This window comes from Lycorma delicatula, chromosome 10 (genome assembly GCF_047948215.1).
Source record: "Lycorma delicatula isolate Av1 chromosome 10, ASM4794821v1, whole genome shotgun sequence".
Taxonomy (NCBI): domain Eukaryota; kingdom Metazoa; phylum Arthropoda; class Insecta; order Hemiptera; family Fulgoridae; genus Lycorma; species Lycorma delicatula.
In genome coordinates this window covers 27,366,195-27,438,040 of record NC_134464.1, presented here as the reverse complement: position 1 = coordinate 27,438,040, position 71,846 = coordinate 27,366,195, and the positions used below count along the sequence as shown (strand labels likewise).

Sequence of the window (71,846 nt, the reverse complement as noted above, 5' to 3'; positions counted from 1 at the left end):
AGGTTAAAATATTTAAAATATTCATTACTTCTTCCCCAAGGAGGGTGAAGTTGTGAATTAAAGATATTCATTAAGTAAAAGAAAGATTAATCGCTTCACTTCATTATTATAATTCTGCCACCATAGCAAAGAAATCATTATGAATTTTTCAACGTCAAAGATATGTATTTAAGTTACCCTAATTACTGTAATTCTGTCTTTTGTATTTAGTTTCTTTGTCAGGTTTCTTGGCTCCGGGGTTCACCGGCCCCGAGGACCCAGGTTCTGGTTAGACATGCCAGTTAGTAATTAAAATATTATTTTTCTTAAATAGAATGAATTACAACTCTTAACAGTTTTGAAAAAATTTAAAAATTAAGTAAACCTGAAACTTAGACATTGTGTTTTATTTATGTAAATAAATGTACAAAAATATTGTACATTTGAATACTTCAAAACCTTTTAATTTTATTACTTATAGGCATTTGTTTAATTTCATATAATTATTCTGTTAACATTGGTTAAAAACATATCTTTATTTCATCATTAATTTTTTTATTCTGACATTGCATTGATCAGATTTTCCAGAGGGTAGGAAAGTTGTAAGGTAGTTTATTAAATTATTCGTGGAAAAAATTATCAATATAATTATGATTATAATTGGTTCTGAATAAAATATTTATTTATATTTTCTGTAATCTTAGTAATAATACCTTGAGTGGCCATGTTGAAGAATAACTACAAATCAAATATCGAGAAAAGTGAGGTAATAAATGACTTTCCTTTTTCCTTTTCGCATAAGTTATTGTACTTCAATATGGTAAAATCACCGAAATACAATCTTATAAATGATATAAAAAAAAATTACAATGTAATTGTAAACCGTTTGGTAAGAGCCTCACAGATATCATTTCTTCCTGTCAAAAAACAAAAATTTCTGTAATATAAATAAAACTGTTTCTAACAAAATTACACCGATATCAAAAGGGAAAGACCCACTACATTTCTATTATCAAAATTTGTTATTAATTTAGAACTTTGTTTAAAAAAAAAAATGAATGTTAAATAAAAACTCTTATCTGCCCAATTTCATTTATATCTAATACATAACATTTACAGAAATATTACAATTCTTATGATTATTCGTTGTTTAATAAATGAAATTTTCTTTTAAATTTTATTATTTCAAGTACATTATCAAATTTTTGTAGGCTACCAGTACTATCAATTATTGCTACCTAGCGGCAAAAATTGGAGGTATTTTTTTAAAGTATTTTTTATTACAAATCGAATTGAACTGAAGTATAATGTTTTCATGCTTATTTTTAATTTTTTTTTCCATTTTCATTTCACTTTTAGGTAAGGTCATGTTTAGAACAGTAAACATAGTTCGTTGACTTCGCCTTGCCGTCCACTTCTACGAACTCTTACCGGGGAAGTTCGAACGAACTTCTTGATCTTTGTTCTGTTTACCATTACAGATTCTTTATTGTTTATTAAAGAATCATTACTCTTCAAGAAAGTAATTGCGCGGAAACCTACTTATTTTTGCTGTTAAGTAAATGTTCTGCAGTCCTATATACTTATTCTATATTACTTATTATGAACCCATAAATTTCGGAACATATTCGTTACGTTATAACTAAATTTACATTAAACAGTACATATACACACTTTTTAAAAATAAAAAATTAATTTTGAACAACAGATTCAAAACTGGAAGAAGTGATGAATGAATAACTAGTGAATCAAAGTTCTAATTCTAGCGATTTTGTAATCGTGCGTAATAAATTTTCTGAAGAATTTCATTTCATTGATATTTTCTAATGAAAACTGAACATCTTAAGATCTAAACAAATAAGAGTTATTGTAATCATACGTTTAAAAATAAGTTATAAATAACTTTTTAAAGCCAAACTTTTCTTATCAGATTATTTTTTTTGCTAAATAGACGTAAACCATTTTCTGTGAAAGAGTTTTAAGAATGAATCCTCGTGTTGTGGGTGTGTTTTATCATTTAAAAAACATCTCATACAGTTATTCTCTTTATGTAAAGCTTATTGTGTAAATTTTTAAATTCTAAATAATAGCTTTAATGTTTGCCATTCACTGAAATTCTATTTTACGTTATAAGTGAGTAAAACAAAGCTTGATTTATGGAAAGATTAGTAAAACAAAATAAACTTATCGTTAGTGCAACTGACATAAATATCATTTGAATACATTTCTTTTTCATTTTTACTCTCATTTATCCCAGTTTTTCTTGAAAATCTTTACGGAATCGATACACACAGTGATTCACGAAGAATATGTATAACAAATTTCAAAACACGTTAGATTCATACATATTGAAAATGAAGAAGTAAATTCATATAAACATGGGTTCGGAAACGCTTCGCTAGCGAGTGTTGGCATACGAAAAATTTCGCCTTCATTTCTACGCTTCCGGTAATTTCTTGAGATCCAAATTAAGGGGTGAAAAATTGAAAAAATAGGTCCCATAACTATATTCTTAGTATTTCTTCGCAAATCTGAGGTAAAAAAACCACCTGTAAAGAATTTGTTACATTTTTTTTAATAAACTTTAAAATTCGAATGTTTGAATTTACTTTCTGTCGCTTTTACTAACACCATTGAATAAAATTTTATACATACTCAGAATCAAATTATTTACAAGTTTTGTTTAATACTTTTTACTTATGGAGCCTAGTAAGTGTGACTGGGCAGGGATTAGTGTGAGAGACGAAATAATGGTTTTGTCATGCCGGTAGCTCGTTGTCATAGCAACGTTACTAGTACTACTCTAGTTGAAAAATTCGGTACTAATCATTGTGTAACATAGTAAGAGCAGTGAGGTCGTTCGTAAATCGGCTTCTTGAAGTTTTATTTTTTAAGTTTTTCTTTCTTTACCACAATTATTAATGCTCCTACTGTTTTTCATTTTTCCCTTTTTGTTCTTGTCAATGAATTAATCGTGAAATAATAATGGGTTATTTGTGCTGGGTAAATTATGTTTTGTTAAATGTGGTTAAACAAATTTATTAAGTACTCATTGTTAGATTAAGTTAAATACGGTTGAAATGGGGGAAAATGAGTGTAAAAGAAACAAATTAGTTCACAGTGAAGGATGGGAATTAAACACGTTATTGAAAATTGCCACTTTGGGGCAAAAACAAATCCTTATGCCTATCCTGTACCTTCGCTAACTAAGCATTTCCTAAACTACACCTATTGAACTTTCTTCTTTACTTTCACCAATAAAACATGCCCTGAACGTCTATTATCTTTGTGAATCACTGTATTAGCCAGATCCAAACCTGGTTAAGTCTAGCCTTAAAAAACTGGTCAGCATTTGATTAATTTATAAGACCGGCAAAGATTTTCAACTAAATGGACTTTCTTCTTACTAATTATTAGTGAATATTACATTCTATCTAATAGAAAAGTTAAACATGATCAAGCGTATTGTAACTTCATTCCGCGTTTTTTATTTTATTTAACATTAACAACGAATATAATGTTTATTTATATAAACGATATTATTATTTTTAAACGATATTTTATTTTTTCGTTTATGCAAATGTTGTTCAGTAACATATACAATAAACAGTCATTAATGAGAAAATGGTGCTTGCGAAATAAGTGAATTTTGCCTGTAAAAGGCTGCATAATATGTAATTTTTTCTCTAGAATAAAGTGGGCCTGGTTTAAATCAGGCTCATGATTAGAATGATGCTCTCTGATTGGCTGCTGTGCTCAAACAAACATATTTTTACTAGTAAGCACCTTAACTGAGGACAGACCCCCCAGATTAGAAAAAGAGTCTTTAGAACGTTACACAGACATAAAAGACGCCATTTTAATAAAAAAGAGGGATTTGTTGACTACTAGAAGCCACAAGCTTAACGCTATATGTTGCTGATAGAACCAGAGCGCTGGCTTTCCGAAGTGTATTGGTGTAGCGCGAAGGTAAAGCGCTTAAATTTTCATGTGGGAAGTTGATAGTTCGAGGCCCAGCCAAATCTGGTCGCCAAACGGCTGATCGATACAACCACCATTCTACTTAAGAATACCTCCTGTTATCGCGATTACATTTATTACACGAAAAAGGTCACAGATGCCTACACATCCCGTGTAAAAAGAATTGCGATAACAAACCTAATTAAATCCAAGAAAGAAGGTATAAAGGATAAGTTAAGAAAGAAAAATCAAGCCACTGTTGGGTTGCCTTTTATCAAAATAATACAGTTTGCCCATCTTTTCTATAACACAGGCGATAAACTTTGAATTAAAGAATAATAATGGAATAAAATTGAAGTAACGTTATATTTTGGTCAATGTACATTTTTAATGATCATTGCAACAATATAATTAAATGTAATATAAATTAATAAAACTTTATAGATAATTAAAACAAAATGAAGAATTTAATATAATATTCTATAACCACAAAAGAAATAAAGAAACATAACACCTGCATCACAGAGAAAAAACAGCATGACGATTAGTTAAGTAATTTACATACAAATATTGTGTGAACACTGCATACCGTTATACGAACTCGATAGTAGATCGCGTGCCGGTCGCGTGGCAGAACACACGTGCAAGAGGCGCACTCTTGGAACATAATCTCCCCTCGCTTTATTACTAACATACTAGTTTGGATACAATGTTTATTATAATGCAATAGTGTTTATAATAAACAGACGACACTCTTTCTATTCATCGATTTATATTGTTAAACCCATGTCTCCATTTTTATAATAATATAATATCCATTGATCTTAAGTGTAAAAAAAATTTATAGTAAAAAAAAACAAAAAACGCGGGTCAATGGTAGTGGTCATTATATCATATATCAGAACTTCATACTGCTTCCCTTTGTACGACGTAATTTAAAGGAGGATGAAACTTGTATATTTAAAGGGAAAAATTAAAAATATTAAATATGGAACCCTACTCCCATACCACCACTGAGGTTTGACTAAGTTGTTTATACATATACCAACCAGATAATTCCACAGCCACTCATATCCTGGGATTGATGTAGTTATTCCTTTGAAAACCTATATTTGTTATCCAGTGGCTCTTGAAGAGTTAGGGAAAAAGCAGTTTTTCATTACAGCATACATTTAAGCTGGTCAACAAAAAATTATTGTACATAAAATGTTAATTCTATTTAGGTAAAATTATCCTGATCTCCCGAGTGATTGTGACTGGACTGAAGACTTGTTTGTTTAGTTTCCTCTGTGTGAGGTTAGTGATCTTGAACTACAGTTTCCTCAGAGGTAAATTTTGCTTTTTCATCACTCTCCCAGTTTCCTTAGCCTTGAGTTTTCCATTTTTAGTTCTGGGTGTTTCAGTACAACTCTGTAGGCCTATGGTAAGAACCCACTGGGTTGGTCTAATGGTTAACTCATCATCGCAGATCAGCTGATTTTGAAGTCAAGAGGTTCTAAGGTTCAAATCTAAACCTAGTAAAGACTAGGTTTACTAAAGCAGACTAGGTCTACTTTTATACAGATTTGAAGTCTAAATCGTGGGTACCAGTGTTCTTTGGTGGTTGGGTTTCAATTAACCACAGATCTCAGAAATGGTCAACCTGAGACTGTACAAGACTACAATTCATTTACATTCATCCACATTCATCCTCTGAAGTAATACCTTATGTTGGTTCCAGAGGCTAAAGAGAAAAAGAAAGAAAGTCCTATAGTAAGAATACCAGGTCTTAAGAGCCAGATCGGGACTACCTTTAACAGCTAACACAAATAACATCTTTCTTGATGTTAGTGATGACAAGGGGGTATCGTTATATAATTAAACTCTAGAATATCTCTTTTTAATAAATAATCTATAAAGTTACATTCTAGCAGCAAAATCTAATTATTAATACAAATACTCCCATTAATCTATTGCTTTCTATTACTATTTTTTCCTCATCTTCTCCATGGTTAGAAAATGTATCTTAAAATTTTATGTGATCTTATTTTAACATCAAATAAATTTTGAATTAAAAACATTAAAAAAAAATAAAAATTTTAGAGAAGTATTTTACTATTTGTCATTTATATTATTAATATGTTTTGATACATAAATCACTGAGATGGTTAACATATCTTTCAATATTTTATATTTTTTTGTATGAAAGTACTCAATGCAAAGCAAAAGAGGAGGAAAATAAAATTCATTACAAATGAAGGAGAAGAGATTATTTTTATAATCAATCTTTGCATATATGTAGATATCACTTCACCTGTAATGATTTAGTAGAGATTGCACAGATAGACATTTTTACTGAATGAACTTTATCTATCATCAGTGAAATTTCTACAAGTGAATTGTTTAATGTGTGTGTGTGTGTGTGTGTGTTTTCAGTATTTAATTCAACCACAATAGTACTTGTATTGCATCCTAGCGGAAACATTAAGGGTTTGAGGGGTGGATTAGGCAATATTGTTCCTGTAGTAAGCCTCCCCTTTCAACAAGGTGGTGACATTTTGACTAAGAGGGGTTGGATTTTAGTAGGCAAGGCGCAGCTTGCCACATTACTTATCTTACTCTGTCTATCATTTTTCCTCTCTTTCTTTCTACCACCCTCTCTATATCAGAAAAATATTCAGCTGACTCAAATATCAGTTTCTCCCATACATTTCATCCGGACAAAAACTTAATTGTATTTGCAGATGTATGAAATCCCCTGTTTGGTTTTTCATGAATGAATTGTGACAAAATAATGTGTTTTATCATTACGAATAATAAAATTTCTAGTTGTAGCATGATAATACATACGAATTTTACTTGAAAAATTTTATAAATAATAAAAAATCTGGATATTATAATACATTTTCTTTAGCACTGATTGGAAACTCATTCAGTTTTTCTTTTTCTAACAAAACATTAAAAATATATATATTCATAAATATATGATTTTTCTTACGGATGTAATTTTTATTATCATTTAAATAATTACAAAGTTGTAAAAGTGCAAAAACACTTTTTAAAAAATAGTAAAACTGACTGTTGAAGTCCATTAAAAGATAAACAAATAATACTTTTAAATTATTTTAATTATGAATTTTTAAATCTTTGCCAAATTAAAAAGAAGTAACTAACAACAATTCAGTAAAGAAGTATTTTTTTTTATTTCACATTTTTGTGTTGGTTTTTATTAAGTTATAGTTTTTTTTTAATATATATTTAGTTTTATTTTCAAATATAAAATACAGATAAGCTTATAAACAAAATGTTCTCATATGAAAAACCTTTTTACTAAGAATCCGAAAGGCTGGAAACATGCATCTTGGTTAAAAAAATTGACACAATAAACTACTGCTTGGCTAAACCAAGGCTTTGTAGAATATGGGACTTGTATTTTTTACTTCATATTAAGATGTCTTATTGTGGGTATACATTTTATTAAAGAAAAAAAAACAACGTTTTATTATAAATCTGTTTTTATTTATGTTAACATATAATTTTCAAATCAATTCTGAATTTCTCATAAAAGTACATTTTATATCATGACACCAGGCTATGTATATAATACCCAATAATCACTATTAACCGTTAAAGTACAAATAAAAATGATAATTTTTATTATTTTAATTCATTGCTAAACCTTAATTTAGCTCTTTTTTAAAGTAGGCCTAAAGTAAAATAAAGAAAGTAGGCCTGAAGTTGCTCATATGAAAAAAGCTGTTTGTAAGAAACACAAAAATAAGAAACTCTCTTGACAAAAATATGAAAAGAGATCCAAAATATTATGTTTCTGTAGAATTTGCAATCAAACATTACCTAAAGGTTTTTGGAATGTGGGTATCTTACAAATTTTCATGAATTTTGAACCCAAAAATAAGGCATAAGGCTATAATATTATTTTGCAATAACATTCCAATACTAATCAATGATATTAAAAAATTAAAAATCTTCAAACTGTCTTTGGTGAATCTAATTTTTCATTTAAAAATTTTCTAGTTGACTTAGCTGAAGGAAAAAATTATTAAGAATTGCCAGAAAATCTTCCTTTATAAAATTAAAAAAGAAAGGATTGGTATGAAATGAAATCAATTTATTTGTTGAGGAGAAAACTTTGAACACACATGCACAGACACAGCATGATTAAATTAATAAGGGAGATTAAATTAATATCTCCCTCCTTTTATTGAAACCAATTAGAAAGGAAGGAATTTCTTTTATTGTAAAATTAATGTTTTCTACTATCCAAGTTTGCTTTAGTATAGAATTGGTATGCATCCCATACTTGTAAATTGTTCTGCTATAAATTATCATATTTAATCATTATCAGAATTAACTAGAAGTTAATCACATGAATTTTCTTTATAAATTGTACCTTCCAGCTATTATAAAGCTCCATTTACTGAATTTTTCAGCCTGTAGATTTGATGAAAGCACAACTCATTATATATTAGATAATAAATAATTTTGCACATTCTTATTCTGATGTAGCAGCTATTACTTTCTCAAAATCATAAAATATACCAGAGCAACTGGGCTTCTTAGTCCTTTAATTTGAATTGATTTTTGCCCCCCTCCAAAAAAAAGAAAATTATATTATTGTAATATGCTTTCTGGGCATACAGAAAGGTTTTTAAGCAAATTCTCAAATAGTGGTATATATTAGTTACTTCTCACTACTTTATATTAGTTTAGTTATTTATCCACTTTTTAGATGATCTTGTTTAATTCTAAACAGATGTTGAAACTCATTTTGTCTAAAAGAAGAATGAAAACTTAAATAATATTATATCATTGAAAAATTTTGAAAATAAGCAATCTTCTTTCTAAAAAAAAACATGATTGACATATGCCTATTAAATATTGATCATTAACAGATGGAGTTTATTCTATATCCTCAAAAAAAAAAAATGTGTAAATAATCTGTCAAAATGTTCATCTTGGTTTAAAAGTTTAGCATCTTAAGTTAATCTTTCTTTCTTTCAGAAGCTGTAGCCAACCATTATCATTTTATCAATTATTAGAAATTCATATTCTAGATCATCTTGAAAACATGCAAGAACATTTCAAGAAAATTCCTTTATGGCACCACAAACTCCCTACAGAAATTTGAATATGTAAATAGTTGTGAAATACAGGGTAGTGAAAAAGATTACAGAGGCTTCATTATTTACAACAGCTCCATTGGGTACAGGAAGATATAAAAAGGACCTAAACTTTAGAAAGTACATATTTTCCTAAACAAAAACTTAAATCATTAGCAGAATAAGAGGTGAATTTCTAAAAAATGCAATTTGAATTCAAAGAAATTGTTCAGTTCTTTTAGTTCATTTGGTGAGTTAGATTAACTATAGAAGTTGACATTTTTACCCATTTCTCTCAGGCTTTTTTTTATTGACTGGTAAATTTTTCTACACTAAGAAGAATGAGACCATCTTAAATGTACTAATTGTGAATAATTTTTTACCAGTCAGGTATAGTATTTCACATAGACTACAAAATTTACATTCCATATGCTAATTGCATAAGCTTCAACCTTATATGGTGAAAAAAATCAAACTGGAATTTACTGTATTAGCATCTAGTCTTTCAGATATTTTGCATCAAGTAATTGTTTTTTTCAAACCTCTCCACTACTTATTGAGAAATATTCCAAATCAAGTTATTCAACGTAATTGTGTCCAGTTTTAAATTTCTCTCCAATAAATAATCTCAAATATTTACCAAGAAATATTTTTACATTTTATTTACTTAAAAAGTTTCCTATTTTTTCTTCTTGATGTTCATAAGGTTTTGAATTATTCAAAGAAGTTCTGACTTTCTGCACCCACCATACAATTGATTTCTTTTATAAAAAAAAAAAATGATTTACCTTTTAAAAAAAAAACAAAAGTTCATTTATATTACATAAACTATTGAAAGATTCAATATATACTCATACACTGAAAAATACAAGACATGGATGTGTGCTATATCGCATGCGAAGTAAATTAAAACCATGAGGAAGAAAGCAAAATGAAAAAATATAGTTTTCTTAAATTTAATGTCTTATCTATCCTTAATGATTTTAAGTAATACTCAACTTTTGATACTCAGATTATCAATTAATTCACAATTTTTGTTAATTGTACAAGTTGAATAATTTTCAAAGATTCTCTGATATGCTCGTACATTTTTTTTTCAAAATGTAAGCTGTTTAATTAAAAATACTGTTTAAATTAAAAAATTTAAAAATGGATGGACAAATGCAAAGAAATCAGTGAGGATAGAGTATAATTTTTCATAATCATTATTTTTATTTTATTTTTTTTAATTTAATCTATTCACTTAGTTTCATTATAAATTAATACATAAAAAGTTAAATTTCTAAGTTATAGAATGTTTAAAGGTGTAGTGTAGAAGTAGAATAAAATTAAACTGTAAATATTCAACTATGTGATTGTTTTTGTTACTTTTATACAGTACTCAAAATTGGGGATGGGTTTGGAGAACTACTTTAAAATCCTGAGCCTATAATCAAGGTTTACTTTAACTTCTACTGGAAAACAATTTTTGCTGCAGAAAATTTGTTGCAAGATTGTTGATCAGTAATATGCTGCATCTACTCAAATAAAATCGTCAATTGTCATGAAGGACTGTTTTGGCAACTATTATGTGGAGAAGATCAATTATCTTGTGCTACAGTCTACATACAAGTGTCCCAAAAAAATGTATACATTGTTTTAATGGATCATAAGTTTCTGATTTTTCTTTCTTTTCAGGGTGTAATGAGTGGACCAAGACTAACTTTTGAAAAAATAAAATTATCTTAAAACACTATCAGAAGTATGAAAATGTAGCAGAAGTAAAAGTCAATATAGAATTTCAGAAAATCCACCTACACGCAACTTACAATTAATCAGGTAAAAGATAAGTTTGAAATGAATGGAACTGTTCAGGATGTTCATAAACAACGTTCCAGAAGATCAAGAACATCAATGAGCTTCATCATCCAAGAAAGAATACTGGAATGTTATTGTGAAATATCCAAAAAATCTTTAAGACAATCAAGTGAAGAGCTTGCTATCAGTAAATCAAGTGTCCATCGCATTTTAAGACATTGTAAATGGAAAAGTTACATTCCAACAATGGTATATGCTATCAATGAAGATGATCTGGACTAAAGAAAACAATTTTGCGAATGGTACTTAGAAAAATGTGAACAGGATGTTCAGTTTTCAGAGAAGATTGTTTGGATTGATGAAGCTACATTCAAATTAAATGGTACAATTAATCAGCATAATTGTAATTACTGAGCAACTGTAAATCCACATGTTACACAGGAACACAATGAATATTTACCAAGAATTCTGTGTGGTGTGACATTTCAAGCAAAGAATTAATTGGACCATTCTTTTTTGACAGTGCAGTGACTGGTGCCAATTACTTGAACTTACTGCAAGAATCTGTTTTACCATGGATTCATGGATTGAAAATGGTGAATTTTATTTCCAACAGGATGCAGCACCTCCACACTATCATCATGATGTAAGAGCAAATCTTGATGAGAATCTTCCAAACAGATAACTTGGACAAAGAGGTCCTATAGAATAACCTGCCTGTTCCCCAGACCTGACACCAATGGACTTTTTCTTGTGAGAATACCTTAAAGATAAAGTCTACACCAAAAAATTGACACTACAGGAAGAATTAAAAGTTGCAATTGAGCAAGAATGTGCCGCAACACCAAATGAAATGTTTGTTGAAGTTTGTGAATCAATAGCCCATCATTATAAGCAGTGTATTGACAGAACAGTAATGATTTTGTACATCTGTGGTATCCCATTGTTATCAGCAGTGTATTGACCAGGACAGTAATGATTTGGAAAATCTGTAGTAGGAAGAAAAGTTACACATTTTATGTAGATTCTTTTGCAATTTAAATATTAATCTGAATATGTGATTCAATATTGATTCACATATAATATTAATTAAATATTATATGTGAATCAAAATTGAAGTTACAATCATTCAAACTGTGTATATATTTTTTTTTGGAACATTTATATTTATGTATACAAACAATCCTTTTTCATTAACTACCTCTGACCGTTATCTTGATCCCTTCTTGGTACTATTTATATTTCCATGTTAATTCAATAGTATAATTAAATACTACTTTAAATTTTATTTTAAATTCAATAGTTCTTGTCCATTCATTTTCTAGTATACATATAATTATTATAATTAATTTAAATTTACTTGTATAACTGAATTAAACAAAAAAATATATTAATTTTATTTTCACCTCTTTAGACTATATTGATTAATTTGTATAGCTTATCATTTTATATTACATGGTCCTACAAAACAGTCATGGCCTGTCCATGTAAGAATTTTTGAAAAGATTTTGATCCCGCACTCAGTTAAATACTATATGCACTGATGTCACAATATAATATTTATATCAATGTCACAGTAGATGACCATTTATTGTCATCTGACAAAAAAAAATTATGTAAGGGACTCATTTAATATTATGCAATATAATTTACATCACTGGGTGACTAAAACTGAACAAACTACCTAAATTTGTTAACCTAATAACAAATAACAACCTATTATAGGTTAATTTGTTAATCTATAACAATTACTTTTGGTGTGTGCTATTCAGTCATAATTTTATTAATAAAAATTATCTGGGATATAGGCCCTCATTCTCACTATTAATTATTTTCTCCATTATAATGATTAATAAATAATTATTTGAATCTGAAACATTTTTAGTGAAATAAAAATCTCTCCAGCAAAACACTGAAGTACAGAATCATGGCTTTCATCAGCAACTGGGACTTCTTTATAGAATAGGGTTAATTTGAACACACATTTTGGCTAAATAATTAGCCCTACCAGTATACAGAAAAATTTTACTTAATTTTCATATAGGTGTTTCCTATCATGTAATGTTATGATTTAACAGGAAAAAATGTTAAAAGTAATTATTGACTGCTATTTTCCATTACGGCAATTAATTGTTTAAAAAAATATGGAAATGATCTGTGCAACAGCTCATTTTATTAGTATTTCCATTAGGAAATACTAATTCATTTGAATCACTCACATTCCAATTACTTAGGAACCTATCTGTAGACCTAAAATAAATGATTGAAACTTTTGTATGGATGCACCCTTTGTGATGAACAATGAGAATGTTTTTAATAGGTCAGCTGGTGTGATTTAAAAATTTTGCCTATTTCACAATTATCTCTGTAACTACTGTTATAGATATGTATTTTTTGTTACTAATATTATTATAAAAATGTTACTAATATTATTTTTAAAAATTCATATATTCTTTTCATGGGTAAATGGTAAACATAATTAGTCATCAGCTATTTTAAGATGCTGCAGGACATTGATTCAAGTCTTATTAAAGAAATAATTACAATTAAATAACCTTGTTACTGATGCTCATAGGTTGTTAGATTCTATTAGTCTCAGGAATATTGGTGGAGACTGAATATGACCATTTAAATCCAGTTTATAATGTAGCTTGCAGCCTATTATGAAGTGTAAAATCTGAAAGTTATATTAAAAATTAAATAAAAATAATGGGTTGGTTTTCATATTTATCAACAAAATGTCTATTTTTTCTGTAACAACCTAATTTTTTAAGAAAAAATAAGACAATATAACTGGCATTTGTTATGTGATTTTCAATGTTTTCATTCTGTTTATTGTTTTGATTTGCAGTTATTCTTTTTAGTTTGTATGATTTGTTTAGGTTAGTGTAAACAAATGTTTTAAACTAGTGCATGTGTTAAATAAAAACTTTCATTTAGAATTTAAATAAGCTGAAGATTTAAATAACATTTAGGAAATAACGTGTAAAGTATTTTATATATATAAAAGAATATTATTTTATTTGCTCTATAAGATTTCATAAAAGAAAAGCTCAGTTATGAATATGATTGCCCCTGATGTAAAAGAAGTGCTGTAAATAAGTTAAATAATTTTCATTGAGCAGAAAATTCTGAAACCAGTTGATTAAATAATTTAAGAATGGAAAAAAATTAATATTATTGCCTTATAAATACAAAGTTTTACTTTTAGACTTTATTTTAATAAAGTGAAGCTTTTAATCTGTTTTTTTTTTTAATTGATTGAAGAAAGCATGAATATACCAAAAAACCTATCTGGCTGTAATTCTTGATTAACATCAATTAAATAAATATTTTGACAAATATTTAAAACTCCTAAATGAGAAATTTTATTGAATTGAATTCAGTTAATGAATTTCTTAGTAGATATATGCTTTTTTGTTATATTTTAATTTAAATAACCTTATTTTACCTCTTAATGAGGTTAAATTATTTTTACGTCTGGTCTCTATGATATATTTTTGTCAATATAGAAATTTGTAAAGTATATTTAATTATGTGATGTGAAACCAATATCAAAAAGTACTTGTCAAGATAAACAATACATAGGAACGACATATAAAAAGTATCTTCTTAATCATTTTAATATATATTATTGAAATACTCTACACTACTTAAAAAGTTTTTTATAGAAAGACACCACATTTAATGAAAGTAATTGTAATCTATGAATAAAAATATTTTATTATCATTTGATTTCTGTCTTTAAAAATCAATTGATAATTAAACTATTAAAATTTTTTTTTTCATTAAGATCAGAGATGATAATTAAAAAACATTAATTTTTACATTACAAATGAAACAAAGTTTTATAACAAAACATTTTTAATAAGTTCAACATCTTTTCAGTCATCTTTTGTGACTGGTGCTGCTGTTCTCACCTGGTGTTAATTGATGTTCTTGTTTTGGTAGGTTTTTTTTTTTAATTAGTCAGATGTGTTTGATTTGAATTTGTCCTTTTTGTATATCTGAAAAACATCAAAGTTATTGTCAACATTGGTTGATTAGTGATGTATGTCTGCAAGATGACTTTGAAACAACCAAATCATTATACTCAGAACACTTCACCATTGTAATCTCCATACACCTCGAATACAAAAGAACCATTACAACTCTACATTTGTCAAACAGCTTCAAATGAAGATATACTAAACGTGAAAGTCCTCAATTATAACATTTATCAACTATCTCATAGACATAAAGCCACAATCACCAATGTTGACAATGCTTTTGGTATTTTATATAAACATAAAAAGGACTACATTTTAACACAGTCTTAGCACCAAATAAAATAGAAATTTCAAATTTTAACTGAAAAAAAATTACTATTTTATCAATTGTGAAAGTGTTGTTTGTTGGCAACTGGTAATATTGTATTTGTTCATTTAATGTGTAATTTTTTAAAATTTTACCTTAATTTAGTTTGTTGTTTGAGTGGCTTTTGAGTTAATTGTTTAATCAGTACATGAAGGCTAAACATCTTAATACCTCTGTATTAGCCTTCACAGGAGGTTTAATTTTTGTAACTTTGCAACTTCTGCATTTACAGAGGCTTAGACTCAGTTTGTAAACCAATAGAAATTAATGAAATAAAATGATATTTTGTAAGTTTTTTGTGACATGGTAATGTATACTGGTATATAAAAAAAAAATACTGCATTGAGTCAATTGATATTTTGAAAATAATATAAATTTATTAAATTTGTTTTTATATTTTATCAATCTTGTTTTAAAAGCTAATGAATTTAAATATTGATTACTGTTATAAGAAACACAAAATTTGAAATGATGATACTTGATTTTATGATTAACTATTTAAAAAATAATTAAATAAATAGGAGGTAAATAAACTGTGGCATTTGAATAGCAATTAAATATAATAATATTAAGTTGAAGGATTTATGTATTGCTAGAGTTGTAGTTTAAAAGTAAGGTACTAAGTTTAAAAGTATGTGGCGTAAGAAATAGAAAAAATGTCAGAATTGTGATTGGGGAGTCTTTGTTGCATATCATTAAACTTATCTATTGCCACATTACATTTAAAAAGCCAGAATTGTACTAATGAAAGTTAGATGTTTGATAAACTCTCATACTCTGGATAATGGCATTGTGAGAAAATCAACTGGAAGCCACGGTTCTCCAAGAATTATAAGATTAAGAAGTAGGAAGTGCAAAATATTTTAGGAAAAAGGTTTGAAGTGTTCTATTACTTTTCTCTAACTAAATTAAATTTCAATAGTTACAATTACAATTGCTGCAAATATTTTTTTTATAAAAGTGAAATGAATAAAACAAAATAAATATTTCTATAAAGCTGTACATTTTTAATATCTAATAAGATTTTTATTAGTTTAATTAGTTTCAAAATATTTATAGGAAATAGTGTGGCTGATTAATTGACATTTACATCTATTCATAAATTTCAATTTTACATTTATAAAAATATGTTTTCTTCTCTAGCACCTTACACTACAACAATTACATAAGTCTACCATTCACCATTCTCAGTGTTTCTACAATAATGGACTTAATTTTAACCGGGTTATGAGAGACACTGCTAAAAAATGGTATGATAAATTTAATTGTTATTTTAGATATTTGTTATATTCTAAAATCAAAATAGTAGTCAGTGATCTGATTTGGGACAAAAGATACTTCCAATACATTTTAAAAGTAATTATTATTAATTACTACTTGATAACGATTAATTTAAATTTCATTCTAAATGAAGATTGTAAATGAATTACATAAATTAAATTTTTTTTTTTTTTAATGTTGTAGGTAATTCATTATATAAGTGTTTGAAGTGAGCTTACTTGCTTACCTGTTTAAGGAGGAATTTCCTTTATTTAGTGATTTGGTTGGAATTATTGACTCTATTTTTTTGGTCCTTTACTTTTTTTTTCTATCAGTATTACAAATCTGGAGCGTTCTTATTGATAGATTTGTTTGCGACCTCGATGTTGGTTTAAAAATTACAATTGAGTAAGTTTTACAGTTTAAGGTCTGTTGTTGAGCAGTAGATTCTAACAGCAAGCCACACTTTATTTGAAAGAAGCGTTTCAGAACTTAATTTTTATGAAACTGATTAAATTTTTTGATGGTAAAGTCTTCGTGTTTACAAAGTCATATTTCTAGTAAATGTAGCTCAATAACTATTAAAAAAACATGACTGCAAAAAAAAAACATTACTGACAAAAATCACTCCTTAATATAGGATAATTAAAGAGCGTGCGAGTGGCAATTTTGTATATACTTGTAGTATAATTTTTTTTTTTAAATTTAAATATATATATGCATAATTATATGGCCTACAATGTTCCTGTTAATGTACGGATTGCAATGCGGGCTAATACATCTTTCTTTTTCCTGGTAATTGTAGTCTTGTACAGTCTCAGTTCGACCATTCCTTAGATGTGTGGTTAATTGAAACCCAACCACCAAAGAACACTGGTGTTGAGTACTAATAGAGCGTGGGCTCTAGTATTCAAATCTGTGTAAAAATAACTGACTTTACTAAGACTTGAACGCTGGAACTCTCGACCTCCAAATCAGCTGATTTGGGAAGACGTGTTCACAACTAGACCAACCTGGTGGGTTGGGGTTATACATCTAAATCGGTTCAGCTATGTTGAAACACGTAAACATACATACATATATACACCCTAAATAAATTACACTTCTCTTTAGGCAGTCATGTAAAAATAGCATAAGCACTCAAAATAACTAGTAAACTGTATTAAGTCTCTCAGAAAATGTAAGCAGATGGGATGGTTTTCCACTGCCTTCACATGAGTTGAATGTAATGTTGCATTTCAGCACGACAAATCCATTGAAATGCTGGTGATATATATCCTTGCAAGTGTTGCTTTCATTCTGTTCTCCACAGGGATGACCATAATTCTGATATAGTCTATATATTTCAGATGCTTTACGTAAAAAAGACAGGATAAATGATTAAAGTAATAAATTAAGATATTATAATGATAAATGAAAATTAAGTTTGAAAAATGTTATATAATTTAAATCCAGTGGATTTGATACATGTGAGAAAATTTGAAAGATTGGGATGAATCTGGGTTGGTCAATAATATGTTAATGTATTATTTTCTTTGTTGTCTGTTTAACACAGATCAACTGTGAATATATCACAACCTATAGAAATATTAAAATACACATTTTAACTCTACATAAAGAGTTTTGTATAAGATAATATTCCTAAGTACCATATTATCCAGATCAAAATCTCATGTTTTATATATTACTGTCTCACAATAAAACTAAATATAATTCTTTGACTGAATTTTTTATTAAACTTTACATACTAGTTGGAGTTACAAGTATTGTTTAATTCAAGAATAGTGAATTAATTATAACAGTTATTTGTTAATTGCTTCTTTTTTTTTAATTATATGAAATGTTTTTTCTAGCAGATTTTCAGCAAAGTTGTTAAGCATTTGATAAGTAGTAGTTAAAATTAGATAATCAGTTTAAGAATTAATGGTTTAACCATGTTTTTAAATGTTTAAGCACTTGTGTTTTTTTTTTTACAAAGAATTAAGGCTGAATTTTCCTATTTGGGACTAAAGTCATATTTTAATCAGTTTGACATTACATTGGCTTTTAGTACAGCAACTGAACAGAAAAGAGATTATCAAAGACAATTATCAAGAAGCTGTTTCCTTATCAAATCATATCAAGAAAGCACTTGAGTATGAAAACTACTCCAATGGAACCCCTCTCAATACTATCCTTTTTCTCAATTCTTGATCCCTTCTTTCTTATTATTGGACCTGTGAGTGTAAGATGAATCTGCTAGAGCCTCCATACTGAGGAAGCTAAGAAGTTGATTAAGAGAGTATATCATAATCCTATCTGGGGAACTAAGGCTGTGGATCAACAGCCTCTGAAAAAACCAAACATGACTGGCTTTATAGGTTAGACATAAACAAGCAAGTTTGACCAATACATTTAGAATCCAAACCAGGAAAGATGAGAATAAGTATAAGAGAGCTCCTTCCTTCAATAACAAAAAATATAGATATGAATAAATTAAGTGAATAATTATCCTAAATAATAAAAATATGATAAACCATTAAAACAGTAATGGTAAAACTTATTGATTAAAAAATCTTTTTCCCATTTTAACAGCAATTGTTTAATTTAATGAGAGTAAGACAATTCATTTTTTTTCATTTACATTTTACTAGTTTTTAACTAGTTTAAGTATTAAATAAAACATGTGAGATTACCTATGATCTATAGATTTCACGAATTCACAGCATTAAGTCAAAATTGTTCTTATAAACTTATGTAATATATTGATACATGTATATGAAAATCTGAAGTCATAAAAATATATTATTATATAACATGTTTCTAACTTTATGATATATATATAACTTTATGATATGATATACTACTTCAGTCAGGCCTTGAACAGAATAATTCATAAAACAGAAAATAATGTATTCTAACATACAAGTAATTATAACAGAACTTTAGGAACATACAATCCCAATTGATTATTGTAACAGAAACAAATGATACTTTTGAATATAAAATTAAGATATTGTCACAAGTGTTAAAATCATACAGATATATACTCATAGAAAAAACTAAAATTTATAATTCTAATTTTTTCTTCAGTTTTTCAAACAAACTTAACTATTGTTGCTGTTGTTTACAATCAGATAAGAATATTGCTGATACGAGTAGATTATTATTAATCCTCTGTAAATTACACTAGTTATCAGACCCAGTTATTGATGAAATAAAAACTTATTATGGTTTAGCAATTTTGAAAAATACCAGTAGTGTTATTGATATGAGATGTGCTATTTGGGCTGAGTATTTCCACTTGTCATTTACTAATGAGCAACCTACACACAGTTTATGCCCACAGACTGATGATATATGGTATAAATATGTATAGGTTTGTTCAGTTAAAGAACCACATGAGCACAATAAAGATACACACCTACCAAAAGCAGTAATGCAAGAAATTAAACCAATATTTAAGGATCTTTCAAATCCAACCCTGCTGAAAAAGTGTCTGCATGGTGGTTCACAGTGAGTTTGAGAATTTGGCTTTTATGAGGTTATGAGCTGCTACAATGCTGGGAATGTGATAAAATGTATAATGTTTGAAAAGGTATGGTTAAATCCTGGGAAGAACTGTGTCAAAGTTTCCAAACATTTTGATGAAACGCATCAAGGAGGCTGAGGGATATACAAAACATTTTAAGAAAATGAACAGAGCTTCACCAGAAAAGAAAAAAAACTAAATCACTGTTAAGAGCAGTAGGATCCTGACAAGCCCTTACAGTGCTACAGTTACTTTTGTACAGAATTGAATACAAGATCATGGATGCTGGTGTTCTTTGGTGGTCGGATTTCAATTAACCACACCTCTCAGGAATGGTTGACCTGAGACTAAAAGACTACATTTTCATTTACATTCATACCATTGTCATTCATCTTCTGGAGTAATACCTTACAGTGGTTCTGGAGGCTAAATCAGAAAAAGAAAAAAGAGAGAGAGGAAAGTTTTGCATTCAAATTATCAGATTTTACTGTAATCTGAGTCAAGTCCATAATAAATTATATTTTACCTGATGTCAGAGGAATCGCCCAGATATGCCAACAATTCAGTGTAGTCTCTACTAGTTCATATTTTTATCAAACAATCTATTTAAATTGCCTTATATTATCATTTATGTAATTAAGTTATGCTCATAAATGTTTATTTAACATTCGCAGATGTTAAATTTTTTTATAGCTTAATTCTTTAAGGAGTAAAAATATGAATGGTATCTCAAATGATTTATAATATTGTTATACTTTTGCTTTGATATCAAAATTGTGGATATGATAGTCAACATAAAAAAATTTAACTTGCTTTATTATATAATACATAGTATTGTAAAATTTTGGAATATTACAAATTTTTTAGATTAAAAAGAGTTTTGATACTTCTCATTTCATTTTAAACAGTAAATATCAACATAAATTAAATTGTATTTCTTTAAGAATTATAGTAATTAACTTATTAGTTATTTATATTACATGTTAATTACGGTTCAATTAATCATTAATTGAATGTTAGAATGAGTGATGGATGACCAGATGATGAAGTTTTTGCTATAGAAGTGGAATGGGGATGCTGGGAGTTAGCAAATGCAAGGTGTTTGATAGAAGTGAATAGAATAGTATTTGCTGAATAGAGTGGAAGAGGGGGATGGAAAGTGCAGTACACATATTATTGTATTGAGGGTGGATGGATGATGGGTGACACAGATCATACCCCCTCCATTATAAGTACAACCCTCAAATCTAAACCCCTAATAGTCACTACAAACTAATATATAATGACTTTACAATGATTATAACTATACCATTACACTTTTAGTTTTCCACTGTTCGCAGTACAGGTTCTTTTCTCATCGCGGTTCTTATCATACAAATTTATATTGCAGCCATTCAAATATAGTTGTGGTGATTTATAAATAATTTTTACAAGCTAGTTTTATTAAGTAGATAGCTCAAGATTTATCAATTTTTTTTTCTAAATAAAGAATAAGTAAAATCTGTTTAGTTATGGTAATTTTTTTTATAATTAAAAAATAAAATGTTTCCAATAGTTCCACAAAAATTAGCAAAAAGGAATAATTTATTAACTATAGATGATAATGATAATAATAAAATCAAATTAGAAAATTTAACTAATAATTTAATAGAAAATAATATAAATAATACAAAGGTTATTGATGAAAATGTAGTGAAAATAAAAACAGAGTTTTTAGAAAGTAATGGTATTGAATTGCATTCTTCAATAGGCATTGTTAGATCATTATGCGATATTCCTTCTGGTGTTTCATCAAGTAATATATCATTACAACATATTCTAAAAGAGTGCGAATCAACTGATTGTGTTGTCAAAAAGGTATGTCATAAAAAATTTCTGTTTGGATTTTTCTTTTAATTTTATTATTTCAGTCATTTAGTATATTCATTATTTATATATTAATGATAATTAAGTTGGAATTTTTTTTTACCTATAACCCTGTAGTACTTACCTTAAATTATAAATCTCAATGATTGTGTTATTTGGATGGATATAAATTAATTTTTAAAAAATCATTTTTTTTCAGCATATCTTTTGTTGTTATTGATTGTACTTATGTTAGAGGGAAAGGAATCAAAATTCTAATGAGTTAAATACTAAATTTCATTTTTAAGTAACTAGATAAGTTTATAACATTGTAAATATATCTTTAATGATGTACATTCTTAATATAGTAAGTAGTTAATGGTGGCAAGGAAGAGAACCGACTTTCCTCTAAGTCAATGAAAACAGTATATATATATATATATATATATATATATATATATAAAATAGTAATTATATGTATATATACTTATTTTACATTACATTATTGTCAGTATAAATTCCTAAAGTATTTCCACCTTCATGATACAATTTGTGTGTGCATGTGTACTTGGAACTGTGTGTGTATGTACATATATGTAAATTATACTAATTTTTTATTATAATTTCTATTTCCTCTGAAATTGCTTTTGAACTGTACTTTATGTCCATTAAATGCAAGTTGAAACATAGTTAAAAAGTAAATATTTAAAAAAGTAAAAATATTTTCATAATTTGGAAAAAAAAGTATTTTTTAAAGAAATTTATTTACACTTTTTCTGCTGTTTGGATGTATTTTAAGTAAACACTTTTTAAACATCCACACAGACAGGCCCACAAATGTACAAATTATCCTATTTGGCAGTTTTTCATTTAAAGAGATTGTGTTTTACATTGATGGGATTGTAAAAAAAAAAATTAAAACATCTTATTATTTTTATTAGTATTCTTAGTAGAAATTGCTCATCAAAATTATATTACAATAATTAACAAAATGTAATGAATTTAAAATAAAACCATGCATTTTAATGAATGTAATATAAAATAGATTATTTTAATTATCCAACACCTTCATCCTAACATTAATATATCTTTTGTACTTTAAATATCGTCACTGTGACTATTAGCTACAAACAGAATTCATAAGTTTGCAAGAAACTGCATGCAGCAATCTCAACTTAAACCTGTAGGAAATGGTTCAATGAACATTGCTTTGGTTACAGGCATTATCTTATTTTTGCTCTTAAAATTTTAGTATATGACTCCCTGAGATGCTGCAGTTGCATATTCATAAACATTATTTATTGATAAATTTATACGCTATTATAATATTATAAACGTTTAGAGAAACTTAGTTGAATTTTGTTTATTTTTTCTATAAAAAAATATTTTTATATTGAAATAATTATATAAAAAGTTATCATTAGATGGAACTTAATACTGGTAATATGTCAGTTTTATAATTATTTTACTCATGTTTGGAGCTGATGTAAATAAATCTTCCAGTACAAGGTTGGGTTAGTAAAACCATTCCTATCGTGGCCAACTAGTTTCATTATGAATCATTTGTTTCCTGATACAATCAGGCATCAGAATTAATAAGATAAATAACTAACATATTAGTATTTTTCAATGAGCTTAATAACATAATACACCAATTATTAATTAGAATGTTTGTTTGTCCCATTTCCAAATAGAAGTGGAATTGTCATAAGAACTTTACTGAACCAAGATTAAAAATGTATAAAATTAAAATCCTGTCTATCATTAACATTTTTAGTAACTTCCCTTACCATTTCTGCCAAAACAGCTTTTTTCTTTAAAAAGATAAATCATGATGAATAGATATTCAATCATAAAAATCATGATTAAGAAGGCATAAGAAATGTGACGAACTGTCTACAACACTAGTTTAATAAAAATAAAAATTTATATTCATAAAGTATTACACGAGAAGCTTTTTTTCTAAACTTAACATGACCAGCGGACAAATCGAGATTATTATGTTTATCAGTAGAGCTAGTTGACATCTATTAGCTAATGAATCGTGTTGCCAATAAAACTTAACAAATGCATTGCGAAAACCGTTTAAAAATACACTTTCCCAACAAAACTTAACAGCTCCATTAAAAATGTTTCAGTCGAACCATTTTTTGAAATGGTTCAATTGTTAGGTATTAAACGTAAATATATTCAATGCTGTTTAGAATTGGCATATGCAATTTTTTGTTCAAAAATTAACATGTTCATTAGAAGTTTGTTTCTTAAGTATTTTTATTTATTGAGTAATTCTATTTCTAAAATATCCCATCAGATTTCTGCACGTTCTTACTTCCTTTATTAAATAGAATACGTTTCAGAAACGTTACGTTGGTAACGGTGCGCGCCAATGTCTGCTACATCAACTGTGCGTAGAACACATCATTCGTTACTGTTTGGTTTCTTTGTGGGTAGGTTCGTGTATTTAACTGAATAAAGCTTATTTATTTAAGTAAAAGTGAATAAAATATATATATATTTTTTTAATATGGAATTACCATCTTTAATGTCCAATATAAACTATGGTGCGAAAAAAGGTAGAAATGGTAGGAAAACATAAAAATGATTGCGACAGCGATCCTAACTTCACGTTTCTTAAAAATAAGGCATGACCGTGTGTGTGCTTTAGTGATATATTAAGTGATGCATTAAGATATATCAATAAATCGGAATCAGATTTATACTGCAAAAGGTAAGATTAATTAAAATAAAATGTTACTTAACCATATTTCTGCCAGTGATCCTAAGAGAAAAAGATCAAAAGATGGTACAAAACCTAAGACAGTTTCATTAATTTATTTTTTAAAAAGTAAAAAGCTGGGTGTGATAATAGTTTGTAAGAAGTTTTTTCTTTGGGTCTATCCGCTTCTAGAATAGTTTGTAAAGTTGTCAGTTTAGATCATGTTTGTAAGAAAAATATGGTGGTAATAGAAAGTTTAAAAAATTTGAACCTAAAAGAAAACGTAAAAAAATTTTTAATTAATTTGCCTTCTTGTGAATCTTACTATAGAAATAAAGTAAAATTAGATTTGATTGTTAGAAATAATATAAAATGTATAACGTTAATCAGAGTGAAAATCTAAAGGTTACACTACCATTTTTTTTTTATAAAATAAAAAAGTAGTATAAAATTGTAAACTATACATTTTTATCAGCTGCTGAACTTCAAAATTGTAGGGCTATAGTTAAAAAAATAAAAAAGAAGGGAATGTGATTTTGTGTGAGTGAGTTTTAAAACAAAAAATATCTCCAGAAAAATAAAACATGTGTTGAATTTGCTAATTAAACACTTTGGCAATGTCTGGGATTCTATTCCAGAACTTCTTTGGTATGAAGAATTAATTTTTGATGATGTGGATGTAGATAATGAATCTACTGTTGAAGTTACTTGCGACTGTCTCGCAGACAATTGCAGTCTTCACATGTAAAATATTTTATTTATTACCTTATAATATTAAAAATTATAATGTATCTATTAAAAATGTAATAATTTAAATTCTATTATTTAAAGGTCAGATTGTTCAACATTATTTTTTTTTTCAAACATTTACATGTACTTGATTTTTTCAAAAGTTAAAATCTCCCAACAGTTTTTTTATTAATTTCTTAGCCATTTCAAATGTTATTTAAATGAAGTTTTGAGTACACAATTAAGAACGAATGACTAACATTTTCAACAAAAAAAAGGAAAAAATGTATTAAGGCTGTTAAGCTGTGGGGTTTTTCTGTCTATTGAAAAATTATAATTGCTGGAGATGTTAAGTTTTGAAAAAAGCTCCTCACATCATTTTATTTACTGATGTTGAAGCTTCTATCAATAATTATGTTTTTATTGAAGATTATTGTTTTATTTTTAAAATCTGTTAATGCCACTTTATGTCTGCATGTGGATATATATGTATAAATAAAAATATAAAGTTTGTTTGTTCGAAATCTTAAATCTCTGAAAGTTCTTCACCAAGTGCTTTGAAATTTTGACACAATGTTGCATTTGAATACACGCATGTTTTTATATACCTACTGTTTGTATACCTAAGATGTCACACCTGTGACAAGCAAAAACATGCCTTTTTTTAAAAACCAGTGCTATCTGTTTGATGGAAAAGCACACATGTTATAACTAAATATTTTACAAAAAAAAATATTTCCATTTCAATCATTCTGATATGTGTGTCCGCTATAGACTAAAAAACTACTGGACTGATCTACGTGCGAGGAAAAAGGGAGAAAGGGAAAAATTAAAAAAGGTAAAAGGGAAGAAGAGGAAAATTGAAAAACGAAAAAAGGGGAAAACAGGAAAAAAGAAAGGGAAAGGAGAAAGAAGAAATGGGGGAAGAAAAGGAGAAGGGGATATGGTAAAAATGAAAATGGGAAAAGGAAAAGGAGGAGAAAGGGTAAAAGGAAAAGGTTAAATTTTGTGAAGTAATGTAATGTTCATTTTGTTAATATTTTATCAAACTTTCAATTGTGTTCATTTAATCTATGTGTATACTCATATTTGATTGGATGATAAATTTCATATATTTTGTAATTATGTTTAAGAAAATATGTTGTATATTAATCTATATGAATTGCAGGAAACAATTTTATTCTTTTATTAGCAGGAAATTTATACATTCTACCTTGGACGTCCGAATTGGTTTTTTTGTTAAATTTAAGTACTGGTGTGGCCAGATATTATGTACACGTAGATATGTTTGTAACTAATTTCAAATATAGGAAACTCAGCTCCATTCATGTTATTAGGTAGATTTTGTAAGAAAGCTACCCATTACCCATTACAATAGGTAATGGGTACCATGATTCGACTTCCAAAGTATTTTGACATATCTTCGCATTGCACATCCCCCAGACCCCAAAACCACTGTCAGTTAAAAAAGTATATATATATATAAACTTTTTTTGAAATATATCTATTTCATTTACTTATGGACATGATAACTGCTGTAATTTTACACCAATCACTTTCAAATTGATTCATAAAATATAACAACCCAAAATCGCAGTCGAGTTCATTAATGAGCAAAATGGGACCATGGGGGGGTGGGGGTGGAAATGGGGTCTTTTTCAAAAAACAAAATATTGCTGTAACTTTCTTATTATGTAAAATATCGAATTCGTTTAAAGTTCTTACTATTCCTTGGAAAGGGGCCTAAAACTTATCCAAGTAAAGTTTTTTTTGATATCACCAGACATTGGCCCAGGTGGTGAGAAAGATGGGGTTTCAAAGAAAAAAAAAATCATATCTCACTTAATAGGCACATATCGAATTGGTTTAAAGTGGTCGTTAGTCCTTTAAACATTACCTAAAACTTTTGTCTGAAAAGATTTTTGATATGACCAACCCTTACAGCAAGGGATGACCAAAATGTTGCTGGAATTGTAAGAAGATGGGGCTTGTCGTATGCTAAACATGTGAAACGTTTTTCACAAGCCATTATTGTATTGAGTAAATTGTTTTTAACTTTAAGGTGGAAATCTTTTTTATCCCCTACTTAGGACCGGTGAAATCTACTTCCTACTTCTGTCGTGCCGAAAGGGATTTTTTTTTATTTAAGAACATTCAAGTCAAATGTATTGATCTGTGTATTGATGTATTGATTGATCGTCACCAAATGTATTGATTTCAGTGATTCTTAGTTTATCTTCTAGAGGAAGTTCCTCTGGTAGTCCCATTATGCATTTTTTCTAAGTAACTTATCTGGAAAGTTTTTTTAAATTAAATATCATTATACATACATTATTTTTATCATTGCTAATCTGAAAGTTAAAACACAATGATAAATATCATTGATGGCATTGGAATGCCTGATGTCATTCCCATAAGCTAAGTATATTTGTAACATAAATTTTAAAAAATTAGTTGGAAGATTTAAGGTAAAAACATGAGACATATTTCTACGAGGTCTGTAACTAAAGTAATGAGACTGGTTCAGAAAAAGCTTTTTGTTTGTAATCCGATTATACATTGACTTTATCGTCTCCAAAATAGTTCCCTTGGGAAGCCATGCAACGCTTCAAACGGTTTTCCCACTCTTCATAGCAGTGTTGGGCCTCAAAAACCTCAACCATCCTTCAGATGGTTGGTTACATTTATTTTATATTTTCTACTGTTCCAAAATGGTGTCCTTTGAGGTGTTTTTTTTTAATTCTGGAACAGGAAAACATCGCAGGGACTCAACTCAGGTGAATAAGGTGGTTGAGGAACTACAGAAATGTTTTTCATTGCCAAAAACTCAATTAATTGAGAGTGCAGTGTGACAAGGTGCATTGTTATGATGCAGCATAGTTGTCTTTGATGGATGGTCTCATGTGGGCAACTCTTCCGCAGTCTTTCAAGAATTTCTTGATAAATATATTGATTTAAAGTCTGACCTGTAGGAAAAAATGCTTTATGGACAATGCCATTAGTATTGAAGAAACAAATTAGCATGGTTTTGATTTTTTTATCTGCTCATTTTTGCTTTTTTGGGACGTAACTGATTCCCGGTCATATGAAAATGCTTTAAACCACCTAAAAACTTGGGCTAGTGACAAAACGTCATCTCCATATGCCTTTTTCAATTTTGAAAAAGTTTAGGTAGCACTCAGAGTTTAACACAAAACTTATTGCACAACATTGCTCATAATCAGTATCACTCATTTTTGTAACACACAACAAAAACTCATTGTGGCAAAGTCTCATGTGGCAACAATAGACTAAAATTATTAATACCCAATATAAATCAGCTGTTCATATAACCATGTGTTTACTAGTAACTTACAGTGTTGTCACTTTGGCTGCCAAAAAAAAACTATTCTCATTACTTTATTTACAGACCTTGTATGTTTCAGAAAGCCCTAATACTATGTTCATGCTAATACTATACTTTACATTATGGTACATTACTTTCTTGTATTTATTTTCTTATTGTTATCAAGATATAGGATTCTAGTGATTGATATTTCTTTCAATTTTTTTTTTAATTTTTAATGATTTTTGTAGGCTTATCCGTACCAAAAATAAAAACATAAAAGTAAAATAAAATTAAATAAAATAAAATATGTAATAATAATTGATGAAACAAACTTTAAAAAATGTGCTAAAAAGTAAAAAATTATTTTTTTTAAATTTCTTTAATTTCAAATTTTTAGTCTGCCAGCTATTGGTTAGTATGACATTGGATGTTATTTTTAATTGTGAGTTAACTTCTGAAAGTGGAAGTGTATAGAAGGATAAAAAATGTATTATTTTTACTTTTTTTTAAACATGGCTTTATTATTTAAAAAAAAACTATTTTATAGCATTTTTGTTATTATTTTCTTTTTTTCTTTGTATGATTTCTGTTTATGCAATTCTAACTACCATTATACAGTTATATAAATGTTATAATATGAGTGCTGTTATAAATTATTTATAAAAATTAAAACAAAATTAAATAGGGTTATACTCTGATTACATATTTCATTGATTGAAAGATGTATTCATTAATATTCATAAGCTATTAATGGACAATAAATCTGGTGAACTTTGGTCAGGTGTTTTTGTACAAATATATTATTAAGTACTGTATAATCCCATTTTCTGGATCTTGTTAATCTGACATCTAAACCAATTCAGTGATGGGTTATTTTATATTATACTAATAATTTATTTTTTTATGAAATTTGAATTCCTTTCTGTTGTAATTTTGTTTCAATTTTTTAATTTTACATTGTTACACTATTGTGAAATAGAGTAGAATGAATTAAATTTATTTTTTTTAAACGGAAAATCAGTTTTTTTATCTATACACATGAGTAATTTAAAGATTATAGATTGTAATTGTATAAGTTAGATCTAGTAGCTTCCATGTGTTCATAAACTGTTGTCACTATGAAAAAATCCATCCCTTATTCAAAGAGGTATGATTAACAGAGATTGTATTGCATCAAGACTGACCCCATATTTTCTTCAAAATTGATCTTGCTATAAGTGAACTCTGAATTTATTATTAATATACATTTATGCGATCTCTATGGCAGTGTGGTAGCATCTCAACCATTCATCCAGTGGTCCCCGCGTTTTTATCCTGGTCAGGCATGTGATTTTTCATGTAATACAAAATATTCTCTTATATAGTAACTGTAAGATGGCTTAAGCCTATTGTTACTATGTAAATAAATAGATATAAACAATTTCAAACAAAATTTCTGAATTTTACATTTCAAATTTATTGTGATCATAATACACTGTTTGACTTATCCATTATACATGGACTTTAATTCGTCTGGAGACTGTTCAATCCCATTAGACTTGATGAAATTGTTACACTATAAATATAATTTGCCCTAGTAGACTACACATTTTGATTTCAGCTTGAGTTAAGTATTTCAGTATTTGTTTACTTATAACATGATTTTTTTTTAATTTAAATTATTATAAATTTGCTTTCAATTAAGTCAAATTAATGCTTATTACTGATTTTTTAAGCAATTGTGATATAAACTTAGTCCACTAAATTTGAAATATTTCTGTTTATGTAATATTTATGTGGTTTTTAAAAACCAGAAATTTAGAAATGATGCAATAGTGGTCCTTTGTTTTACATATGTAGGATTCCAATGATATTATTGCAATTGAGATTTCTTTTTGTTTGATGTTCAGGGAAAGCCAAATGCATTGCTTTTTTTAAATGCTAGTGTTTTTATTACAATTCAGGTGCAAATAATAATTAATTAACTATGTAAAAATTGTTATTATCTAATTAAATACGTAAATGATTCTTAACCACTAATGAAAAAAAAAAGATCAAACACAATTCAAATTACTTTTTTGTAATTAACCGGTTGTTTAAATGATTACAGTTCCATTTATGTGTCATCTCACAACAGTTATGAGTTTAATCTATTTTGTAGAGGAAAGGATTTTATATTTTATTTAAATATTATAATACAAACATATAAAATTGCCATCTCTTAATTAATTACAATTATTTTTATTATTAGGAAACGGAAATATTAGTATCATACTCTGATGGGTTATTATCATTAAAAACCTCCAAAGAAGATTACAATGACTGTGTAGAAAATAAATGGAGTAAAATGTTAAAATATATTAAATTAGCTGATGATTGCCATAGTTATAATATTATATCACAAATCAGTACGGATGATAAATGTATTAAATTATCTACAACACAAACTATTCCTAAAGGAAAGCAGTTATTGATGTGGTTTACGCCAGAAATATTAGCAGCAATATGTGTACCATTTTTAACACCTATAAATATACAAGGTATGTATATTACTCAATTAAGTGAAAAATTATTTAAATTAAGGTTTCAAATAGTAATGTAGTGGAGTGTTTGATTTCTTTAATTGAAAATTGGCATTATTTTTAAAAAATCTTTGACGTGAAATGCCTATTTTTATTATGATTTACTCTTAATTTTCTACTGAAATAAGAGTTTTAATACAGATCATTACAATGTATAAAGATTCCAAGAATTGTACTATTGGACTTGTCTTCTCCACCTTAGTCACTGTTAACACTAATGGGTGTCAATAGCAGGGTTTAAGGATATATAGAACCCTATTAAAAAAAATCTTATCTGCAAGTAAAATCAGGGAAATGTTTGCAACCTTTTCTTAAAAAAATTTTTGAAATTTTTTTCTATTAATTTCCTGATATATATAATGTACATAATATGTATATAAATTAGACTGCAATTGTTTATTAAAGTCAAATGATTGTTAAACATTCTTAGCAAATGGTACTGTGCTCTGCAGATGCTAAATATATTTTTCAAAGTTGTTTTAGAGTTTTATTCCATTCAATTTCAATCTGTTGTGAAACAAGGTTTTTTAAGATGAAAAAACTTGTACATTAAGTATTGGTTCATATTAATTTTCTATTAAATTTGATAAACTGCTTGTTGTCATAGAACTTGTATAATTGATATTGTACACAAAATATCAGAAAGGAAATATGTGAATCAGTATTGGCAGCAACAAATATTAATTGACCAAATGAAATTTATTAGTTTTCATACAAATCTTTAATTAAATTCAGTAAATTTTCATTATTGGAGTAATACTTTCAAACTGCAGTCATGCAACAACAGACAAGTAAAATCAGTATTAAAAAATGAAAATGTTATTAAAGCTTTATTGTAGAAATTGGTTCTAAATTTTGAACTATACCACTTTCTCAAATTGCTGATAAAGCAGTATTTTTGCAGATATCTCCTACAGTAGTGTGTAAATTAATCTGAACACAGGAAATTGTTTATTTCTGTGTTGTGGCTGTACTGCTTAACCACACCCATTCTTTAAGTTGTCTGTGTAACATGAGGTTATTTAGCAATACTCTTTGTATAAATAGTGTTATGTGAAAGTTTATTTCATTTTTCATTACAAAATCATCTTTTTTGTTCTGTTTCTTGATTGTATAATAATGGACATAACTTCAAGAAAGTATTCCAAAATTGTTTCTCTTTCTGAGCATACCAGTATGTTATAACAACAAATAGCTTCCGAGTGTGGTATTGGACTAGAAACACTGAATTTAAAACAGTTTAAACTGGTTCCTTTTCCTCTAAAGGAAAGGCAAATGTGGCTGTAAAAGAAAAATTATTCTAACACAGATTCAGTGAGAAAAAGTAAACTTAATCCAAAATTATCTGCTATGCCCTTAAATTGACAATTAGCAGCTATTTGAACAGCTTCACACTTGACTGTTAGATGTAACTGTTCTTGTAACTGGATGGCCAGCTAAAAAGCCATTTTTAATATCAAAAATATGCAAAAAAGGCTTGTGAGCCAAAGCGCATGTGCTAACTGGACCAAGAAGACTGGAAAAATGTTATGTTTTCTGACGACTCATATTTTTATGTTCAGGGGCAAAGGTTTCATACAAGGTCTGTTCGGAAAGTAATGTCATACATTTTATTGTAAAATGACTACGTTGAAGTGCTCTGTCATATGCCGGGATCGATGGTGGTTTAAATCAACTACTGAGCAAGTGCTTGTTCATTTGTCTCTGAGATCTCGGTGATGAAGGACGGGAAATTTAATAAACCTCTGTTTCATCTCTTGTACAAGTTGCAATGAATTGCTCATTGGAACAAAGATACACGATCAAGTTTTGTGTGAAACTTGGCAAGTCCGTGGCGAAAACTATTCCAATGGTTCAACAGGTCTTCGGGGATGTATGTTTATCACAAAGGCAAGTCTACTGATGGCAGAAGGTGTTTTTGGAAGGCCGTGAATAGGTTGATGATGAAGCCCGTGCTGGACGCTCGTCAACCTTCTCAGATGATGAAAATGTGACTCATGTGAAAGAACTTTTGCAAACAGACAGTCAAGTGAGTGTTCATTTAATGGCTGATATGTTAAATATTCCAAAAACTATCACCCACGAGACTGTGACCAAGGATTTGCACATGAGAAAAGTGTGTGCAAAGCATGTATCAAGAATATTGACTGATGACCAAAACGCTCCCAAGTGGAAACTTGTCAAGACATTTTGGAAATGTGTGAAAATGATCCTCACTCTTTGAAGAATTTATCATGGATGATGAAATGCGGATATTCCACTTGACCCCAAAACGAAGAGACAAGTGCCAAGTGGCACACCTCTCGGCATCCCCTCACCCCAAGAAGGCTTGAGTGAGCAAATCAAAGATCAAGACCATGCTCATTGTGTTTTTTGACATCACGGGGACAATATTTTGAAGAATTTTAATGTACAGGTATTATTCTTATTATTATGTAAATAAATGTTTTTTTTCATACTTGTAGACTTGGTGACATTATTTTCTGGACAGATCTTGTATGTTAGAAAAGCAACATATGAAAATACATCACTGGCTCATATTCAACAATCAGTTCAACATCCCCAGAAAAATATTTTTGGGTTTTTATCACATTTAAAAGCCCATACACATTACTTTCAGTAGATGATATGTTGAAAAGTGATGGATATACCAAGATTCTGAAGGAAAAGGTTGTGACACATTCAAAGCAAATTCCCACAAGGTAACTAAGTAATCCAACAAGATTTGGCATATGCTGAAAAAGAGTGGAAAATGTGTTTGTAGAACAAAACATTAAAGTGTTCCTGTGATGAGGCAACTCCCCTTACTTAAACTCGATTAAAAATCTTTGGGCAATAGTCAAAAAACAACTCGGAAAAATGAATTGTACCACTAAATTGGTCTCATTAAAGCAATAATATTGGTATGGTTTCATGATGAAGAAATCAAAAAAGGTGTTGTACACTTGTTGAATCGATGCTGAAGCCTGTGCATGTAGTGATTAAAAATAAAGGAAGACCTATCAATTACTAGATATTCACAAATTGTACAGGTATGATTTTTTCTATAAATAAAATTACCTTTTATTAAAAAACACATGTGTTCAGATTAATTTGCATGCTACTGTAAACTACTAATTTTAGGAAAATATAGAACAGTATAAATTTAAATTTCATAAAAATTTTCAATTCTTTAGATATACTGTTAAATTTTATCAAAAAGTAACTGATTTATCAAAAAATACTGATAAATCTTTTGCAAAATCATGTTTTTCAGCTTTTTAGAAAGCCACAGTACATATTTTTATAATTTACTGAAAGTAACAGTCCTACACAAAAAACTTCTTGAATTGGATAGAAACTTATTTAATTATCCCCTTCCCTTATACCATAAATTAAACAATTTACGAGCATAAACAAAGGTTATTTCTTAGTTATTTTTTACAAAACTGTAACTAAGTATTTTTTGTTAAAATCAACATATTTTGAGATATTTGAAAAAAATCAGCTTTTTCTGTTTATTTATGAAATCCAAATTATTTTTTGGTGATATTTTAGGCGGTGTTTAAGTATTCAATTTGTAACCCATTCCATTATTAGAACCTAAATTTAATAAAACTTCCATCTTCCATTCTCAACCTCAAAAACAGCTAACTTTATAGGATTATAGAGAATTAATTCATTAACGAATTATTTTGTTAAATTAATTAAAGAATTAACTTCTTTACAGAAAACAGACTGTTATAAGGTTTGAAAGAAAGCCTATTAACAATAATGTTTCACAGTAATCTTATTAAATATTTCATTGTTGGAATATTTAAGTCATCAATATCTAATAACAGATTGAAAATCTGTTTTATCATAGTACGAGCTATTTCTCTAAAGTAAAGACCATTTCATTGAAAAAAAATTTATTTTGAAAACTTTATAAATATTCTTTATTTCTCTTAAACTACATTCTTTATACTACTTCTCTATATAATTGCCAGATGAATTAAGATATTTATCGTACCGATACACCACCTTCAATATACCCTCGTATTTTTCTGCTGCCAGTCCATTTAGTCACTGATTAACAGCGTTTTTAAGTTTGTCACCCACAGATTGCTTACCACTCAAAAATTCTTTTAATTTCCCAAACAAATGGTGATCAGAAGGTGCTAAGTCTGGACTATATGGTGGGTGATTGTAAATTTCCAATCCAAATGTTCTCAGTAAATCACGTGTCGGATCCGCAACATGTGGATCTACATTATCATGCAGCAGGACAACGCCGTTGGTCAGTATTAGTTTGCATCCAAACGGCTGGGGCTTGACCTTTGTTGGTCTGGTTGGTGATTGAGAATGACGCCATTCACTTGACAAGCATTTTCTCTCTGACGTGTAATACAAAATCCATGTTTCATCGCTGGTAATGATTGAATTAAGGAACTCATCATCTTCTTCTGTGTAGCGCATCAAAAATTGCAAAGCAAATCCCATTCGGATTTTTTTGTGACGTTCCGTTAAGATGTGCACAAACCTTTTTGAAGCCTAAATGGTCATGAACAAAGAGACCGATAACAGCTCTTGAAACATCAAGAGAAAGAAGGGCCAGGTTGGAAATTGTTGAACGACAATCTTTTCTGATTTCATCACAGACACATTTCAACAAGTGTTCGGTGTTATCAAAGGCCTCCCCGAACGTTCATCAACAGGCACATTAATTCTGTTATTTCTACATCTTTCACACCATTTTTGAACGTTTCTTTTATTCATTACATTATCACCATATACAGCAACCAACTGCCTATGAATTTCTACTGACTTAACGTTTTGATGGTTTAAAAAACATATGACTCGACGTATTTCACAGTCGGCGGCATCTTCGATTTTCCTATTAATTTTATAACATAATAACTCACACATAATCAAAGATACTACAACGTGAAAACTTACAGACAGCAATCCAGTGTGTACATTACTAGCATGGCCATGAAAGACACAGGTGTTAACCTTAAGGAGAAAAATTTCCCAGCGGTCTTTGCTTTAGAGATATCCCTCATAAGTGATTGAAAATTCATTGTAAAAGGTTGAGTATAGAAAGAATGAAATAATAAATTCACAACTATGTATATGTATTTCAAAATTTCTTAGCAAAACCTAGATTGGATTACAAAAAAAAAACAGGTGGGGAAAGAGGTGTTAAATAAATGTTTAGAACTTAATAATGTAATAGTAATTGAATATACTTCTGATGAACAATTAAGTCAATTTTTGAAAAATAATGATGATACAGAAATCAAAACAAAGGAGGTTTAAGTGGCAGGAATTAGGCCTAATGTTACAAATAATAGTGATAATTGATGATGAAGATTTGAAGTAATAATTAGTGAACTTCATTCATAAAAACACATATGGGGTAAAATGTTGACAAGTTTAATAACTTTGATTGTTTTTTGAAAAAATTTTAACAAATAAAATGTTTAAACAAAAATTACGGGCTTCTTTCCAAATAATTAAACAATTTATTTCATTATAATTAAATTGTAAAACAAAATTATTCTAAGAACCATTTACAGAAACTTTACTTAAAATTTAATGCAATTTTTATCTCTCTCCTTAGAAATGTGAGGGATTAGATAAAACTTTTAAAAAAAACTAGTTTAAAAGTTTTTAATTAGAAAAAAACATTAATAAACTGATTTGTTAAGACAATAATTGCAGTTTAAAACAAATAAGGTAAATTAAAAAAAAATATTGAAAGTACAATAAAGAAGAATTTGTCTTTAATATGAATATAGCAGGCCAGAGAAATTGGCTTTAGTGTTAATCACAAAATAAGTTTATTTAAAAAGGATAATTTTAAAAATAAAAAGGTATTGGATACTTGGCATATCTGATCCTGTTGTTATGTATGACGTCCAACTTTCTTAGATGCGACTGCAAATGAATGTGCAATATACCTGTAATCAAGCTTATAGTATCTATCAGTAGTGATTTAGAAACTTCATTGTTGGACATTGATAGTGAAAAAGTACATAATTCCCTTTTTGTATTAAAAAAAAGTTGTTTAAATCTTTTTGTTAAAGCTTTTACAAATACTACTACCTTCTCTTAACCTTTTTTATTCATGGGAGGGGTTTTCATTTTGATCGGTTTAAGATTCAATTTATCTTTATCTTTTTGGAAATATATTTCTATCTACCCAACTTATATAATATGAATGCATTAAGATTGGTAGGCAATCTGAGTTATATGTTTTAATAGTTGTTTTAAGCTCATGTTTTAAAACTGAATTTACACCTTCTATTGGGATGGCTTAAAAAGACAACAATTATTTATGTTTTTTGGTGTATTTAAAAAAATTAATTTTAGTGTTTTGTAAGTAATATATATTTGTCAATTAATACTTTTTCCATTTCAGCCAACTATAACCCACCTTCAACGTTTTCATTAGCTTTTCTTTCCTTCCTCCTTCCTTACCTGCAAATATTTAAGTTCTCACTGTCCTTTATCCTAAATTCTTCCACTACTTCTTTTGGTTTTGGAACTGTTTCTTTATAGAAAACCATCGTTTCCAAGATTTCTTTTAATTATTTCTTGAATTCCCAATTTTGTAAGTCTGGAATTAGGAATTCAACTAATTCCAGACTTAGTTGGAAATCTATTAAAAAGATAGATTTCTGAAATCTATCTTTAATAGATTTAAAAGTATTGTTTAAATCTATTAAAAATACTTTTTATTATCAATATATTTTTTTTCATATATTTACTTATGAATACATTATTTATCTTCAGTCTACTAATGTTGATAGTAATTAAAATGATCATGTAATTTTAGATTTTAATTAAAATTTTGTAAAAATTTTTTTAGCATATTTTTGTTTTAAATTCATTTCAATAACCATTTAGCTTAGCTCTTTATTAAGGTTTTTGCTATAATTAATGAACTTCTTTTTACTGATTATTAATAAAATACCAAATAACATAATTTTTTTAATTAGGCTTCACAAAATTTATTTTTGCCTCCTAACACAATTGTTAGGCGGAAGTTTGAGTATATCGTGCTGTAATAACATTCTGATAATAATACCATTGTGTCACCACCTATTGGCTATCAACTGGTGTTTAGCGCCCTCAACGAAGTTACAAAGAATATCAGATTCAGATTTTCACCAGAGAAAACTTGCTTTGTACACACACTTCCTCATTGTAGTCTTGTTTTGACCATCGACAGTCATCATATTGTATAAAGATAATGTATGCTTTTTAAGTCTGTTATTAGATAAACCCCTCATTATTTGGCTTATTTGGGGCTAAATATAAAGGATTTGACTGATAGATGCAAGAAAGCCCCAAACATTATTATATGTTTATCAAAGATGAATTGGGGCTAAGAAAAAAAGAGATTATATAAAGCATTCGTTAAACTGAAGCTTGATTACGGGCTTATTGCACATTCGTTTAAGAAATTTAAATGTCATACATTACAATGTGATCAGATATGCTACACATGCTTTCCATAATAATATATGCCACAGGGGCTTTCTGTACAAGCTGACATAATGCTATCTTATTACAGAAGAGAAATCTTACTATTTAGATAAGCAGCAAATACGTAGGCCTTTCCTACATAAACTATAGAACATTTAATAACAATCCTTTGGCTGCTTATATGAATATCTATTCCAGACCAGTCAGAATATGTTACTGGTATCATGAGTTAGCAGCAAAACACAGAATTGCTTTACCAAATACATTGGTAATTTCTACAAGAGAAATACCTCTTTTGGTTTTTACCAACTGTAAGTACAAGATTAGATTTCTCTTATGGAAAAATAAAAAGAGAAACCACCAGTTATCATCCAACAGGAATTTTCATCACTCATCTGTAGCTTTGAAGGACAAATTAGTACAAAAATTTGAAGGACAAATTAGCTTTGAAGGCTATTAGTACAAAAATTTGTACTAATAGTTCTAAAACTGATCATGGTGTTGGATGCTCTATATAAATAAATTTGAGAAGTCCATTCATGGAAACTGCCTGCCAGATATGGCCAGTGTATATACCCTGCAGAGCTCTTTTCTATATAGCAAGCTATTCGCTACATAGAACATTTCTATGAAGATAAAGTGCTTATATGTTCCGAACCTTTAAGCACAACAACTATTACTCAGAACAAAAACATTCTGGATGTCCATATCACAAACATCTTGTTTATTCTGTGTGTATTAAACTGAATGAGGCAGCAATGTTTATCAGTATGGATACCAGCGCATTCTAGTATCTTAGAAAATGAAAATGCAGATGAAGCTGCCAGAATGGCAAAAATTGTTTGATTATGAATATAATCCCTATTCGCTTGGCCAGATGTTAAAAATTGTCTAACTGACAGTATCAGAAATATGTGTAGTAATGAATGTAGAGACTAAATACAAAATTAAATGCAATTAAAATTACTCTATGTAAATGGAAGAGTGACATGCAACTTTGAATTTCATCCAAATTTTTTATTGTATTTATATTGATTAACACATCAGTTTGCTAGAATTTAATTTTAGAATTTCCTTCATCCAAAAACTGGAATTAAGTCTTCATAATGATTAAATCCTTATTTACATTTGAAAAACCAGTATAATTAGAATCTCTAGGAAGGAAAAACTTTTCAACTCTGGATTCTATAATCAAAGGTATATCTTTAATAAATATTTCCTAAAGTTGTCTTCTGTCAAATCTTTCCACTCACAGTAAAACCTGAATTTAACAAAAAGAAATTAATAATTACTGAAGATTTTAATATGATTCATAAAATGGAATTTGTACCCAAAATAATTTGTAAAAATATTATTTGACTTGAAAGAACTGCAGATTTGGAATTTCTTTTTAAACAGCCAACCTCAGTGCCAAAGTGACCTGTTTCTTTCATTTGTAGGATCCTGGTGATGAGTCCCTGGTGATGAGGTTTGCCATTATTCTCATGTGATACAAATTCTTCCCTCACCAGTGGCTGTAATTTTTAGCAGTTATCCTGTAATTTCTTACAACTGAATATATATACACATAAATAAAAATGCGAAGTTATGTGGTACTGGTTGCAATATCTAATTAAACTGATACAGTATTGATCAAATAAATACGTAAACATATTTTTATACATTAAAATATTTTGTTATAAATAGTTCCAGACAAAAATATAATATAAATGTAGTTGAAAATGTTATGCGTTGTAACTTACTATTAAATGAACAATGGACTGCAATCCAGTTAATTAATAAAACTAATATTCAAAATTATAATCCTTACTTCAATGAAATAGGTGACTTTTGAACTCTAAATCCTGTTCTTGTTTCACTACTATAAATATTTACACTCCACACAAATATAGTTAGTTCTTAAATATATATTTGATATCAACAGACTTTTTTCTGAATGAAAGCTTTCATTAATTGTACTAGTCAACTTTTTTTTTGTTTTCCTTTCTTCACTTGTCCTTTGTAATTTTTCTTACTAAATGGCAAAATTCTGTAATTTCTGGAATATAATGTTCCCTTATCTAATTATTTAATTCTTTATTACACATATTTCTGTCATGGTTCATTACCATTGATTTACTATTATTTATTTTTGAACTGAACCTCTTGGCAATAAATTCATGCAACTTCAAATTTAATTTCTATGAAAAGTCTCATCAGCAAATCTTAACATTTTAATCTTTTCTCCTTGAATACTCACATCACTTATAAATCCATTTTTTTATATTACTTTATATTATAGTTCTATTAATTTTTTTAATGTGAAGTGACAGTTTTTGTACCACCACAGCACCTTGTATAATTACATGTTGTAGAAAAATGAGTTGTTTTACCTGAAACATTTAGCTGTATAATATTTCCTTCAAGTTTTTTTTTTTCACTTTAGTTACCTTTTTTCATTATTTTATTTAAATTTCAATAGATTAACTAAAATTCATTTTACAACTTCTAATAATGTAAAAATATTCTAAAACAATTTGCCACCACATGAAACATTTTGCTATTTTAAATGAAATGGTCATTTTTGTGACTGGCCAATTAAATAATATATAAAAAAAAAGAAGATTTTAAGCTAATGTGTGTTGCATTTATTAATTTGTTTTCAGGTGAGAAAAGTTATAAGTGTCATAAATGTGGAAAAATATTTGAATTTCCAAATCCATTAAAAATACATATTAGTTTAGACTGTAAAAGTGTTGCAATGGAAAATATATGGAAAAAATTATATGAAAATCTATTAATAAAATGTAAAATAAATTTGAGTTCTGTTAGTTCAAGTAGTTGTTCTAAGAATATTGTAAATAATGTAAAGAATATTAATGATTTTGATTTCTGTACAAAAACACTTAAAGAAAATGAAACATTACAGTCCAAAAAAATTAGTGAGACATCATTTTCTCCGCAGTTATCTGAAACTGTTTCAATTTCAGATACTCCATCTGATATTATCTCAAAATTTAAAATTGAAGGGCAAGAAAGATCAGGACCATCATCAGTAGGACATCATCAATCTGCCTTTAGACCATATCATATGAATGATAAACATTTAGTGCCAACAGATCATTTAGATATTCAAAATAAGATATTAAATCCATATATTCCAGCGTTATCATTATTTTCAGATAATTTACATTCTTTTATATCACCGCAAGATAAATTAATTTTAGGACCATCAGTAAATTTTATGCAGGGTAGTATAGAACAAAGAAATTTAATTGCACAACAAGCAGTCGATATGGAATCATTTGTCAGTAATCTTGGCAAATCAAAACAAGGACACCTTTGTATATATTGTGGGAAAATCTATTCAAGAAAATATGGTCTCAAAATACATATCAGGTAAGATTTCTCTAATTTTTATTTTTATTTAATTTAAAAAAAAATCAAAAATAAATCTTAAAATATGAACATATCACAAAGAAAATATACAACCTGACTGTAGTTAGTAGTACATACTATAACAATAATTATTTTAAAAAGAAATGAATCCAATATCAAGATGAGGTAATGTGATGCATGTCTATAGAATTACGAGGGACGATCAGAAAGTAAGTTACATCCCCACTATGAAACAAACACATATTTATTGTAATTGTTTTTATTGAACAAAAAACTACATATATTTATCTATTTTTCAACATAATCACCAAGATTTTTTCTAAACATTTTTCATAACTTGTGACAAGTTTTGCCATTCCACTACCACAAAAAGTTTGTCCAATTTCTAACCATTTAAGGACCGCTTCTTTCAGTTCATCATTAGTGAAACATTCCCTCTAAGGTCTAACTTTAGAGGATCAAAATGGTGGTAGTCGTGTTTGTGGTTGTTGGTCAACAGATGTGTCACCATGATGCACACGTCTTACAGTAACCAAGCTGATCGTGAATAATTGCAATCAAACTACCATAACATATGTTAAGTTCACTTACAATTTTTCTAATTTTAATGCATCGGTCACTCGTTATCATTTCGTTCACGCGTTCTGCATTACCCATTGTGAGTGCAGTTGAAGGACGCCCAGCGCGCAGTTCGTCACTCACATTTGTTTTTATGTTTCTGAACATTTGGCACCATTTTGTGATCATGGTGCATGATATTGCATTCTCACTGTATACCTCATCAACTTGGTGATGATTGTAATTTTTTGCCCACAAAAATCGGAGTGCTGAATGCACTTCTAATCTGGACAAAACCCCTACAGGACATGCCATATTGACAACATTACACACGTACTGAATGTCGTACAGAATTGCTGCTGGGGGAGCGTGAAGACAACAACACAACCAGTGCTGCCACTACAAGACATTAATAATATACTTTTCAGTTCAAGAAAACGGCAACGGTGTAACTTATTTTTTTATCCACCTCTCGTAAAAGATTGCTACTGTACCCACTGATGTTGTATGTTATATATAATGTATATAGGGTCTGAAAGGTTTAAGATGAAATATCTTTATTTTTTATGATTTTATTAACAGTGCAACATATGTTGTACAGAAACTCACATTACCTGCCCTACAGAAGATCATTTAACATGACACATACATATAGAATATCAGGATTTCCACTGACCCTACCTATCCACCAGACAGTGTAGACAATTTTGTTTATTAGTTTTCACCAATTATTTGTGCTTAAAAAATTTTTTCAACAACATGATACCTCTGTGAAAAGTAGCTGTGTCGATTGTAACAAGATTTATTTCAGTCAGATCAATAGGAAAAATGTTTTCTGTGAACAAACATAAAAAAAAATATATGGGTCGAATACATAACCTCATTTTTTTGAAGTCAATTAAAAAATTAATTCAGAGCACAGATTAGAAATAATCTAACTATTATAATTCTATAAAGTAGAATTAACATTTTATGAAATTTGTCAACATATATACAAAGTGTAAATCTAATAAAGAATTCAAAATCTTGTATTTATTTCTGCTTTCAAAGATTTTAAAATCTACCAGATAAGAAACTTCCTTTTTAACACTTGACCTTTTAAACTGGAAATTAGAAAACCTGGCCTATGGTTTTTTATTACTTTTGGAAGCGTAGTTAAAGAAGACATTCCTACTCTTAAACCACTGTTTTCTATTGCTTAAAAAATAATAAAAGGTAAATTGAGATTCTACTCTCTTATATCATATAAATATAATTGATATCTTTAGTAATACAAGTTTAAATGATTTTTTATACACCACATTTTAATGTATATATATATATATATATATATACATATTTTTTAATATTAATTAACTAATAAAATTTAAGCTATTGTAGTTCAGCTTTTTTAGTAGAAAAGGTATCAAAAAAAGTTAAATATTTGTTGAATATGTAAGTAAAAAAAAAAATGTTGGAGGTCATGTAAAAAAAAAAAAAACCAAAAAATAAACCCCTGCTGAATCGAACCAAAAGCTGTTTCTAATAATTTGTTCATGCTAAATTATTCTTTATCTATAAGCCAAGCAGTTACCAGGGTTCTCCTAAATCTTCAGTATTGATTTTTAAGAAAACTAGTATTAGCAATAGCATTTTTATAGGACTGAATCCAGTGACATACAAAGGGAAGTTATCATTTCAATAAAAAGAAAGGGACAGTGATTGTATTCTTGTGGATTGTAATATTGCTAACCTTTTATCTTCAAGGTGATCACATTCACATTTCTTGCTTGCTAGAAAATAAATATGATTGGGAAAACCACAAAACGTTATACTAATATATTTATGTACGAGAACTTAATTAAAATAAGTTCTAAGATAAAATAATTGATCTCTCATTATTTTATGATAATGATAATGTAATACATAATGACAATTGTCATCATATAATAAAAAATAAAATATATGATGGTTTTATTTTCAAATAGCCGTAGTAACTATTGAATATCAAGGATAAAACTCAAACTGTTTTTTAGAGTAGGTTTTTTCTTTTTATACAATATGCAAGAATCTGCTAATACATAAACTGCCTAGTATGTTTGTTCAAAAGTGGAAACCTTGTTATTATATATATTTCTCAAGTCTTGTTTGATAAGATCTCACATCTTTGTAGTTTATTAAAATAATTAATATCTGATTTAACAGAATCTACAAAAAAATTTGAATAGCAAAAAATCTCCAAATACTGAGAAATTATATAGTGATACCTGAAAAACACTTATGTATGCTGTATGAAGATAGTAGTTCTTTTAATGTTTAAGTTAGTTTAAAAGCTACTTTTTTTTTTTAGTTTTTGAAGGATGATGCAATTTTTTAAAAACTAGTGTGATGGTTTTCATTTGGTAATGCTGCAAGATAAACTGATAACGTTTGAAAAAACTGGTTCATTGTTTAAAAGAAAGCGTATATAATTTTCAGTAGAGCATTTGATCTTAGAAAACGTTCAACAGTTGCATCATGAGAACTATTTTTAAAACAGAATTATTAATATGAGAAGTAGAAAGAGTATTCATTTGCTAAACCCAAATGTTTATTCAATTTCCTCAGAGCTTTGTTAAGGAAAGACAAAAACTTGTCTGATGGTGTTTTTTATAGCACTAGTTTCATGTATATGGGACATTTGTTTATAATTTTAAGAATTAATATAAAAAGAATGAGTACAGATTATTGTCTTATTCCTGATAGATTTAAGTCTTTAACGGTACATTTAACGTTTTTAATGCAATCATTTTATTTTTCATTTTGACCGCTAAGAATCATGTTTATAAAATTTACACTTCTTTTTCATTTACCTAAAGATTTTCATTCCTTTACTCAGTTGTATCCTTTCTTCTGTCCATATATTCAGTTGTGTTTGTAACAATTCTTTTTTCTCTCTGGAAACTTAGATTTTTGCATCAATTTTCTAAATTCATCTCTGTCTTCAATCAAATCTTGGATGTTTAGTTTAAAAACTTTTACATTTCTTTTTTTCATTTCAAACCATGTGGTCTTTGTGGTTCTGTTTCCATAAAAAAAAATTTGTTTTGTCAATTTGTTGTCCATTCTATATAATTGACCAAAAAATGTTAATTTTCTTTTTTGGTTTAAATCACCAAATCTTTCTGTACGTTTGTAAATTTCTTTTTCACTTTTAAATTTGTAAATGCCATATTCATATTTTTGTTTGTATAATTTTCGTAGAATTCTTTTCTCCCCTTTTATTTTTTCTTGTTTTGAAAAGTACTATAAACATTCTGCACCATATAGTGCTTCTGATAGGACTACACTCTTGTACAACATATTTATACAATGAATTCTTTATAGTAAGTGTTCTTTGTGAGACGATACGTTATTTCCATTTTTTGTATTCTGCTTTCCATGCCATTTTTTTCAGTTATTTTTGGTGTAATGATTTCTCCCAGATATTGAAATTTTTGGATTCTATTTATTTCTTTGTTTTTGGAAATTTCAATGATTTGAATATTATTTGCTTTGTCATTGGGAAACCATTCTGTTTTTCAAAATCTCAAAATTTGCAGATTAATTTTACTTGCACATTCATCTAGTTTTTGGGTTTTGTTTTGTCTATATCTTTTGAAAAAATTATTATATTGTCTGTGAAAGATAATAGGTTTATGTTTATGAATCTAGGTTTTGTGCCAATATTTATGTTTTCAATTACGTCTTAAATAATGAAATTATTATAAGAGTTGTTTTAAAATACTGTGTTATTTATTTAACATTTTACAGAATTGTAATAATATGAATAAAAAGTATTAATATTGTTAATAGTGAATTTATTGCACAACTAAAATTGTTATTTCTTTTGACAGGACACACACTGGATTTAAACCACTAAAATGTAAATATTGTTTTAGACCATTTGGTGATCCAAGTAATTTAAATAAACATGTTAGACTGCATGCTGAAGGAGAAACACCATACAAGTAAGTTTACTTCACAGTATTATATGTGATTTTTTTTAAATTATTTTTTGTATCAACTATTATGATTGTTAGCATGGCAAATGTTCAGTGATGTTACTATATGTTGTGCTTTTTGATCAATGTATATTGATCTAAAGATATTATTTATGGAACAATATCTTGTTAAACAGGGTGATTTTAGATCATTGAAGGAAATCTAAGAGCACATTCCCATTGGTATTCCGAATTTAATTACTATTTCTGAACAGGTTATAATTCAACGGTCAGTATTCTCATTATTTGTTATGTTTGATGGGTGGCCTCTGCAAACAACAACGTCATCAACATAAATTCTCAAATAACCTTTATGGAAATGCTTGTATGATAAATACAATTATTTCCTTTTTCACATTATTTTTAATCTTTGGTTATATTTTTAAAATTAACCGATCTTAAATTTGACATTTGCTTGCTGTTTAGGGATATACATTTTGTATTGTATTGATGTTACATCCATATTTCATACACAATTGCTGTTCTAAGTATATTTATATTCAGATGCATTTTAGATCATAGTGAAAATTGGTACAAAATTCCACTGACATTCCGAACTTTGATATTATTCAACACGTAACAAATGATAAGACAATTGTTATTGTTATTAAAATTGTTTTAAAACACCCTGTTATTCAAAAATAAAATCTTAAATTTTTCCACTCAAATAATGAATCTAACTTAAGCAGTAAAATACAAGGACATAATAGTTATAAGGAAGATAATGATCTGTATTGTATAAAAACCATTTTTTATATCTATTTATAAAGTACATTTTCATATGAATTTACTCATATAAGATAAATATACTAAAAATTTAAAGTAACAGAGAGAAAAAAGCTTTGAACATTTTCTCTTGTCATAATTTTTATTAAAATTTGTTATTAATCAAACCAATACAGGGTCATGCTTAATAAACAAGCTACCTGGTATCCATCTTTGAGATATATGATATTTTAAAATTAATCAAATAAATTAAAAGAAGTCTAGCTAGGTTACAATCGAGGAGAACTTGAGTGAATCGTATTTTTGATTCACCCAAGGTAGATCAAGGTACAGGCATTTTTTTTTAATTGTTGTTTTTCATTTTTGACATAATTTGATTAAATTAACAAAATTGTTTAGGTCTTGTTATGACACTGGAAAAAGTTTTACAATATACTATAATTATAGTTTATTAATTATAGTTTAGTTTATTAATACACATTAATTATAGTTTCTAAAAAATTTAGTTTCATTCAGATAATTTTTTTAAAAGCAGAATTTTTTTAAATTTTCACTACAAGAGAATGTTACAATATATTATATTTTTAACTATATTATTGTTTCAATTACAGATGTGAGTTGTGCAGTAAAATATTAGTAAGAAGAAGAGATCTTGAAAGGCATATGAAATCAAGACACCATATTGGTTGTAGTACTACAAATAAAGACAGTAGTGATGAAAAAGGTAACCATCAAAATCCGAAAATATCAACAACTTACACAAGGTGATATAAATAAAATGTTATTTAAACTGAATGTAAAACATAAGATACTAACACATGTAACAATATTTATTAACAGTAAATATTTCTCAGTAAAAAATGGTAATAGAATTGAACTGATTTGATAGAACTAAATATTTTATAAACAATAAATCCTTAATCAGTTATTAAAGTGATAAAAATTAAACCATTAGTTAACACTTACAATTTGTTATATTAGTGAACTTAATATCACTACCTAAAAGGCATAATTCAGTAGAGAGATAGATAAAATCTACTAGTCAAATTACATATAATATTACAGAAGTTAAACTTTAATGTGAAACTGTGTGCATTCAATTTTAAATTTTAATTATTGACAAATGAGTCAAAAAACAATGAAATGCTAAATAACAAAAATAGCTCTTCCTATCCTACCTTTTGGTCAAGCTTCAAGGAATAGGTTGAATATGAGTGTTTTTACAAAAATTAACAGATGGACATGTTACTGCTGTTGATGTTAATTTGTCAAAAAGTTTTAATCTAACCTATTTTTTGTGATTTTCTATTAGCTTAGGTGTCATTTTAATCATAAATTATACTTTTCTATTCATTTCACACACATATAATAGTGTGCATATTAATAATAAGCACATAATAAAAGAATAAAATTGGAAAACTTTAATTTAAATGAAAGTTCTGGCTATAGTGGGCTTTGTCCTCAATAGACTACTACTTATTCCACTACTAGGGGACCCTCTCAGTGACCATATCTTCCCCCTCTTGACCAATTGTAATCAAAATTAAATGGCATCATCCATTTTCAGATGTCGCCATGTAACATTTCATAGAAAATCTTTTAATCAAGACTGAAGATATCAAGCAAAATTATAACTGATGAAAAAAAAGGAAAAAAATAGACTGATTTTCCCCCAGCTATAGGTGAAATTGCCCGAACACATAAGTGACTTACTAATGTAATAGAATTATCTAATTAGTACAAGAATGTGACTTTTAAGTCCAGAAACAATGGAAAAGGTAGAAAATTATTGAAAAAATAGTTTTTTCCCTCACACTCATAATGAGCAATTAAATGAGCTGAATAAGACTAAACACCATCAGAAAGTATTTTAGTTACCTAAAGGGCTTAAGTTACATGAAAAAACTTTTGAGAAGTTTAAGTTATGAGGCCATATAAAGTCCCCATCATGCCTCCTGATTGTGACCAAAATGGCATAAATTCCCCATATACAGAAATCATTGTGTCGAATTTCATCCAAATCAGTCCATCCATTCTGAAGACAGTGGGAAAAAAACAGGCCAACATCATGCATATTACATTAGTCCTTCTAGAATTTTTCAATACTGAAGTTGTTTTTTTTTTTTTAGTTAGGTCATGAAATGCCAAGATCTACAAAATTTAACTGGTTAGCATACTTTCCCTTATACAGTATACTGTATGTATTTAGTTTAATACATATTTAACTATATACCAAGGGAAGTAAAAAGATGTTAACAGTAATCTCTAGCCGAAAAATATAATTGTATTTAATACCTTTAGCATCTTTGATTGTTACGTCATTTTCAAGATTAAAAATTTATTATTATTTTGAAGTCATGACAAACATTTTAGTCTGTCTTCATGAAAATATTCAACATTTCTTTTATTTATGATAAATAAATTGGCAAGGAAGGATTAGGTATTTTGACATAATAGCAACATAAATGTATATATCATTTGAATGTGTTGTAACAATAATTGAAAATGCTAAGGTATATTACTGTTATGTTTTTGTAGATGAATGTTAAATTTTGTTACTGTTATTAATAGTTTTATATTAATTCAAATAAATAAATAGCCTATATTTGATAAAGCATTTTTTACACATATAAGGGAAAATAACAAAAAATTTGTTCACCAACACATCTTTTTTTAAAAAAAATTATAAATTTATTTAAATTAATACATATTACATAATTTAGTAATAAATTTAGAATTAATATACATGTTTTTTTTTTTCTTGCACTATAACACTAATACAATTTGATTGCAAAACAATTTACAAAATAATACAAGACATTTAACACAGATTTAAATATACTAAAAAAATTTCATGAAATTAATGAAAATTGTAATAAAAATTTCCCAACAATAAAGAAATCGAGATTCATATCAATACATTTATCACAATGAGTCTTCATTTTAAAATATAATTAAGCACAAACATAAAGTAGGCAGGCAAAATACAATTTTTTTTCTTTTAACATAAAATTACGTTTTTAAGTGAATGGTCCATCAATACAAACACTAATTACTATATTATTTTAATACTGAAAAATTTTTTAATTTATTTTTATTATTATATACCCGTAAATGTACACAGTCCTTTTTATTTATAATTAAATAAACATTTTGAAATTTGATTTACTGATCATCTTTTGATGGTGGTTTAGTCGCAAGAAATGCAAGTGCTTTTGCGATTGCTGGTGGAATTTCTGGAGGTTGTGGAAGATGTTCACCGGATGGCTGGAATCCATTTTCATCAGCGACATATGTTAAACCATAATTTTTACCATCATCACCAACATATGAGAAAGATCCTTGTGATATTTCACCAGCACCATCAGGAGTCTGTTTCAATTGGCCTTCTTGAGAAGCTCGTGTTCCATCTCCGCCTTCAAAGCTTAAATCATATGATACAAAATGTTAATATAACAATTATAAAATCTCTTTTACAATATATTAATATACTACCAATTTTAAAAAAACAAATTTGAAATGATGACCATAAGAAATTATAATGTTAGTTTTTAGTTTGAAGGGTTCTAAATGAGTTCTTATTTAAAAAAATCTAATCATAATGAATTACTATCAAATTTTTGAATACATTTCCAGGATCTCTCTCTCAGAAAGAACATAAAAAATATACCTGTAAAGAATTTCAGATCAAAGTTCATTTTGTAATGTTCCTTGAACTTCAACTTTCTAGCTAATTGAATTCAAATTAAGTAATTATGTTTTTTATAATGGTTGCTATGAAAGATGGTACTTGTGTTTAAATTACTGTATCTCAGTTAAAAAAATCACACAATAAAAGTGAAGGTATCGTTGGAACTGCAATATTGTTGCGCCAACTGGATTCGGCCGATTTAGGCAGTTAAACGTTTTTTTAAATTTCAGAGTTAAAATTGTATAACGCTAGCTGGTATGATTTTAATGAGTTTTTTGTAATCTTTATTCTTTTTTATTCAGTTGAGTCTTTGATAGAAATATTATGAATATTTGGCTGTAAAAAAACATATATATGAAAAAACACTAACAGTAGTAATAATAACAGTATTTACATTTGTAAATACTCAGGAATTATGATTTACAAAAATTATAATTTATAATATTAACAAAAAAGTAATCTGATAACACTTTGTGAAAAGCAATATTAATGACATGTCTGTGTCGGTAGTCTGTATGAATGAACAAGAATCAATGAATGTCTGAATCAATGAACAGGATAGTTGCAACTGTAGTTTTTTAATGATTGTTTCATACCTTTTCCACCTCAATTAATAGCTTAATATTAAATTCCATTATTTTCAAAATACTGATGTCTAATTAAAATTCTTTTAAGAATTACAACGATGTATTTTTTTCATAAAATATTCATTGAAACTAAAGATAAGGGTTGTTTCATAAAAAAACAATCTGTCCGCTTAAATAATAGTAGTTTTGGGCTAAATCTTAATTATAATTATTGAGAAAAATCGTTAAATCTGTGTCAAAAAGTAGAAAATTTCTACCTCGATTGGTTTTGATTTTATAATAATTCAAAGTTGACGTTCTCAAAAAAATCATGAGTTTTCCATTTTTCACATCCCAAGTTTTCAAAAAAATGATGGTAACTAAAATCAGCCAAATCCAGATAACGTAAAAATAATTGCAGTTTCCAACAATATCTTCATTTTTATTGTGTGATTATTTTAACTGAGATACAATAGTTTAAACACAAGCACCATCTTTCATGTCGACCACTATAGAGATGTGCAAATAAGAGAAATGGGAATGCGGAGGCTGACTAATTTCAAAAGCTGGTGCTGAAGCTTTATTATTTGGTAATGAACTTTTCAACAATAGCAGAGTAGGAGGAAAATAGTATTTAAGCATATTTTTACTATTAAGCATATTCTACCAGTAAACAATCTGAAGGAAATAGTATCACTTATTAAGGTTACTGGTAGGTTAGTCAAAGATCTTCTAATCAGTCTTTAATCTCTTTTGAACTTATCTACTTATAATTCAATACAAACCCATTATTGGCTTTAATAATTCAGGTTTATGGTTTACTTCATTGGTGTTAATGAGTTTTTTACAATTGGAGATAAAAATAATCTATGTAAGTATATTATTTTGAGTATTATACAGCTAATTTAATTATTAAAAGCAAGTATGGTACACCGTAAAACAATATTTGATTGTACATTGTCTGAAAATGACTCATTTACTGCTTCATAAATATTCCATTGGTGTATTTAGGGCCACATTTAGTGTAGAGTAAGTGTAACAAACTCAAATCCACCATAGGGCTGCTTTAGTCATACAGCAATAATCAGACTGCATACACTCGTACAGTTACATATAGCAAGCAGTTATAAGTTATGTTAAGTATCAGTCATCTGTTTAATTGCATATTTTCATTTTATTCACTACAAGTTGTCGCATAATTAAGAGATAACTTCAAAACACATATACAATAATAATATACAGTTTTAACAACATAAATTAAACAAAGATCAGCAAAACTGCACTTGATGAAAATGTTAGTGGTTATTTTTACAACTTATCAATGACAAATATGGATGTAAAATTGGGTAAGTATGGTAATGAATTAAAGTAGATAACTGTGAACAAATAAAAAATGATTGTGTAAGTTGTACCTCAGTTTTTAGACAACTAAAAATTATTGATAGTAATATCAAATGCAAGAAATTTATAATTAAGTACAATTGGTCTGTGATTACTGGACTAAGTTGACTAACCTGTTATATATCTATTTATCTTATGTTGCTTGTTATAAATTGTAAACCATATTTATAACTCACAAACAACAATTTATAAAGACTGTTTTATAACAAAGTCACCTGCTATATTGTTCATTTTACTTATACTTTTTTCGATTAGCATCACAGCTAATGCCAAAGGGACTTAAGTATGCACATGGTTTATTAAATAGTAAATACCTTATTTTTTGTCTATTCATTTACCTGTAGTGATATGTTCCATCAAAGTTGATATCTTGATCTTGTGAGACAATTGGCACTGTCTGCTTACTTGCAGCTTGTTGTGGTACTGGAACAGCCAGGCTTACACCAGCAAGACCAAGTAATACCAACTGAAACATTCAAAATAAATATTATAAAAACTATTACTTTAACCAGGTAGGTCATGTAAATTATTTTATATCATTGTATGATTTAATATGAATTCTAATTTTGATTAGATTGATTTAAAACCACATACATTTTTTTGACATAAAACATAAGAAGTTCTTTTTCATAATATTAGAAGTATAATAATTTTTAATGTAACCTTTCAAAATTAATTTTTACTGGTTTTTTGAGGTTAGTTTTATATTTTCTTTAAAAATTTTTATTCTATTTTATAAATGTGCATTTTATTTTTTAATATAAACTTGCAGTAAAATCAATAGAATGTAAAAATTATCCAGCATAGCAAAACAAGTAATATTTAATAATGAAAAAAAATTTTTTCTTTCTTAACGATTCGGTTTCTGTAACACTTAAAATATAATTATTACGGAAATGAGAAACATATCATAAAAATTGTGTTGTTTAAATTATGTAATAATTGCTGTACTTACAATTTCATTTTATCAAGAAATAGAAATTACATTTGATGAACGTTATACTACACTGAACACAAAACATTAAAAAAAAAATTATGCATTACAATGTACTATTGTTTTTATTTCAGACATTTTAAACAAGTACAACAAAATAAAATGATCTGTTATTAATTTACATAACTGGTACAACTAACTTCCTGTTGTGGGTTAATTATTTTTATGCCTTTTTAAATATGTAAATAGAAAGATTATTTGTGTATGTATACAATAAATCATATTGTACTGATAATTTAGTAATTTTTTTGATAGTAATTTATATAAAAAGTGTATGTTGTGTTAGACTACAAAAGTTTATACTTAATTCTATATGTGACACAATTCGCTACTGAAAATAATGTAATGATTCTCAAGAATAACACGCATCCAAATACTAAGCATATTAGGGAAAGTAAGAAGTAAATTAATTTTCTATTGCTTTTTATTGTTTAGCTGAACATACTGATCCATATCATCACATGAAGCTTACTGTTAAGTTTATGATATTCGGCTCTATAAGTAAGATAACATCTTCACTCAGTTGATACAAAGATACCTTATAGTGGACGTTGTTACTCTTAGAGAAAGCAACACTGATTGGTCTATTTATAAATTAGGCTTTTACAAACATCACAGCATAAGAAAGGCCAAGACAAAGAGAGTAAATAAATTAATAGAATTTTCCCCTATCTCTTGTGAACTAATTATACACTGCTTCAACTCAGTTATAGCAAAAACTAATCTACTATTAAATCATAAATCACTTCCAGATTTTGAAGACATGTATGTATAGTGTTCATGAAAGATCTGAAAGTTATGTAGATAATATTTTAATTGTTATAAATAATAAAAGTAAGAACAGTTGTTATCTGAATAATTACACAATATTGTTTTAGAGAGTATTACTCTAAAGTGATCTTCACATCTGGTATTCGGCCTGGCAGCAGATCTCTTATGCTACTACTGTCTCAGTCCTTCCCTGTCCAAAATCTTTTTCTTCGTCCCATTGTAGTTCCTAGTCTTCACCTTATCTACTAACTTCATCCTTCTTCTTTCTCGCTTTTTTCTTCTATTTCTTACCTTCCAAAGCAGTTATTGAGATTCTACTTCCTCTAATCACATGTCTGTACTGGTTTCCTTTTTTTTATATATTTGGAGCATAAGTACTCTTTCTTTTTTAATTCTGTTCATTAATTCCTTATTACTCACTTTATCCATCCATCTTGCTTTCTACATTCTTCTCCACATCCATATCTTAAAAGCCTCGACACAGATCTTTTCCCTGTTTCTCATGGTCCATGTTCCACTTACATACAACAAGATGCTACATACATAGCATTGGTATAACCTCTTTCTTAACCCTAAATTCAGATTTTTACCCAAAAGTGATATGTTTGCTTTAAATGTAGTTTAAACACTTTAACACCTACCAAAAGTATCCTCAATCTACATCTTTTATATAGGAAACCAAAAAAATAATATTAAACAATACAGAATATCATGAATGTTCCAGCTTTCACACAAATGTTTTTTACTGTAAATAAAAATTATACTAAGTAAATGATTTTATGGTCTTTTTACTTTCCCGTCTAGATAGCCCTGTAGCAGAGCTACTGCCCTTGAAGAGAAAATATTGGTCCAATTTGGGGATGTGTGGTTTTCACCGGATCTTGAAATTTTGATACCCAAGGAACCCAAAAAACTGGAAATTTTCTGGATGTTAATGTGTGCGTGTGTGTGTTCAGTGTTGGTCTATAAATCACCTTATATCTTCAGAATTATTTAACCGATTTTGGCCAAACTTGGTCAGATTACTTCTATATATGCCATTGATGCCATTAAGTTTTCAACAATAGGTCAAGGGGGTTGAGGCTATAGAGCAAGGATACCCTTAGTATCTCAAGATTTTGCCTAATTAAGATCATATTTTTCTTAGGCACATTTGTTAAAGATTGAAAAATAACAATATTTGCAAAGATGTTCTGCAAAATCACACCCCCACCCCAAAAAATGCTGTTGTACTGGTCTACTATGCTGTAACGTCACAGATGAGTGGTAGAATTAAATAAATTTATAATATTTAAAGTGTAAAAAGCGTAACTTGGTTTGGCTGGGTCTCAAACCAGTCTGCCAACTTTGTAAGCAAAATTTGTTCTATGTATGTTGTGAAATTTATATTAGTTTAATTAGTGTCGACTGTCGCTGCTAGTACAACTGCAGCCGTACTAATTATGCGCGCACACTTTAGTTAGAATCATTGAATTAAATAAATGAAAAAATATATTTAAATAAAATTATAAGAATTTTAAATAATGTTGTGTGTAAGCTGTGCATCAGAAACAACCACAGTTGTCAGCTTTTTTTAAATTTATTGTCAGCTTTTATTTTTAATGTATTGTTTAATTCAAACTCAATTTCTAATTAATCTATTATCAACATATGTAAAAGGTATAGTTTCTGATAAACTTATTTTATGAACAGTTTTCAATGAATTTTGACTATGCCGATTCATCTTGTCTTTTGAATTTTATCTCATTAATAAAGTAGAAATACATTTTTTAATATAAATTCATTGGCAATTTTTTTCCTGAATTTTTTAATATTCTTTTTTTAAGTTTTGCTTTTATTTTTTATTTTACTAATTTTACAACTACTGATGATAATTTTTTTTGCAGTTGAAATGTGCATTAGTTATGATTTTCATTTTTGTGCATTATGAGCATTTTCTATATGTGATTTTATAATATACAGTGTATTTATATGTATTATTAATAAATGGTTAATTGTATAAAACAATGATGAGGATAGTTAAAATACAAAGAAATCATTCAATTGAGTGAAGCTGCAAAATAATTAGCAAAATCTTACACCAGTGTGACATATTTTCAACAATTCATCATCTTAAACAATAAATGTTATTGTAATTGAATGTATGCCCATTAAAATTAATAAATAAACAACCTGAAACTACTAGATAGAATATTTTTTAATAAAGTAAATGTTCAATGTTAAAAGTGTTAAATATAGATACCAAGAATTATGTAGATGAAAAACTGAACCTTATTAGCAAGTTAAAAACTGTACTGTAATGGTTGCTAATCAATTAGCACAATGATAACAAATATCACAAGCATACTATTTACAAATCTTTTCAGGTATATTTATTATCTTTTTTTTTAAATGCTTATTAAAAAAACTTCCTGTTTATTAAATACATATTTATTACGGGCATGTATTAAATATTTATCTCTCAAAGTGAATAAAATAAAGCCAAAATGTAAAATTTAAATTTATGAAAATCATCATTGCATACTGTTTGTTTATCATACTTAATGATTTAAAACAAGTTATTCAGATTTCATAACTCATTATGTAACTATAAAAGACATAAGATAAATTGCTTTCACTCATTTATAATAGAAAATAAAAAAAGAAGCTATTCATAAATTAAGAATTTTATTATAATGATTTTCAAATTAATTTTGACGATTTAAATTTTTTTTAAAATCTCTTAAATTATAGTAAAAATTACATCTGTTGTTTCACAATAAGCTTGCTTATTTTTTGTTAGTAAATACTGGCTAACATTATTTAATCTCTTTTAAAGTATAACTTTGTAACATGTGAAAAATACCCAGCCTGACTAGACTTCTAACTGAGAATAAAGATAAAGGTTTTTGAAATTCTTATGTTATTTAACTATATCATTTCTCAAATGATATACAATTTAAAATACAAAAAAAAGAAAAAGGTATTTTTTTTAAGTATAATAGGCAAAAGAAGTTGTGGTTATACTTGATTGGCCAATTGATAACTGGATATGATTTGGAGAAATCTGCAGATTTCTTTTACCAGAGAGAAAAGCAAGGAATCAACATAAAATAACAATGCCGTAATGTTTAGGAAACATATAACTTTGCCTGTGTAATATAAATAAAGTATAAACAAAACCATATAAAATACTTTAAAGGCAATAAGTTTTTGCCTTAGTATACAAAAATTATTAATACCTCTTACGTAAAAAGTTAATTAGTCAGACATTAAAGATGTGTGTATTTTAATATATAATTAACTATCTATTATGTAGGAAGGGAGGAATTTATTTTATGAAATATAAAATTATTGGTTGATCCATTTCAGAAATAGTGTTGTGAATTGAAAAACAGGGATTAAAGAACATTAACAATGGGAATTAAAAATATAAACAAAAGTAAATGTGTCTTTCATTGGATCTGAAACGATCCATATGCATGGCATTATATTAACAACTTGATATACTTTTCAGATATATCATTTGCTCCACTTTCTTTTTCTGTTTAGCCTCCAGAACCACCATAAGGTATTACCTCAGACGATGATATGTAGAGAATGTAAATAAAATGTAGTCTTGTACAGTCTCAGTTCGACCGTTCCTGAGATGTGTGATTAATTGAAAGAAAACCGCTATCCACGATCTAGTACTCAAATCTGTATAAAACTGCCTTTACTAGGATTTGTACCTTAGAACTCTCAAAACTTCAAAATCAGCTGATATTTGCCCCACTGTTAGCTTTTATGCAAAATCAATATCATGTAATTTCCGGTCTTTTTTTATATTTCCTTGAACATATGAAGAAGGATAAAGTATAAGCTGATAAAATGAAAACAAAAGACAAACTATTTTATCAGTGATAAAATATGATAAACGCCATTTATAAATTTAAGATAATCTCTTTTTCATTTATTCCAATATTAAAATTGCAAGTAGAATAATTAAAATCAACAAATCCTCCACTACCAACTAATTTAATATTAAAAAAAATATGAGAAGTATTATAAAATTAAAACAATAATATCTAATAAGAATCTATGCTACTGAGTTGTAAAAGAAAAATCCTTGTATATATTATCTATTAAACAGGAAATAAGCCATTTTAAATGTCTAATTAAAGAATATGTGAACAACATACTCTTATATCCAAGAGCAAAGAGAGGAAAATAGAAAGAAAGATAATTCTTTCTTACATTACAATCCTTTTTATCTTTTTAATAAAAGGATAAAAATTAGTCTAGTGGTTTTAAAAATTAGCCTTAGAATGCGTAATTGAATGTCGTAATTGATAAGTCCAAGGGGTGGACCGGTTAACTACTCATTTGATTACTTCCATTTACCATATAATTCCAAGAGTTGGCAAGGTTGTTTTTTAACAATCTTGTACCCATTCTCAGGTACTTTTACTACTATTACTTTTAACCCTGAGTATCCTTATTATGATCTTATTTCATAGAGTAGAAATTTAAACTACATTAAGTTGTGTATTTACATATGCCACACAGTTAATTGTAAGGATCAACAAGTTTGTTTCTTTAAGAAACCTCTATATTTTGTCAGGGACTTTTTTATGGTTAGTATTTGGTTGACCCAAAATACAAAAAGATGAGTTCCGGTAAAGCCTAACAGGTCTAGAATCAAAGTGGTGTGGCGTCCGAGATTGTTACAAGGCAGGTGTCTTTTTCTGCAAGGGTAACCTTCAGTATCCTTAATTTTTAACTGGCTTCAAAAAATGAAAATTAAAACTGAATTGGGTACTTTACATGGCACAGAATTCCAGAAGCAAGGTTGTTTCTTTAAGAAACCCTGTATCTGTTCTCGGGGGCTTTTTTTGAACTAAACTGCTCACCCTCAAAATCCTTAATTTGGATCTGACTTAAAAAATGAGAATAATCGAATATATATTATTTTTTTATATTTTAGAAATATTCCTTAAAATCATTTTTTTGTTATTGTTTAAAACAATTATTTTATATTTTTTAGATTCATTTTTAAAAAATTTAAAATACAGATATATATATATATAAAAAACAATGTCCTTAAGAAAAAATATCCACTCGTTAGAAACACAAAAGACAAAATGTTGGAAAAGTATTTCTTGATAAAATTATGAAAAGTAATATAGATAAATAATACAAAATGACTGTCAAGAGTGAGTTAAGGCCCTCTCGAATGTGGGGGTTGGGGAATATATAGTTTTTTTTATCTCAAGTTTTCAAATTAACTATTTATTTATTTTTTTTGTAAATATGCTTTGAATATCCCAATAAAATTCTCTCTCTCCCCCTTATATATATATATATATAAATAATTAACAGAAACAAATTTATTTCAAAACATGTAATGTAGAAAAGAAAAAATATATAAATAATTCATAAATGTAGAATATAGAAGTAAAAGACACGGTCATTGAAGAGAGGAAATATTAATTTAAGTGATTCATTTGACTTTGGATGAGGCAGCTGAACTGATATATTGTCGGTCATGTAAAACCATATAATAAACGTTAAACAGCGTAAGGTTCACATCGTACTTTCTATCTTACATAATTTTATAAAAAAGGTGATTCCGTGAAAATTTTACGAAGGTTAGTTCGCAATCTGTTAATCTTCTTCGGCATGGGCTGATATAATCTATTCGTACATATCATCCTCCTTCAGACGATGATATGTACGATTAATAATTGAAGTGTAGCTTTGTACAGTCTCAGGGCGACCATTCCTAGATCTGTAGTTAATTGAAATACAGTTATCAAATAACACCGGTTTTCACGATTTAGCATTTAAATTCGTATAAAAGCCTTTACTAACTTTTGAACCTTAAAACTCGACTTCGAAATCAGCTGATTTTCGATGACGATTTCACCACTAGACCAACCTCAAACAGTTGTCATAGGTTGGTAGAGTTCTAACTGCTTTAACGCGCAATTCAAAACGTTCTGCGATTGAACGTACATATCAGTGAACCATCAACCATCAAATCTTTTGTAAGGACTTAAGTTTTCACCCCTATAAAATTAAGTTCAGAAATTAAAAGATGTTGATTTGTTTGCTCGCATGAATTTTTGTAAAGAAATATCGCAGCGTTGGATGGCGATGCAAATTTAGTTTAGATCCACTATATGTTTATCTTAGATGAAGCTCATTTTCACCTGAACGACTAGATAAATAAATAGAATAATCGATATTGAAACCCTGTAAACCCAGTTCAGTTTTATGAAAACTGGAAAAAAAAGTTTGGGTCAGATTGCAAACTCCCTCTTTTTTTTGAAACTTGTAAAAATGAAACAAGAATTTTCGTAGTCTGTTCAAAATACCATTTATATATATATATATATATAGTGGATATACACATCAACTTTTTTTTAGATTAAAATTTACTTCGGTATTGATTTAAGAAGCTGTTTTCTAAATATTCATTTAAAAAATAAAAATTTTAGTTTCTAAATTAATCTAATATATTTAAAAACACCTGTTTCATCATCATTTCAGTAAAATACATAAAAAAAAATTCCATAAATAAAATAATAATAATAATAAAATTCTTACATAAGAAAGTGATGTTCGTTTTATTTTGGATACAGTCATATATATACGATAGCCTACAGACTAAAAAATATAATTTACGTATAAAAATATTTTTTTATTTGATGAAATAAAAGTTATATAATAAAATTATTATTATTATTATATGTTCTATTTGACGTAACAATGTACAGATAAATCACGACCGGGAAAGCTTATCTCCAGTATACTGTTTTGTAATTGTGGTCATACGTATGAAAATAAAAGGTGAAACAGTGAAGTGATTTAAATCTAATACATACACTAAGTCAAAGTTCAAAAGGTCTTCACATCAGATACAGGTCACGAATCTAATTCCTTATTATCCGTCTAAATGGACCTTTTTTTTAAACTTGCACAACAATAACCGATGTATTAACAGTTAAAAATAAGGTTTTGATATTATAAATTATAGTATTTTTTTTAAAAATAGATATAAGAAAGTATCAGTCATGCAAGCAAGCGCGTACTGATATAAACTATTTAAAATTATTTATTCTAAAAAAATATCATTTTTGTTTTAATTTGAGTGAAATAAATTTTAATATGACTTATATACACGATGATAACAGATTGCGCCTGGAGAATATGCAATATTCTATATAGATCAGTACATAACGTTTCGCACCTATTCACTGCCCTTAACAAATAGTATAAATATAACTTGTAAATTATGATTTTATCGTTTTTATTTTTTTAATTTAATCTATTAAGTATTTTTTTAGATAAAATTACTTGAGTTTTTTCATTTAGTTTTTCATTGTGTACAATCACTTTTTAATATGTTTTTCCTTTTAAAAAAACGCAGATAAAAACCACATACCGATTTAGATCTCATTTAAATGTTTAATTAAATTTTAGAAAACCATGGAAATTTATAAAAAAAAAAGGAACAGGAAACAAGATATGTGACTAACATATATACCTTATTTATTTATTTTGTCATCAATGCATGAAATATACAATATATGTGTGTGTATATATATATATATATATATAATATATAGTATATAAAAAAGATCTTTATAGAAAAGTTAAAAAAAAAAACCAGCTTATAATAGTAAAAATTAAAAGAGTTAGAGCCAAAAAATAAAATATATATTTTTTAGAAATGAGGAATAAATTTTAAGAAACATTTTTCTAAAAATATTCATACACAGGTTATGCTTAAAAAATTTGCTTAAGTAAAGTTTTCTCTAAATCTAACACCCCCTTCATTGAAGGGTAAAATAAGAAAAATAAATTCCCAAAAACCTTTGTTTTTTTAAGTATTGATCATAAGAATTTCATATTGATACAGTTGTTACGTTTCCTAACTAAGGAAATTAATAACTACAAAAAAAATTTATAAAAGTCAATCTTTAGATTCGTTTAAAAAAAAAGTAACTGTAAGTAGTAATACATAAATATATAACAAGACATAATATTTACATATATATAATAGTAACCAAGAACAATCCGTATCTGCTACATTAAAAATGTCAATTAGCAATTTTTAATAAATTTCAATTTTTTTTTTTTGAAATACCAAAATTTTATTATGATTAATTATCTTGGTTGCACTTACTATTTTCTAAAATGTTTAGAGAAATTTATTCCTTCATTAATGCACGAACATAAGAGTATTTATTATAATTAATATTATTATCGATTAGTTATATTTTATATTTATAAATTCAGATGTGTAAATGATGTTGAAAAATTCGATTCAAAAATCAAATTTATAATTCGTTTAAATTGGAACGAAGCATCGAATAGATGAACTGTTATAAATAATGAATTTATTCGAAATGATACTTTAATAAATCGATTAGTAGAAGAAGACCGAAGGGTGGTAGACCGGGATTAATTGTAATTAATTAATGTGAAAAATATGAAACCGCTGTATGAAATTAAATGAAAAATAATTAAAAAGAAGCTACTTTTTTTAGGGCACTACAAAAGAAGATAAACTATTTATTGCTGGGTAAAGTTAAGGAATAATGTATTAGGAAAGGTAAAGCATATCACACCAACAGAAAATATGTAATTATAATTTGAAATTATACAAAATTCACAACATAAAAAGAAATGAATATATATAATTTCGAATAAAATCATCACAAAAAGATAAATCGTACGATATATTTAAAAAAATGTATCTGTTATTTAAAAAAATATATATATAATTTATATACAAATGATTGTTTAAAAATAATTTTGAGTTTATAAATTTATTATATTAATATTTTTGAAAACTTACAACGACAAATTTAAAACCAAAAACCTGGCAAACAATAATTTTTGTATCAAGGGTAATAGTTAGGTCTTTACGCTTTTAAATTTAATCCTTTTAAATTTTCCGGAACCTTGTAAAGACTTTTGAATAGTTATCTTAGTTTAAAAAAAAATTAATATATAATTATTTATATATAAATAAGGGAATATTTTTTAGCGAGTGAAAAATGTTATGTTGAACGAGATTCAAACCCGGAACCGTCGAATTAAATATATTACAAAAGTAATATATTTCATCCCGACGGTTCGTATAAAGTTCATCCTGAATATTAGTTTAGTTTTAACTATCCCCACAAGATTTAGCTATAGAATGCGTGGAAAGCATTATTGAAGTGTACAAAGCCAAAAGTTATATTGAAAATGACGCTTCTTTTTTCTTATCTACAAAATCATATAAATTCAGCAACAAAAAGAGAATTAATTTCTAACTGTTTAAATGACTATTGAAGTTAAAAAAAATCTACTTAGAGAGATGATTATTCATCTCGCTAGCAAGTGTTATTAAATGCCATGCCTGATCGGGATTCGAACCCGGAACTTTCTGATGAAAGGCGAAGTGATTTTTTAATAAAAATAAGAAAGTTATTTATAAAAATAAGATTGAAAAATCATAATTTTATTTTAAATAAAATGTAAAAAAAAGTTTGCTCGCTATCTCTTAAATTTTATTTCTTCTAGATAAAAATAATTTTTGTGATTTATATACTTTTAGAAATATTTAAAAGGAAAAAATTGTTACAATACGAAAATTTTCAAAAAAACATTTTGCTGAAATTTCAACCCTTTTCAGAAAAATATGCTTTTTATAAGTTGAAATATTTTAATTAATGAAACATTGTAAACCACAAAGATGTTTTTGAAAATATTTCATATAATTATAATTTAATGTTTATAATTTTTCAAAAAGGGGGTTATTATATTTTGATGATAAAAACCTTACATACATATTTTGTTTGTTTTATTTTGATGATATCGCCACATAATGCTTGAAAAAAGCTTGTGCGTGGAATATCGAAGTGGAATTTTGTAGTGTATGAAAAAAAATGCCATGGCTGACCGAGATTCGAACCCAGAACTTTCTGATGAAATACCGAAATGTTGTCATTCCGCTATGGAGATCGGTTATATAAAAAAGTATATTGATGAGTTATATTCACTATTCGCTAATCAACTATATAAAAACCTAGAATGAATAGCGATCATTAAGAGTGTATGAAAAAAATTTAAGGAAAAGAAAAAATAAATTAAATAAAATTAGAAAATATTCTCATAGAAGACAAATTTTAGAATTTTTACCCGGAAGAATGATAGATAACTTCTTTATTAATTTTTTTTTTTTAATTTGATATTCGTTAGTGATTGAAGATAGATTTTTATAAATATAAAACTTACCAAACGGTTAAATAAATTTATAATTAATATTTAAACAAAATATATATAATGAATTTAAAAAAAAAATTAAATAAATATTTTTAAAAAAATTATATAAATAAAATATTGGTACTTACAGAGATCATTTTTCTGTTTTGTAGAAAATTAAAAAAAATAATCTGTTGTAAAAGAAATAATCAGATGATAATAGTGCAAGAGTTGGATAGTTAATGAACACAATGTAAGTAAGTCGGTGGTGTTTTATATGCAGAGAAAGGTACGCCCTAGTCAACGGACAGAACGCCGCACCGATGATTCTATTCGAACAGTTAAAATATATTGTTTAATTGAACACGCCGCGTAACATGTGGGGGTGAGAGAGGATTATTTCTAGGTAAAAGAGGTTTCTTACTCTTTCGCTCACTAATTTCTTCTCTATCTCTCTCTTTCTTTATCACAATAAGTAAGTTTATACAGTGCGCACGGTTGTAAAGTAGTAAGTGGGGATTATGTAAGATAGCCTGAGTATAAATCCGATTGAATACAACAGTAAAAGAGTAACAGCGTCTCGTCCACAATCACGTCTTCACTTCTCGATTCACAATATACACAGTCGGTTGTGTGTTTGTGAGGTCGGCCTTTCCCCCAAGGCGTGGTATCACACACCATCGACCGTAACATTATACATAAGTACAAACACAATATACAATGCAATAATAATAATAATAAATACAATGAATGCATCCATCCATAGACTGAATTATTATTTTTAGTAGTTAACTTTAAACTTTCGTACTCCGTTCAATGTTTTGTTGTACTTTAGTAGTGGTTATAACCTAACCTACACTTTTACTTTGCGGTAATAAAATTCCCCTCAGTTACACGAACTTGACTTCATGACACAATTCATCTCGTGTTCAACAGCTACCAGTAATTTTATTGGTCCACCTAATTATAAATATATTTTATACTAATTTTGAAGTAAATCTTTACAAAATTTTCTTTGTTAGGAACCAATATCGAAATTATCAAAAAAAAACTAATCATTCTAAAGAATAACAAGCGTTCCATGCCAAAAAAAAAATTGTTATGAAAGTGAACATGTTTTCCATTGTTTTCATTGAGACAAGTTTACTGTTGCATAATCAACAAGCCAAGCCCACCGAAATGCAATTTATATTCAATTTAAAATAAATGTCGCCTTAAAACATATTAATGTATCGTTTTCTTTCATGAACAATACATTACGTAAACTCAGTAAGGAATAACATATTGAAGTAATTATACTATTTAATATTTATGAAGGCCCTTTAGCTATTAAAAATTCAAGAATTACCCTTCTCCCGAAAAAAAAATTAATGATTTCTGCTTATTCTTATTTTATAATAAACTAGCTCTTCGTCACAGCTTTGCCCGCCCAATATGGTTTATTTGCGTTTCCTGTAGCGGTCAGTATTTTTATTTTATGTTTTTTAGTCAAGTGGCAGGTCCAGTCAGTCACTCATACAGTAACGGTGGAAGTGACTGTGTTGCTTGAGCCACAGCGCCGTATACCTTCGCACTCTTTAAAAAAAAAATCGGAATTCAAAAATACCCGAAAATGGTTTCTAAATATTTAAAAGTATTTGAAAGCTTAAATCTACTGAATATCTCGTTTAGTATATTCGGGAATGAAAAAATTTACAATGCTTGTTCAAAATTCTTTTTTACCTTTCTTCACTCACTTTCAATTTTTTTTTTTAACCTCCGAGGCCACCGCTAGGTATTGCTTCAGAGGGTGAGATGAACGATTTGTAGCGTGCGTAAAAATGCCATGCCTCACCGGGATTCAAACGCGGGACCTCCGGATGAAAGGCTGAGACGCTACCATCGCGTCACGGAGGCCAGCGAATTTCAAAAATCTAGAAATTGATTTATTCACATGAAGATCACACTCACAAAAAATCAGATTTATTTCTTCATTTGTTACTGAGATATTAAAAAAAATTTCATTGTTACTCTATTTTAACCCTTTAAACACGGAATTTAAAAGATCTTTTCTTAGTGCAGTTACACCGTATGAAGAATATGTATACTAATATTCATCAATAGTTTTTGCTTGGCACTGATTATGAATCACCGATATGTTGTCTTCAATTTCAATAAAAATATTCTCTATTCTATATTTCTAAATTGAAAATATCTCGAATGAAAAATATTTTCGGAGCGGCTCTCTGGAAGAAAGGAGTATGAAAATTTAGCGGCTCGCCACCTAGCGGCCCGAATGAGAAGTGTAGCACCGTAAGGGATTATTCATTATTTAAAAGTTTTAATAAATAATCTTCCATTTTTAGATAACATTTCCGAATAACCGTGATCTGTTAGATCGAGAGAATATCTGATGCATCCAGAAGTAGTTTGCAATCTACTAAAAAATACCCATTTTGAATTTTGAAAATCGGACGATTGTTTGCAGAGATATTATATCTAGCCTCCCAAGGTGCTCGCATACCTCCCCACTCTAGCATCACACGCAGTTCCCACGGGAAGGCCATTATTGTTAAACAGAAATTTTATTAAATTTTTTTAATATTATTTTATTTAACGTAAATTTAATTCTATTATTTTTGTAATATTATTCTTTCGATTGATTCGAATCATTCAGTTCAACCCCAGCTCACACAGTGATAGAGACTCACAGTTCATTCAATTCGTAACCGGGAAGTCTGCACTGCTAAATGTATACATATTTTTTTTCTCAAGGTTTTACCATGAAATATATTTAAAAACCTTCTCAGTTATTCCAAGAAACATGAGCAAAAATTTGATTGCGACTGAATTTTTTTTTTTTTTTTTTTTGTTTATCCCGAACAAATAAAAACTCTCTTTCTCTTTATATAGTAGTAGATATATCATTTATCCTTTCTACATATGAATTGATAAAAATATGATGATGGTAAATAGCAACCAGTGTTGTAAGCCAGAAGAGTCTGTTCTAATCAGATAAAACAATAACAGGAATAATATCAAATAAAAAGAAAAATAAATTTACAGTTCGTGTACTGAACACTAGACGTCGGTAATTTTTTATTGAATTTAATAAACTTAGCTCTTCAATAAAATTTAATTTATGAAAATTATAATTAAAGTTGATTTACAATCGTTGTTAATTTATTCTCGATCATAATTCATTGTGGGAGATTTATACAGCGGAAAAAAATCTTACTATATTATCATCATATAAATGTTGTTTCTGTGGATACCAAACCTCATTGACTGAGATGACTACTGGAGAATACTTCCATTACATTTTTTTCGTATTTATAATACTTAGATGTAATTTTGTTTTAAATAAGCTTACCGAGAGAAAAACGCGTAAAATTTAGTATTTAATGTTGTACTCGGAAAAGCACGATAATGGTTTAGTAGTAATTGAATGGTTTGAAAATAAAACATTTTAGCTCAAACATAGAGTAAGTAACAATGAGTGAAGTATCTAACGGGTAGTCACAGAGAGATAACCCACCGGATTGGTCTAGTGGTTAACCCGTCTTCCCAAATCAGCTGACTTGGAAGTCGAGAGTTCCAGCGTTCAAGTCCTAGCCAGTTATTTTTACACGGATATGAATACTAGATCGTGGATACCGGTGTTCTTTGGCGGTTGGGTTTCAATTAACCACACATCTCAGGAATGGTCGAACTGAGAATGTACAAGACTACACTTCATTTACATTCATACATATCATCCTCATTCGTCCTCTGAAGAGATCTAAACGGCAGTTACCGGAGGCTAAACAGGAAAAAGAAAGTCACAGAGAGATAGATTGGAAATTATGTATGAGGTTAGATGTAGGTCGCATCAGGAGTAGAGACCAGATGTAATGATTTGACATTGGTGGTAACTTTTAAATAACAGATGAAATTTAAAAAAATAATCTGTAAATATACCTGTAACAATTTTACCTTTTTATTTCTTTTTCCTGTTTAGCCTCCGGTAACTATCGTTCAGATAATACTTCAGAGGATGAATAAGGATGATATGTATGAGTGTAAATGAAGGGTAGTCTTGTACAGTCTCAGTTCGACCATTCCTGAAATGTGTGGTTAATTGAAACCCAACCACCAAAGAACACCGGTATCCTTTGATGATTGGGTAACAATTTCACCTGATACCAACGAATCTCACTAAAAAAATTCATGAAATAGAAAAACGCGTTCAATTTTAACTGTTATAATAACACAAAACATAAAAACAGACGAAATGGGAAAAGGTGAAAATGTTAAAATTGGATTTTGCTTAGATTTTTTTTTTTTGTCTTCAGTCATTTGACTGGATTGATGCAGCTCTCCAAGATTCCCTATCTAGTGCTAGTCGTTTCATTTCAGTATACCCTCTACATCGTACATCCCTAACAATTTGATTTACATATTCCAAACGTGGCCTGCCTACACAATTTTTTCCTTCTACCTGTCCTTCCAATATTAAAGCGACTATTCCAGAATGCCTTAGTATGTGGCCTATAAGTCTGTCTCTTCTTTTAACTATATTTTTCCAAATGCTTCTTTCCTCATCTATTTGCCGCAATATCTCTTCATTTGCCACTTTATCCACCCATCTGATTTTTAACATTCTCCTATAGCACCGCATTTCAAAAGCTTCTAATCTTTTCTTCTCAGATACTCCGATTGTCCAAGTTTCACTTCCATATAAAGCGACACTCCAAACATACACTTTCAAAAATCTTTTCAGTAAGTTGCTTAAGCCTAGGAATTTTACAAATTGGTCGTATTTAACCTAGTAATTAGTTAAAATTATTCTAAGTTGAAAGATAAGACAGTACAAGTGTGTGACGTCATTTAATTGTAGTAAACAACGACTTCGAATATTTTTCGCATTCGAGGCGAAGTCCTAGCCGTCTCAATTATAAGGGGATTCCTTTTTTTACATTTTTCTGGCTACCCTTCCTTCTAGACCCAAATCCTCCCGGATCTCTACCGATCCGGGCCTCCTTTATCTCCTGAACCCCAACCCAAAAAACCCCATAAATCCTTTTCCGGCCAAATCCTTTTGTTTCTAGACGTTTCAAGTCATACCTGTTTGAACCCTTGCCCCAAAAAAGCCACCCAAATATAATTTTCGGCCACAATTTTGGACTCGTACAAATTACCTAACTCTGCCTCAGACGTCCCTGAATTTACCGTGTGGGGTCTCGATTTCAAGTGTTTTTTGATCCTGAGTAAGAATCTGCGGTTACCTTTTGTTTATCTTAATCCGTTTTTGGGAAAATGGCAGAACAGGCTTTCAAATCTATGAGAAGTTTGACCCGTTCCCCAGTGTGCAGGGAGACGCAACGAAGATGAAGACCTACATTTTCGGCCCCCGGACCGTCTTCAGCGAAAGGCGAAAAGGATGAAGGCGATAAAGCTCAAGCGAAGGGAGAAAAAGCGAAAGATATCAAAGGTGATAAAGGCAACTAGAGCGATACGTTGGAGGTGACAGAAGCTAGAGTCCCCAAGAGAAAGATAGATGCAATAGAAGATAGCAGCGATGGGGATCTTACGGATTGTACCGATATGGACCATTTGATGCAAGAAATTGAAGAGTTAATATCGCATATTAAAAAGAACGTGAACACAAAGCGTGAAATCAAAGACTGCGCTTATCGGATACTAGAATTTGCTAAGGAGAGCCGAGATCAGAGAGAAAATAGAAAACGTTCTGGAATCAGGAGATGTTGGAGAATTGGAAGAAGTCATGAACGTTCGTTGGCCGAAGGATATGTTCAAAAGGGTGGACGTTACATATGGCTTCCCTAATGAAGAGGTGGAAGGTACCCGAATTTTGCTCTTGCCGCATGATCACTGGGAAAAAAATGGCCTGTTTATGAAGACAATACTAGATTCCGCCCCAGGAATAATAAAGAGGTTAGATACAGGCACAAAGATCCCAAACGGTACAGTGCTCATAATCATTCGGCCTATACAGCCCATACTAGCTTGTGGATCAAACGACTGATACCCAGACTGTGCCCATGGTTGGAGAGGCCACGGGGAGGTGAGATATTACATCTCCCATTTTTTTCTGGCCGTGGGGAATTTGGAGACTATCTAAACAGATTCAAGAAAAGAGAATTTGAGAATTGTGTTTACTGTGGGTCACCTGATTCGCCACAGCACACACTCTTCATTTGTGATTAGTGGTTGGACATAAGAGTAAGAGAAGAAATCACGAATATTACTCCAGATACCGTAATAAGCTATATGCTACGCGGTACACAGGAATGGAGAAAAATAGAGAACGAGATTACCGTAATATTAGATACAAAAGAATCAGATAGCAAGGGTTGGCTCCAGGAACTGATATATAAGATTAAAAGACAACCGACGGCTGGAGAGGGACTCGGGAACGACATAGTGGGGTCCGGATTACCCCTCTCTGGTTGGCAGGTGGCAAAGACGAAACCCACAGCAATCAACTTACCCTGATAAGTTTACGAATAGAAATTGACGGTACATAAAGAAGAAACTCTCTATGGTTAATTTTAACCCAGACAGAAAGTACGATGGAAAATCAAGAAATGAACAGAGGAAAAGATAAACGGGTAGGAATTGAAAAAAAAATCGAAAAGGCCGAGTCCCGACCGCCAGGGAGGGGCCCGGGAACGACGTAGTCGTGTCCGACCTACCCTACTCTGGTTTGTTAGAGGTGTGATAAAAAAAGACATCTCAAAAGATCCGAGCCGGCGAGCCGACCTACCGTACCGGATATACAGCCGGTGGGTGGGGATGTTCGTTAGAGTCAATGGCCACTCTGCTTGGGCTGTGCTAAGCTTTAATGCAAATCCTTCCCATGTAGAGTAGAGAAAAAAAAGGAATTTTACAAGGTCGATGAACCGAACACTATTTGTCTAATCTATGTCAGGTAATACGATTAATTCTATTAACTGCGGAA

The 71,846-nt window shown here is 28.4% G+C and overlaps 2 protein-coding genes across 3 annotated transcripts; one reads left to right on the top strand and one right to left on the bottom strand.

Moving 5' to 3' along the window:
- The first annotated feature begins 11,409 nt into the window (after positions 1–11,409).
- Prdm13 (PR/SET domain 13) lies at positions 11,410–48,088 on the top strand. Its single transcript, XM_075377726.1, has 7 exons — positions 11,410–11,481; positions 13,687–13,717; positions 21,713–21,819; positions 30,811–31,099; positions 41,566–41,974; positions 46,387–46,500; positions 47,871–48,088. Exons 1-7 carry the CDS (start codon positions 11,410–11,412, stop codon positions 48,025–48,027), a joined length of 1,179 nt encoding a protein of 392 aa, XP_075233841.1. The 3' UTR covers positions 48,028–48,088.
- Positions 48,089–50,031: 1,943 nt separating this feature from the next.
- Positions 50,032–65,260, bottom strand: LOC142331112 (endocuticle structural glycoprotein SgAbd-3-like). Of its 2 annotated transcripts, XM_075376788.1 has the most exons (3): positions 65,053–65,260; positions 53,256–53,383; positions 50,036–50,683 (listed from the first exon to the last, which is right to left on the bottom strand). In XM_075376788.1, exons 1-3 carry the CDS (start codon positions 65,059–65,061, stop codon positions 50,425–50,427), a joined length of 396 nt encoding a protein of 131 aa, XP_075232903.1. In that variant the 5' UTR covers positions 65,062–65,260; the 3' UTR covers positions 50,036–50,424. The 2 variants fall into 2 exon arrangements, with proteins under 2 accessions (XP_075232904.1, XP_075232903.1); XM_075376789.1 differs by lacking the exon at positions 65,053–65,260 and having other exon boundaries at positions 50,032–50,683; positions 53,256–53,392.
- Positions 65,261–71,846: the final 6,586 nt, after the last annotated feature.

Bases quoted from the DNA above. Each gene is read 5' to 3' on its own strand.
- Prdm13 (XM_075377726.1), top strand. From the start codon at position 11,410: ATGGATTCATGGATTGAAAATGGTGAATTTTATTTCCAACAGGATGCA. The intron at 11,482-13,686 runs GTAAGAGCAAAT...TTTGATTTGCAG, and splicing joins CTCCACACTATCATCATGAT to TTATTCTTTTTAGTTTGTAT. The intron at 31,100-41,565 runs GTATGTATATTA...TTTCAATTTCAG, and splicing joins AACACCTATAAATATACAAG to ATACTCCATCTGATATTATC.
- LOC142331112 (XM_075376788.1), bottom strand. The intron at 50,684-53,255 runs GTAAATGAATAG...ATATGATTTAAG, and splicing joins GATGGAACATATCACTACAG to CTTTGAAGGCGGAGATGGAA.